General features: G+C 39.9%; 2 protein-coding genes across 2 annotated transcripts; both read right to left on the reverse strand.

Moving 5' to 3' along the window:
- Positions 1–10208: 10208 nt before the first annotated feature.
- On the reverse strand, positions 10209–16562 carry txlna (taxilin alpha). The gene is made up of 11 exons (XM_041053906.1): positions 16480–16562; positions 15501–15700; positions 15036–15299; positions 14694–14785; positions 13877–14047; positions 13525–13719; positions 13231–13350; positions 13026–13100; positions 12818–12910; positions 12639–12734; positions 10209–12240 (listed from the first exon to the last, which is right to left on the reverse strand). The coding sequence occupies exons 2-11, from the start codon at positions 15688–15690 to the stop codon at positions 11911–11913; spliced, it is 1626 nt and encodes a 541-aa protein (XP_040909840.1). The 5' UTR covers positions 15691–15700; positions 16480–16562; the 3' UTR covers positions 10209–11910.
- Positions 16563–17566: 1004 nt separating this feature from the next.
- On the reverse strand, positions 17567–30931 carry kpna6 (karyopherin alpha 6 (importin alpha 7)). The gene is made up of 14 exons (XM_041052872.1): positions 30820–30931; positions 28170–28303; positions 27938–28030; positions 27643–27742; positions 27451–27545; positions 26920–27051; positions 26734–26822; positions 26508–26607; positions 25674–25837; positions 25516–25594; positions 25251–25376; positions 24675–24802; positions 23846–24030; positions 17567–22716 (listed from the first exon to the last, which is right to left on the reverse strand). Exons 1-14 carry the CDS (start codon positions 30821–30823, stop codon positions 22529–22531), a joined length of 1617 nt encoding a protein of 538 aa, XP_040908806.1. The 5' UTR covers positions 30824–30931; the 3' UTR covers positions 17567–22528.
- Positions 30932–72089: the final 41158 nt, after the last annotated feature.

A 72089-nucleotide genomic window follows, 5' to 3' on the forward strand; every position in this document is an offset into this window, starting at 1 on the left:
AAAGTCAACATTTTTTTTGGCCTCAAAATGTCATAAAAAACGTCATAGTATAGTATGGCGTTTTTTTCGGCCAAAAAAAGTCAACATTTTTTTCGGCCTCAAAAAGTCATAAAAAACGTCATAGTATAGTATGGCGTTTTTTTCGGCCAAAAAAAGTCAAACTTTTTTTTTCGGCCTCAAAAAGTCATAAAAAACGTCATAGTATAGTATGGCGTTTTTTTCGGCCAAAAAAAGTCAAATTTTTTTTTTAGCTCAAAAAGTCATAAAAAACGTCATAGTATAGTATGGCGTTTTTTTCGGGCAAAAAAAGTCAACATTTTTTTTTAGCTCAAAAAGTCATAAAAAACGTCATAGTATAGTATGGCGTTTTTTTCGGCCAAAAAAAGTCAACATTTTTTTCGGCCTCAAAAAGTCATAAAAAACGTCATAGTATAGTATGGCGTTTTTTTCGGCCAAAAAAAGTCAACATTTTTTTAGGCCTCAAAAAGTCATAAAAAACGTCATAGTATAGTATGGCGTTTTTGTCGGCCAAAAAAAGTCAACATTTTTTTTAGCTCAAAAAGTCATAAAAAACGTCATAGTATAGTATGGCGTTTTTTTCGGCCAAAAAAAGTCAACATTTTTTTTTAGCTCAAAAAGTCATAAAAAACGTCATAGTATAGTATGGCGATTTTTTCGGGAAAAAAAAGTCAAACTTTTTTTTAGCTCAAAAAGTCATAAAAAACGTCATAGTATAGTATGGAATTTTTTTCGGCCAAAAAAAGTCAAATTTTTTTTTAGCTCAAAAAGTCATAAAAAACGTCATAGTATAGTATGGCGTTTTTTTCGGCCAAAAAAAGTCAACATTTTTTTTTAGCTCAAAAAGTCATAAAAAACGTCATAGTATAGTATGGCGTTTTTTTCGGGCAAAAAAAGTCAACATTTTTTTCGGCCTCAAAAAGTCATAAAAAATGTCATAGTATAGTATGGCGTTTTTTTCGGGCAAAAAAAGTCAACATTTTTTTCGGCCTCAAAAAGTCATAAAAAACGTCATAGTATAGTATGGCGTTTTTTTCGGCCAAAAAAAGTCAACATTTTTTTCGGCCTCAAAAAGTCATAAAAAACGTCATAGTATAGTATGGCGTTTTTTTCGGACAAAAAAAGTCAACATTTTTTTTTAGCTCAAAAAGTCATAAAAAACGCCATAGTATAGTATGGCGTTTTTTTCGGGCAACAAAAGTCAAAAATTTTTTTTAGCTCAAAAAGTCATAAAAAACGTCATAGTATAGTATGGCGTTTTTTTCGGGCAAAAAAAGTCAACATTTTTTTCGGCCTCAAAATGTCATAAAAAACGTCATAGTATAGTATGGCGCTTTTTTCGGGAAAAAAAAGTCAACTTTTTTTTAGCTCAAAAAGTCATAAAAAACGTCATAGTATAGTATGGCGTTTTTTTCGGGCAACAAAAGTCAAAAATTTTTTTTAGCTCAAAAAGTCATAAAAAACGTCATAGTATAGTATGGCGTTTTTTCCGGCCAACAAAAGTCAAAATTTTTTTGGGCCTCAAAATGTCATAAAAAACATCATAGTATAGTATGGCGTTTTTTCGGCCAAAAAAAGTCAACATTTTTTTTGGCCTCAAAATGTCATAAAAAACGTCATAGTATAGTAAGGCGTCAAAATCGTCCAAACAAAGTCAACATTTTTTTTGGCCTCAAAATGTCATAAAAAACGTCATAGTATAGTATGGCGTTTTTTTCGGCCAAAAAAATTCAACATTTTTTTGGGCCTCAAAATGTCATAAAAAACGTCATAGTATAGTATGGCGTTTTTTTCGGCCAAAAAAAGTCAACATTTTTTTCGGCCTCAAAAAGTCATAAAAAACGTCATAGTATAGTATGGCGTTTTTTTCGGCCAAAAAAATTCAACATTTTTTTGGGCCTCAAAATGTCATAAAAAACGTCATAGTATAGTATGGCGTTTTTTTCGGCCAAAAAAAGTCAACATTTTTTTCGGCCTCAAAAAGTCATAAAAAACGTCATAGTATAGTATGGCGTTTTTTTTCGGCCAAAAAAAGTCAAACTTTTTTTTTGGCCTCAAAATGTCATAAAAAACGTCATAGTATAGTATGGCGTTTTTTTCGGCCAAAAAAAGTCAACATTTTTTTCGGCCTCAAAAAGTCATAAAAAACGTCATAGTATAGTATGGCGTTTTTTTCGGCCAAAAAAAGTCAAACTTTTTTTTTCGGCCTCAAAAAGTCATAAAAAACGTCATAGTATAGTATGGCGTTTTTTTCGGCCAAAAAAAGTCAAATTTTTTTTTTAGCTCAAAAAGTCATAAAAAACGTCATAGTATAGTATGGCGTTTTTTTCGGGCAAAAAAAGTCAACATTTTTTTTTAGCTCAAAAAGTCATAAAAAACGTCATAGTATAGTATGGCGTTTTTTTCGGCCAAAAAAAGTCAACATTTTTTTCGGCCTCAAAAAGTCATAAAAAACGTCATAGTATAGTATGGCGTTTTTTTCGGCCAAAAAAAGTCAACATTTTTTTCGGCCTCAAAAAGTCAACATTTTTTTCGGCCTCAAAAAGTCATAAAAAATGTCATAGTATAGTATGGCGTTTTTTTAGGCCAAAAAAAGTCAAAATTTTTTTGGGCCTCAAAATGTCATAAAAAACATCATAGTATAGCATGGCGTTTTTTTCAGGCAAAAAAGGTCAAAAATTTTTTTTTAGCTCAAAAAGTCATAAAAAACGTCATAGTATAATATGGCGTTTTTTTCGGGCAAAAAAAGTCAAAATTTTTTTGGGCCTCAAAATGTCATAAAAAACATCATAGTATAGCATGGCATTTTTTTCAGGCAAAAAAGGTCAAAAAATTTTTTTAGCTCAAAAAGTCATAAAAAACGTCATAGTATAGTATGGCGTTTTTTTCGGCCAAAAAAAGTCAAAATTTTTTTGGGCCTCAAAATGTCATAAAAAACGTCATAGTATAGTATGGCGTTTTTTCCGGCCAACAAAAGTCAAAATTTTTTTGGGCCTCAAAATGTCATAAAAAACGTCATAGTATAGTATGGCGTTTTTTTCGGCCAAAAAAAGTCAACATTTTTTTTGGCCTCAAAATGTCATAAAAAACGTCATAGTATAGTAAGGCGTCAAAATCGTCCAAAAAAAGTCAACATTTTTTTTGGCCTCAAAATGTCATAAAAAACGTCATAGTATAGTATGGCGTTTTTTTCGGCCAAAAAAAGTCAACATTTTTTTCGGCCTCAAAAAGTCATAAAAAACGTCATAGTATAGTATGGCGTTTTTTTCGGCCAAAAAAAGTCAAACTTTTTTTTTCGGCCTCAAAAAGTCATAAAAAACGTCATAGTATAGTATGGCGTTTTTTTCGGCCAAAAAAAGTCAAATTTTTTTTTTAGCTCAAAAAGTCATAAAAAACGTCATAGTATAGTATGGCGTTTTTTTCGGGCAAAAAAAGTCAACATTTTTTTTTAGCTCAAAAAGTCATAAAAAACGTCATAGTATAGTATGGCGTTTTTTTCGGCCAAAAAAAGTCAACATTTTTTTCGGCCTCAAAAAGTCATAAAAAACGTCATAGTATAGTATGGCGTTTTTTTCGGCCAAAAAAAGTCAACATTTTTTTAGGCCTCAAAAAGTCATAAAAAACGTCATAGTATAGTATGGCGTTTTTGTCGGCCAAAAAAAGTCAACATTTTTTTTAGCTCAAAAAGTCATAAAAAACGTCATAGTATAGTATGGCGTTTTTTTCGGCCAAAAAAAGTCAACATTTTTTTTTAGCTCAAAAAGTCATAAAAAACGTCATAGTATAGTATGGCGATTTTTTCGGGAAAAAAAAGTCAAACTTTTTTTTAGCTCAAAAAGTCATAAAAAACGTCATAGTATAGTATGGAATTTTTTTCGGCCAAAAAAAGTCAAATTTTTTTTTAGCTCAAAAAGTCATAAAAAACGTCATAGTATAGTATGGCGTTTTTTTTCGGCCAAAAAAAGTCAACATTTTTTTTTAGCTCAAAAAGTCATAAAAAACGTCATAGTATAGTATGGCGTTTTTTTCGGGCAAAAAAAGTCAACATTTTTTTCGGCCTCAAAAAGTCATAAAAAATGTCATAGTATAGTATGGCGTTTTTTTTCGGGCAAAAAAAGTCAACATTTTTTTCGGCCTCAAAAAGTCATAAAAAACGTCATAGTATAGTATGGCGTTTTTTTTCGGCCAAAAAAAGTCAACATTTTTTTCGGCCTCAAAAAGTCATAAAAAACGTCATAGTATAGTATGGCGTTTTTTTCGGACAAAAAAAGTCAACATTTTTTTTTAGCTCAAAAAGTCATAAAAAACGCCATAGTATAGTATGGCGTTTTTTTCGGGCAACAAAAGTCAAAAATTTTTTTTAGCTCAAAAAGTCATAAAAAACGTCATAGTATAGTATGGCGTTTTTTTCGGGCAAAAAAAGTCAACATTTTTTTCGGCCTCAAAATGTCATAAAAAACGTCATAGTATAGTATGGCGCTTTTTTCGGGAAAAAAAAGTCAACTTTTTTTTAGCTCAAAAAGTCATAAAAAACGTCATAGTATAGTATGGCGTTTTTTTCGGGCAACAAAAGTCAAAAATTTTTTTTAGCTCAAAAAGTCATAAAAAACGTCATAGTATAGTATGGCGTTTTTTCCGGCCAACAAAAGTCAAAATTTTTTTGGGCCTCAAAATGTCATAAAAAACATCATAGTATAGTATGGCGTTTTTTCGGCCAAAAAAAGTCAACATTTTTTTTGGCCTCAAAATGTCATAAAAAACGTCATAGTATAGTAAGGCGTCAAAATCGTCCAAACAAAGTCAACATTTTTTTTGGCCTCAAAATGTCATAAAAAACGTCATAGTATAGTATGGCGTTTTTTTCGGCCAAAAAAATTCAACATTTTTTTGGGCCTCAAAATGTCATAAAAAACGTCATAGTATAGTATGGCGTTTTTTTTCGGCCAAAAAAAGTCAACATTTTTTTCGGCCTCAAAAAGTCATAAAAAACGTCATAGTATAGTATGGCGTTTTTTTTTCGGCCAAAAAAAGTCAAACTTTTTTTTTTTAGCTCAAAAAGTCATAAAAAACGTCATAGTATAGTATGGCGTTTTTTTCGGGCAAAAAAAGTCAACATTTTTTTTTAGCTCAAAAAGTCATAAAAAACGTCATAGTATAGTATGGCGTTTTTTTCGGGCAAAAAAAGTCAACATTTTTTTCGGCCTCAAAAAGTCATAAAAAACGTCATAGTATAGTATGGCGTTTTTTTCGGCCAAAAAAAGTCAAAAATTTTTTTAGCTCAAAAAGTCATAAAAAACGTCATAGTATAGTATGGCGTTTTTTTCGGCCAAAAAAAGTCAACATTTTTTTTTAGCTCAAAAAGTCATAAAAAACGTCATAGTATAGTATGGCGTTTTTTTCGGCCAAAAAAAGTCAAACTTTTTTTTTAGCTCAAAAAGTCATAAAAAACGTCATAGTATAGTATGGCGTTTTTTTCGGCCAAAAAAAGTCAAATTTTTTTTTTAGCTCAAAAAGTCATAAAAAACGTCATAGTATAGTATGGCGTTTTTTTCGGCCAAAAAAAGTCAACATTTTTTTTTAGCTCAAAAAGTCATAAAAAACGTCATAGTATAGTATGGCGTTTTTTTCGGCCAAAAAAAGTCAACATTTTTTTCGGCCTCAAAAAGTCATAAAAAACGTCATAGTATAGTAAGGCGTCAAAATCGTCCAAAAAAAGTCAACATTTTTTTGGCCTCAAAATGTCATATAAAACGTCATAGTATAGTAAGGCGTTTTTTTCGGCCAAAAAAAGTCAACATTTTTTTCGACCTCAAAAAGTCATAAAAAACGTCATAGTATAGTATGGCGTTTTTTTTCGGCCAAAAAAAGTCAAAATTTTTTTGGGCCTGAAAATGTCATAAAAAACGTCATAGTATAGAATGGCGTTTTTTCCGGCCAACAAAAGTCAAAATTTTTTGGGGCCTCAAAATGTCATAAAAAACGTCATAGTATAGTATGGCGTTTTTTTCGGCCAAAAAAAGTCAACATTTTTTTTGGCCTCAAAATGTCATAAAAAACGTCATAGTATAGTAAGGCGTCAAAATCGTCCAAAAAAAGTCAACATTTTTTTTGGCCTCAAAATGTCATAAAAAACGTCATAGTATAGTAAGGCGTTTTTTTCGGCCAAAAAAAGTCAACATTTTTTTAGGCCTCAAAAAGTCATAAAAAACGTCATAGTATAGTATGGCGTTTTTTTCGGCCATAAAAAGTCAACATTTTTTTCGGCATCAAAATATCTTAAAAAACGTCATAGTATAGTATGCCGTTTTTTTCGGGCAAAAAAAGTCAACATTTTTTTCGGCCTCAAAAAGTCATAAAAAACGTCATAGTATAGTATGGCGTTTTTTTCGGGCAAAAAAAGTCAACATTTTTTTTTAGCTCAAAAAGTCATAAAAAAACGTCATAGTATAGTATGGCGTTTTTTTCGGACAAAAAAAGTCAACATTTTTTTCGGCCTCAAAAAGTCATAAAAAACGTCATAGTATAGTATGGCGTTTTTTTCGGGCAAAAAAAGTCAAAAAATTTTTTTAGCTCAAAAAGTCATAAAAAACGTCATAGTATAGTATGGCGTTTTTTTCGGCCAAAAAAAGTCAAAATTTTTTTCGGCCTCAAAAAGTCATAAAAAATGTCATAGTATAGTATGGCGTTTTTTTCGGCCAAAAAAAGTCAACATTTTTTTTTAGCTCAAAAAGTCATAAAAAACGTCATAGTATAGTAAGGCGTCAAAATCGTCCAAAAAAAGTCAACATTTTTTTGGCCTCAAAATGTCATAAAAAACGTCATAGTATAGTAAGGCGTTTTTTTCGGACAAAAAAAGTCAACATTTTTTTCGACCTCAAAAAGTCATAAAAAACGTCATAGTATAGTATGGCGTTTTTTTTCGGCCAAAAAAAGTCAAAATTTTTTTGGGCCTGAAAATGTCATAAAAAACGTCATAGTATAGTATGGCGTTTTTTCCGGCCAACAAAAGTCAAAATTTTTTGGGGCCTCAAAATGTCATAAAAAACGTCATAGTATAGTATGGCGTTTTTTTCGGCCAAAAAAAGTCAACATTTTTTTTGGCCTCAAAATGTCATAAAAAACGTCATAGTATAGTAAGGCGTCAAAATCGTCCAAAAAAAGTCAACATTTTTTTTGGCCTCAAAATGTCATAAAAAACGTCATAGTATAGTAAGGCGTTTTTTTCGGCCAAAAAAAGTCAAAATTTTTTTTTAGCTCAAAAAGTCATAAAAAACGTCATAGTATAGTATGGCGTTTTTTTCGGCCAAAAAAAGTCAACATTTTTTTGGGCCTCAAAATGTCATAAAAAACGTCATAGTATAGTATGGCGTCAAAATCGGCCAAAAAAAGTCAACATTTATTTGGGCCTCAAAATGTCATAAAAAACGTCATAGTATAGTGTGCCGTTTTTTTCGGCCAAAAAAAGTCAACATTTTTTTCGGCCTCAAAATGTCATAAAAAACGTCATAGTATAGTATGGCGTTTTTTTTGGGCCTCAAAATGTCATAAAAAACATCATAGTATAGTAAGGCGTCAAAATCGGCCAAAAAAAGTCAAAATTGTTTTTGGCCTCAAAATGTCATAAAAAACGTCATAGTATAGTATGCCGTTTTTTTCCGCCAAAAAAAGTCAACAATTTTTTTGGCCTCAAAATGTCATAAAAAACATCAGAATCAGAATCAGCTTTATTCGCCAAGTACGCAAACACATACAAGGAATTTTTTGCCGGCAGTTGTTGTCTCTCTAGTATATAAAATATTAAAATATTTTCAAATATACAAATATACAAATATGTAATATACATGAAACATCAAATGCGCACCAGTCCAGTAGTGAGTGGATTGAAGGTGTTGGAAGATAAATAAAATAGAATAAATATAAGAATAAAATAAAATAAAATAAATAAAATGAAATGAAGTATGCAATAGTGAGTTATCTGTTAACTGTACTGTTCAGTAGAGTGACTGCTGTGGGGAAGAAGCTCTTCCGGTGTCTGCTTGTTTTGGTCTGGAGGGCCCTGAGGCGCCTCCCTGATGGGAGCAGTTCAAACAGTCTGTGTGCGGGGTGAAAGGAGTCCATCATGATGTTCCCTGCCCTCTTTCGCATCCTGGAGGAGTACAAGTCCTGGATAGAGGGCAGGGGGACACCAATGATATGCTCAGCAGTCCTCACAGTGCGCTGCAGTCTGGTCTTGTCCTGCTTAGTGGCAGGACAAGACCAGATGTTCCCTGCCCTCTTTCGCATCCTGGAGGAGTACAAGTCCTGGATAGAGGGCAGGGGGACACCAATGATATGCTCAGCAGTCCTCACAGTGCGCTGCAGTCTGGTCTTGTCCTGCTTAGTGGCAGCTCCGAACCACACAGTGATGGAGGTGCACAGGACGGACTCAATGACTGCTGTGTAGAACTGCAGCAGCAGCTCTTGGGGGAGTCTGTATTTCCTCAAGAGCCGCAGGAAGTACATCCTCTGCTGGGCCTTCTTGAGGATGGAGCTGATGTTCTGCTCCCACTTCAGATCCTGTGAGATGATTGTGCCCAAGAATCTGAAGCTCTCCACAATGGAGACAAGGCTGTTGAGTACTGTGAGGGGGGGCAGAGCAGGGGGATGTCTCCTGAAGTCCACTATCATCTCCACCGTCTTGAAGGTGTTCAGCTCAAGGTTGTTCTGACCGCACCAGAGCACCAGCTGATCCACTTGCCGTTGGTCTGCAGACTCATCATCATTCTGGATGAGACCAATGACAGTGGTGTCGTCTGCAAACTTCAGGAGCTTCACAGAGGGGTCTGTGGAGGTGCAGTCATTTGTGTAGAGGGAGAAAAGAAGTGGAGAGAGGACACATCCCTGGGGGGCGCCGGTGTTGGTGGTCAGAGTGTCTGAGGTGAACCGTCCCAGCCTCACCTGCTGGCTTCTGTCAGTCAGGAAGCTGTAGATCCACTTACAGAGGGCTGGGACTATACGTCATAGTATAGTAATGCGTCAAAGTCGGCCAAAAAAAGTCAAAATTTAGTTTGACCTCAAAATGTCATAAAAAACGTCATAGTATCGTAAGGCGTCAAAATCAGCCAAAAAAAGTCAAAATTTCTTTTGACCTCAAAATGTCAAAAAAACGTCATAGTATAGTAAGGCGTCAAAATCGGCCAAAAAAACCAAAAATTTTTTTTACCTCAAAATGTCATAAAAAACGTCATAGTATAGTAAGGCGTCAAAATTGGCCCAAAAAAGTCATATTTTTGTATGACCTCAAAATGTCATAAAAAACATCATAGTAAGGCGTCAAAATCGGCCAAAAAAAGTCATATTTTTGTATGACCTCAAAATGTCATAAAAAACGTCATAGTATCGTAAGGCGTCAAAATCGGCCAAAAAAAGTCAACATTTTTTGGACCTCAAAACGTCATAAAAAACGTCATAGTAAGGTCACGTGAGTACTGACGTTTTAAGCGCTTGAGTGACGTCGAAGCAGGTGAGTGCTTCGGACGTCATACGAATCTCGTGGCGGGATCAAATGTGTTCAGAGATAGGATAGCTCTATATAGCGGCGGTTATTTTTCTTTGCAGAGTCGGTTGGTTTGTTGCGGTTGTTCCGTGTTTTGAGAGTTAGTAGTGTTGATAGCGTATTTTTGGAGAATCAGTGTAGATAGAGCAATAGATATATACTATAAATATACACATATATATATACTATAAAATAATATTGGCATCATATATTTGTGATAAATGAGAATAGAATCGGGGTGTTCAAAGGTGTGTTTTCGCTTGAAAATCCCCATTACCTCAAAACCTTTTCTTCCACTTGAGTCTAAATATTATATATAATAATTTCAACAGATGTTAACCATCTCAGTTTGATTAACCTATCTAATGTGAATGGTATAACTGTTCTGTCTGTTGACGCAAAACATCTTGCCATTGTGTAGATGAGAAAGACCTTGAGGTCTTCTCAAAGATATAAGAACATGGATAGAAGGAGCATCAAAATATACACCTCAGTAAAAACCTCAAGTAGACTCTGATCTAATGTGAGTAAATCAGAGAAACCCCTAAGTCCATAAGCTTGACCTGAATATTGCCAACTATTGCAGTATACATTTTTCTCACACTGAAACATGGACTTACACAAGCATTCCCTTTCAAATGCAACAACTCAAATATACATCGTTACATCTTTTATTTAACAAGAAACAAAATATACACAGCCAGATAAAAGTACTGCAAAAGACAAAAAAAAGCAAACATCTTTGGTTCCTTCTCATGGTCAATGGACCTCCACATCCAGCACAGGGCTGGAAATACAATGAATCTGTCCTGTGGGACAATGGAAGAAATTATGTTTGCTATTTCTATTTAAGTTGAAAATTACTGCTTCTATCAGTTGTCCCCTTGTTATCGATGCTACATATTAGGTAATACATGAGAAGAGAAATGGGCATGTTTTGTGAAAACTACCATTCAGAATAATAAAAAGTTTTCTCATTTTTCCTCCTTATTCCCACTTGGCTCAGTCACCTTTTAAAAGTTGGACAATATCATTCTCAATGTCAAACAACGACTGAGAGTAGCTCAACAAACAAGGTTAGAATTTAAGCAAAAAACAGAGTTCTGCTGTGAGATATGTCGTCTATTTATACAGTACATCCATGCAGGACAGTGGATATAATGAATGTACATTCTCAGCTAAGTGCTTGTCAGTTCAGACTGCCACAGAATAAAACCAAGAGGCAAGCATTGCATAGAGGTCCTTGAACATTCTCTTGTTAAAACCTGATTACAAGCTACTGCAATTACCAGGACTGGAGACAACCTTAGCCACGTAATCTCCCACACCCCACCCCACCCATGAAGTTACTAACAGTGGCCTTCAGAGTACTGCAAGCCATGACTCAACCCCCTTCCTAACACACTGTCTCGTGATGCAAATGAGACAGACAGAATGGAGACACACACACCCACAACCACACACACACAAATATACAACCTCAACCTCCGACTCCGCTTGCCATTTACCTGTTAGGCTTGTGTCATCTAAAGTAGCACTGTTATTTACCTTGTCGAGCAGTTCCAGGTTTGATGCAAGCCGAAAAGGGAATGTGTAGTAAAATAGCACAACACGGAGGCAGCCAGTACATTTACATACACACAAATAATCTATCATGTAAACAGTGTTGTTTTAGTCAAGTTGAAGGTTAAGATGGAGCAAGTATAATAGAGCTGGATAACTTATCAATCTTCTAAACTTACTGTGATATGTATATACCGTAAGTATGACTCCTGGGAACGGATGCTTGGGACTTATTATGGGAGGGATGCATCAGAAAATGGCTTTCTTTTGTAAGTAATAAATAAGACTATTTATCCATTTGAAAAAGAAAAGCCCAAAAAAATCCCTGGTGTTTCTCTGCTTTGTGTGGCTGGTAAGGTGTTTCCTGTGGGCTGCCAAGCATGCTCATGGAAATTAACCTGACTAATTAATCATCATTAATTAATCATGAAAATCTCATTATAGCAGGAAATTGGCTTATTGCAAAGCATGTAAATGCTTTAATCAAACCATTACCTTAACTTATTCACAGTAATTGACTTATGATGTGCATGTAAATGTGCTGATAGATGAGGCACAATCTTCTCATTACCTTAATAAAGCCCGCACAGGATACTGGGAGGAAACAAGTGAATCCTTCCATTAAATGGTGATCAGGTATTCTGCCTAAAAGATATAAAGGTGTGACTTTCTGATCTGCTCCTGGACCAGTGTCAGCTTCTTCTAGCAGAGGAGTAGTGGCTTGCAGGCTGGTGGCTTATCTTTTGGTGGCTTGATGCTGGAGCAGAGAGAGGAGACCTGTGAGCAGCGTTGCTTCATTCCTGTGCGGTGACAGGCTGAGCGTTTGCCTCTTCTAATAGGGGGTCTGTGTCCAGTTCTGGGTCACAGTGGCAGGTGTGGGAGCAGGAGGTGGTGTCTGGGACAGGACAGGTGCTGGGCTCCAACAGAGTGTCTGTAGGTGGTGGAGAGGGGGAGTCAGTCCCTGGGTCGGAGGTGGGTGCTCCTGCGGTGCCACCTTGCTGACCGCTGAGGTTCTGGACCTTCTTGTTCAGCTCATTCCGTTCGACTTTGAGCGCCCGCCGCAGCTTCTCCAGCCTCTGGACTTTACCCTGAAGTGCCTCAAAGTCCCGGTCCCTCACTGCTTTCTGTAGACAAATACACATGTCCTTATGCTTTGTTAACTGTAATATTCAGTCACTTTCTCATATTTATAAGGCCAGGTTCAAACAACTGTGAAATCACCACATAACGTGTTTTTACTGAAAAATGAGCAGAAAACACCAAATACAGCTTTAATTAACACATGTATAGGGGTTAACTGGGGCTTTCAACTTGCCATAGTTGCAGCTGAGCTAAGCCTACATTAGTCTTCACAAAACAGTTTCTTCATCTGAGAGAAAAAAGCCCCAAAAATGTAATTTTACGTGTTTTTTGTAAAATAAATTGAATTAATTTGACCTTATACTTATATATATATATATATACCTTATATACCTTTTACCGGTCAGAGCATGACAGCAATAAAAACCAAAAGCTGCTTTACCTCCTCTGCCATCTCCAGCAGAGCCTTGTTGCTGCTCTCCCACCTGGATCGATACATGGCCGTCTCCTTCTCCAGCTTTTTGATCTTTTTAGTCATCTGTAACACAAAAGACTATCACATCCTGCAAAAAGGTAAATACAATTCCTCCTCTCTTTCTCTCTCTCTCTCTGACACCTCACCTTCTCCATCTCCTGTTTAAAAGTGGTGAAGACTTCGTTGCTCTTGGACAAAGTTGTCTGGAACTCTTCAAACTTCTCCGTGTACAGTGACAGCTGGCAAACAACATAAGTTTGATCATTTAAAGACACTTGTTGCAACACAAACACTTCCAAAGTAAAGTCAACATCAGTGCGGCAAAAAAAACAAGAATAAGGACTTGTGGGAAACCTGCTGTTTGAGGTGAACTTCCTGCTGCTTCATCAGTTCACACATCCTTTGAGACTCCACAGCTTCCTTCAGCAGCTGGAGAGGGGGAACAAGACAAGGGGCAAAGACACATAATGTTTACATTTGTGTACAACAACAGGAAAAAGACCTTGTCCTTGTGATTATATTTTGTTTATGTATGTGTGCCTGTAAGGTGGATAATTACAAAGTCTTTCTCTCTGTCGTGGCGTTCCTCCGACTCCTTCAGCAGCTCCTGAGCCTGGTGCAGCTTAGCGTCCACCAGCTGCTGCTGCAGGTCTTTGTGCTTCACCACTTTGTCTATGTGCTGGTGGGAGTTACACAAGGATCAAGGAAATTAAAAAAAAGCCTGTTAAACTCTCAGTGTGAACGGAGTAAAGTGGCATGATTTTGTGTTATAAGATGATTCAACTAGCAGTTTGAAATTAAACAGAACTCATATACAGCACTTAATGTTGAGAAAAAAAACCTCCCTCCTCACCTCTTCCCGTAGTTTGTACTGTTCATAAAGCTTCTTCAGTTTCTCAGCCAGCTCAGTGTTCTCCTGTCGGAGGCTGGCGTTTCTTTCATTGTGCTGCTCCATCTGAGTCTGGATGTCGTTCAGCGTCACCTGGAAATGAGAGGTCACCTCCTTCCTCTTCTCCTCCTCCAGACGTGTTCTTTGCATACCTTCTTCCTGCAGAGGGAAAGAAGTTGAACAAGACATAATGTTTGTGAAAGGAGGTGTTAAGTAAAATCAGAGACCACCTTTACATGACCTTAAACTGATGAATACGTAGATACTGGACTGTATATAGTCCATATTCAAAGTCTATATTCAAAATATTGTGCACCTTGAGTGTGCGGTTGTGTCTCTGCAGCTCCCTGCAGAGGCTCTCCAGCTTGCTGCGAGCCAGGATGGCCTTGCTGTGTTCATTTCTCAGGTTGTCTTTCTCCTGGACCAGCTGGCTCTGCTTCTTCTGCAGCACTCTCATCTGTTTCTGGGTGTTCCGGTGCTCCTCCAGCTGTCACACACACACACACACACACACACACACACACACACACACACACACACATTTTGAAGGTGTTCCATTGTCAAAAAAGATTAGATTTATACTGGAGTTTTTGATGGGATGATGGGATATCTTCCAAATATAGTTTCCGCTGCTGTGATGCTGTTTGTTGATTAAACTCATGTTTTTCTTTTGCTGCTTTGTTTCTTTATGAAAGTCACCCACATTCAAACAAATGGTCTGTCTTGCAAACCTTCCTGCACAAACAAGGTCAATATAAAAACTCCCTACAGAATACACTGACCTAGTAAAACATTTGTTGTCGTTATTAATGCTGCAAAATGCTACGCAGCACAACACCCTAGCATGTATTGAGGTCAAGGGAAAAGGCTACACACTGCATCGCTCTGGCTGTTTGATGTACATTCTCTGTTTGTACACACTATTGTGCGTCCTGACCGAGAGCTTAAGAGCCACTTTTTATTTACATATAAGTATGGACTGAATAAAAAAAAATGCTCCCACTATAAAAATTATGTCTAGGCACACTGGCCATGTTTTACGATCTTAATCTTTAAAAACTTTTAATATCAAGTATAGTGCCACCACCCAAATTTAAGAACAGAAATGAATCCCACTTGCAGGAACTACTCACCAGTTCAGCATACTTCTTACAGAGGCCTGCAAGCTTTTCCTCTGGTGTGCTCAGTGTGTTCAGAGTCTGCATGAGGAGGGTGATCTCCTTACCTACATAGATAAGAAAATAAAACAGATAAAACAGGATCAGGGAATCTGTCAGAAAACAGAGTAGAACTAGTGTTCGGTGTCTTAAGCAAACTACACTGGAAACTTAGCTGTTAATTAATTAACATTTACAACTGTATGGTAGTATCATCTATCCATAAAAATATACACAGACTCTCTCTCGAGAAAGAGCAGCACAGTGGACACAAAGTCTGTCCAGAGTTCCTTATGGAAAGTGTGAGCTACTCCTTACCCAGACCCTTCACTTTCTTCTTCTCCTGAGTCTTCTTCTGTTCCTTCTCCACACCACTGTCACCTCCATTGACTTTGCCCTCCTCCGGCTTGTCGTCTTCCTTCTCATTGGTCAGACCATTGAGCTCTGGGCTGTGTGACTGACCATTGGCCAGGGCGCTGGCGTCGTCTGAAATGGTTTCCCGGCAGTAGGTGCTGAGGATGTCCTCTAGCTGCCGACTCAGCTCCTCAGCCATGTCACACCGAGACAGCGCTGTTTCTGCAACTAGATGCAATGGAGGGAAAAAAAACATGATTAAAAAAAGATGGCAGTTGGAGTGTAGAGAAAGATAGGAACCCATTAAATAAACACACACACACACACACACACATATATATATATATATATATATATATATATATATATATATATATATATATATACACAAGTTTTTGCAGTTAACCTTGAAAATAATTTTAAATTTACCTTCTTTTGCTGCCTCTTCCTCTTGCAGAGGTGTGTCTGTCTCTGTCTGTGGTGTCTGTGGTTCAGACTCTTTAGGGGTGTTGCTGTCCGAGCTGTCTTTTGCAGCTGCAGGTGAATCCATCCCTCCTGCTGCAGGTGGAGAATCCTCAGTGCCCTGGGTGGCAGACTCATCCGTGTCTTGTTTTTTCATCTCTGGTATTCTGTTACAAGCAAAAACAAAACAAAAAAACAAAAAAAACAAGGGATTTTGAAATTCCTGCAAATGACTGAGTGAAACACCATAAACATGTCTTTCTTTTCTAGGACCAACACAGGCTCAGCTACAAGGCGACAATCTCACGTAAAGCAGCAGCTGAACCGTCAAACTGTAAATTCATTTAAATAAACTGGAGCCTCACGCTGCCAACTTGTCGTCCTCTGCGGTACAGTAACATTTAACGTGAATATTACAAACCAAAGACAAACTGAACCGTTGAAGACAACCGCTGTTTCGTATGCTTAGTCAAAGCTGAACTGAAGCCTGGTTGATTCTTGTAATAGCTTTGTGTATTTGACCATTTCTGCAGAAAATTTCAACTTCCACGACCGAAGCTAACTTAAATGGAAGTCTGTAACAGCCCTCTCTGAACTGGGTTACTTAGTTAATTAACCTACTAGTCACGAAGGCACAGCGTGTAAACACGGTAATAATCTTAGTTCAGCTTGGCATGGGGACGTTTAAATGTCATAGCAAATTTCGGCCAGATTTCCCACCCAGTCCTTCCCTGTCCTCACTAGCTTTCGTTTTTTACATTACGTTAGCTAGCACATGCTAACGCTAGCTCGCGGCGAGATGCACCTAAAATAGCTTGCACGACCAGCAGTTAGCCAGTGGTAGCTCATGTATACAGGGCATAAACATGTACAAACACAGACAGACTATACGTGTACTTGTTTCTGTATTATATCCCGCCTTCATACATATTAGGGAACTGTTTACCTTCGGACTCCAGGAGGAAATAGCTAACGTGACTGTGAACTGCAGGTTTCCTCAACAGCGTGAGCCAGGAAAAAACGACTTCCGGTCATAACTTTGGATACTTCTTCTTCGTCATAGATTTTAAATGCAGTTTGATGCTTCATCGCCATCTGCAGGATTCATACATTACTACCTATGTGTTTGTTTTCAAACATTTGTATATTTATATCGGGCTCTGTGAAATACATACAAACACATTTAATTTAAGCAATAATTACAGCATATATACAGCCTAGAACAAATATACTGTCTTAGATTTAATAAACTGAACAAATGCCTTCAAAATTAAAGATGAGATTTTAGATCTTTTCGAAACTGTTTTATATTCACAGTCCTGATTGAGCCTTTGTGATTTTTTTATAGCAATAAGGCAGCATTTCAGTAAGGATCTATTCTGAGTGACTTGATACCAGAATTTATTATCAAATGTTCCATTTACAACTTTCACCCCCCACCCCCGACTTGTTCAGGTTTCTTTAAAAAAAAAAAAATAAAAAAGAAGGGAAATCTATTTTAACCACTTGCTGCTGAAATGTATCAGCAGCAAGGAGGATGAAACTGAATCAGCTCAAGTAGAACATTTGGAAAACACTCTCCTAAATTAATGGGCAGTGATGTTTAGTGATGCACCAAAGGCCAAATGAGGAATATTTACAATTTCATGTGGAGTAGAAGCAGCAACAAAAATACAAATAAAAATCACTGGACTAGTCTGATTAAATGTTTTGGTTATATATTTTTGCTAAATATTGTTAAATTAAGAAATATATCCCTTACTATGCAAAAGCAAGCAATTATCCTGCTGTATTGCTATATAATCATGCAAATGATTTCACAATAGGTTGACCTTTTTTAAAGCGAAATCTACAATTATATATAGAAATGTTGCCATCTCCACTGGGTTAGAACATTTTTTACCAAGACACTGATTGGCTTGTACGTTAAATGCTGTATATACCTGTAGTGAAAAAGAAACATGTGCATTAAAGGTAAAGGGTTGCAACATAACTTTATTTGTTTTGTACAGTATTTCCACTGAACAATTTTAAATTCAATATATTTTCTTTACATTTTTAATGTTGTTGCCATTTCCTGTATGTATTTTTTTTTTTTTTTTTTTAATGTTCATGTTTGTGTGTCATGTTCAGCTGAAGTGTATTAGTTTCTCGTCACTCATTCATACCGTCGGTAAAGTCAAGTCAAGTCACAGTTTAAGATGGGTAATTTTGAGCAAATGAAAAATCATAAACAAGAAAAGAGAAAATAAATACATGTAAAAGAAATGAGAGGACCAGAGCCGAGAATACATCAGGACTGGTCAGTGATGGCATATGAAAAGTATTTTACAAACATGTAGCATTGTAAACATTTGTAGCGTAGACATTACTTGACGAAGCCAAGCATGGCTTTAGATTCTGATATAGACATGAACAGCTTTCTAGGACGGAAGACAAGTCAGATTTGAGATATTTAGTGATGTGTGTTCAATCCCCCAAAGAGAACGAGGTTCCTGATCATGCAGCCTGACTAGGACAAACTTTTACTCCAAACACAGTTATCCAAAAATATAGCCCAGAATATCCTGATCAAGAAAAAGACCAAGAAAAGCAGAAAAGGCTTGAATCCTCACCTCCTATTTTATTTATATTTTCCTGTGACATGTTCTAATGAGACTTTTTCTCCACTTCTCAGAAGTGATTAGAATTGCATCTGAATCCCTATCAATGTATCAGAAAATACATATAGTTTAACTTATAATACTTTTTAATGTAAATCACTGCACAATTTCTGAATCCCAGATTTTATCTTAGAAAAACGTCAAGTAGTTGCTTCTTTTAGCTCCACCCAGTGGAAGGAGTTGTCACCTGTGGGAGCAGTTTGTAGGTGGATCTTTTCCTCCGGGGTGCCTGATTTTTGGACAATATTTATTGCAGTCTTTTGGATTATTCTGCAGATTTTCTACCTCCCTAAACAGTACTTGAACTTGAGAGAAAAGAAAACTGAGAAATGAGGGACTGAGCTCATGCAGCTTCTAATGAAAAGAAGCAAGTTTTAAATGGCCTGAAGCAATCTCTCAGTCATACTGACTGGGTCAACACAAGCCAATTACATCAACTACTGAAAACAAAACATCAAGTAAATCATTTAAACCAGCCTTCAGGATGGACAAAACTTTGGTAAACTAACTGTGACAATAAGGTTAGTACCTGCAATTGTCTGCTATGATAGTCGCTTAAGTTTCCACAATTTGCATCATGTGCCACATTTAAGTACTACAATATTTCTGTCAACGCAGAGTTTGTTTTTGCACAAAGAGGGACTGGCTGCAGGCCACGGCCTCAAGAAAAATGCTAAATATTATACTCCACTGTATCCACCACATGAAATCAGTTCATTGATTCCAAAAACATTTGCAGCAAAGCTTTGCACAGTGAAAACCATTAGAAGACTGTAAGAGTGGGGACCATCACATCAACGGACAAGAAGTCGCTGGAAAGACCGGTTTTATGCAGTTAATTGAGACCTTCCCCCCCAAAACAATTACACTTCCTTAATTCCTTATTTAGGTGCCCACAGTAGAGAATGCCACTTTTCTAAAGAAACAATGGCTAACAATGTAATTTTAAAGATAAGGAAAATAGAGCAGCAATGTTTTGCACAAAATGTGTGCACATTCAAGTAAATAAAAGATATAAAGGAAAAAAAAAATCTAGAAGTCAAAGACAGATACATAAGAACCTCCAGTCTTTGTTGGTCGGGTTGGCACTTTTGTGAATAGGAGTGCATTTTCATTTTTCAGAAATACAATATATAATATTCTTCCTGGTTGATGCACTGATTTTTTTTTTTTTTTTTTTTAAACAATGCAATTCTGGCATTATTTGTAGGCCAAGCACAGAATTGGCCATGAAATCGAAGACTTCAGTTATAAATGCTGCTCTACACATCTGTCATGTAGAGGTATGTTCTTGATGCTCAATTATACATGATTTGACCTCTTATGTCTGCTGGGAGCACATGTTCTGTGGACAACATTTGAACTCATGAAGCCAAAAAAACCAAAAAAAAAAAACCAAAACTAGACAGCCTCTCTAACGTATGTTCCTCTGTCAATGAACACGTAAACCCCTGTGTGTAATAGCAGTATCTCACACTATGATACTCTGCACTGACATAGGAATTTGAAGGCTAATGAAAAAAAACAAAACAAAACAAAAAAACCCCAAAAAACTCAATACTGAAACAAATGAAATGGAAAAGATTAAGTCTGTGCATCCAAGAAAAATGCTCTATCAAACAAGAGGAACATTTTTTTGGTCGAAAAAGTATGTTCTCGATTGTACACAATGTTCAAGAGACTGCAGCATTTATATTTTGGTTGAGAGAACCATAATTCTGTACACAGCTCCACGATTAAACATCAGGGCTGCTTCTGTGATCCACAGAACAGGGGCTCCCAGACTCTAATGGGGACATAGTCATAGAGTCAATCAGCCTCTTCCTCACACAGTGCCTGTCAGTCAAACATCACACGACCACAGTTCTGCTCCATCCACAAAGCCTGAACACTGATCCGAGATCAGCTCCTGTCAGAGGCAAACACTGATCCAAGGTCAGGGTTTACAGGACTAATTTAAACCATCGTATGTTACGTGGCTAGAAACAACAGAAAAAAGTTTCCATAAGGCCTACGTGTGAACCGAATCACTTCTGAATTCAATAAACCGCTCTTTTCATTGTCTCAATTAAAACAAAACAATCTAAACCAAAATGAAACCAAGGGAAACATTTTTATAAATAAAGAAAATATACTAAGTGCTCTGAAACAAAAAAACAGCCAAAAATGGCTTTTTTTCCACACTTTGGAGAAAAGCTGAACTTCAAAATAAAATAAAATGAAAGAATAACTACTTTTTTTCCAGTCCAAAGACTATGGAAACTATTTTACTTGCTACTAGCCACTCATCTGTGTGAGGTGTGTGTACAGTGTCTGCTGGTGTTGTATGCAAGTGTACATGAAGTGTGCGCAAATATCTATATATAATGCAAATACATCAAAATTCAAATATATATACTTATACTTGAATTTTTTGTTGCAGTTAGGCTCGTCACTTATCTCAGATATATCCCCAGCCAAACTCTGGCTCTTATTGCGCCCATGAGGGGACAAAGAAGCCACATAGACTTTCCTTGCCAGGCAGAGGATAGGCTATTTACATCAATACCTATACATGTCACAATGGACCCATGCAAATATCATTATCTGTTGTCATTCCCATTCCTCAAAAATATAGTGATATAGAATGCCATAGGTTATATATCGACTCTACCGCTATACAAAACACCACCACCATCACTACACTATCACTGTTAACACCACCAAACCAATTAGTTATGGCCCAGTTCCCGCTATTTTTTAAACTCCAAATGCTGTTAACAAGGAAACGCTAAGCGGCGTAGAGCAATGTCTCACAGTGTTTGTTCACACTGTTTTCTATCTCTCTGTGCCAACTGTCTGTGTTTGGCCAGGGATACTCAGTGACTGTAAGCAGGGTAATATAACACCATGCAAAAACCCTACCACATACGACTGGGGAGGGGGGGGGCGATCACAGGGCCTAGCTAACGAGCAGCAATCTGTTTCTACTGAGCTTCAGTGGAATCAGAAAATCAAAACTGAAAATATATCGTCTTCTGAAATTTCCATGTCATGTCTGTCACTCTACTTTAAACATCTGCAATCCCTTGAATTCATTTAAATATAAAATAAGTTTGCTGCTGCTGCTGCCGCCGGCTCTTCCTCCCCCTAACACCCCAGCTATGCCTTGTTTAATAGTTAAATCACTTCATAATTCAAATGTATTATTATTATCACAGCACACGACGAACACTGGATCTCTAACTATACCACCCTCGAAACCTGGATTTTTTTTTTTACTTCTTTAAACATTTCTTTAAAAAAAAAAAACACCCAGAATCCTTTTCCAATAACCCACTCAGAGCCCTTCCTAAGGTTAGATAAATCTTTTTTCTTCCCACCTCAACCCTCCCCCCACCCCCGAAATTTGTCCCACTTAAAAAAACGTGTTAACTGACTCAGGGGGAAAAAAAGAAAACAAAAAAAAAAAACACTTCTTAGCTTGGGCATCAGACTCAGGGCAGTAGGCAACCCTTAATTTTGGGTGGACATCTGTGTCTCTGAAACCCCAATATAGATCAGATTCTTTTTTCCTATCAGCAGATGCGCAGAGACCAGCCCTAAGCCTCATTATAACAGAGCATCTTCTTGGTAGCAAACCATGTGCTTCCCATTATAGAAATGAAAAGGAAAAAAAAATCACAAGCATTAATAAGGAGCAGATAAATAAGGGCTGGGGAAAAATAACTCATCAACTAAAAAGGGATATTGTTGCTAGTACTTTTTGAATTGTACTAAGTCAGACTGACATCAATAGCTGGGCATATTTCACCTCATGCTCCCCAGTTTGTTGGCTTTGCATGAGGATGCCTGGGTAGTCCTGGAAATAGGAATGTTCCATTGGTAAAAAAAAACAAAACATGAAAGTGTATTTAAAGATATTAACCAACAAGCCATCGTTACTGCCAATGAGAGGATCTAAGAGCTATCAAATGGCAGGAGGATGTCTGTGTGTGCGTTTTAAGCTAGGGCAGACTCACACTTTGGGCTATGAGGCGATCACTTCCTCTTCTAGGTGTAATGGAGTTTGTGTGGAGTGCTCCCCCATTGGTCAGGAAACACGAATCTACCCTGCAAGAAGTCAGTCCACTGCTAGAGAAGTATTAAGAGAAGGGGGTATTTTTAGGCTGGAGAGCACAAAAGTTTTAGTTTTCCTCCGAAGGGCATGGGTGTGTGGTGATAGCAGAGGTGGGGAGGGTTGTTGCAGATGAAGTGGGCTTGGAGGTACGACTCAGGTATCTATGAGCCCTCCAAGAGATAGAGAGGTATGGAGGGGGTAAATGGTGTATTTTAGAGGAGAGGGGTATTGATTTATAGCTGGAAGCCCTCCATGGGGGCCTCCTGCTGAGGGAAAAGGAACTGCTGGTTGGCCTGGTCCACCTGAGGGGCTAGACTGCTGTCCTCGTCCTCCACCCCGAAGTAGTGCTCAATTAGGTCAAAGGCCTTCTGGTAGATCTCCTGGTTGTCGTGGCTCTGAAGAAACTCGATCTTGTCCAGACCTGGGAAACAAAATTATGTCAAATCAACATATGTTTGCAAAGTAATCAGCTCAAGACCAGTCAGTGCTGTTTGAAGTCTGGGTAAGCAGTGAAAAAATGAATAAAAAGATGATGAAATGTGCATTACCATTTCCATCAACAAGGAAAAACCAAACAATAATGTGAAAGATGAAAAAATGGACTAGTAATTGCTTTAGTGTCTTATTTAACAACCTGAATGTATCTGTGCAATCACACTCTAACCTCTAGCTCCTGAACAACATCCTCCAACACCCAAAAATATCTCAGAAGCTGATTTAGCTGCTTGACCCACTGACAGTATGTCTCTGTCAGCAATGGAACCTGATGTTATCAGTTCTTGGTAGAAGCAGATTTATGCAGTGAATTCATCTACATTACACTGAGAATTAGACAAGAAGTGGCTACAGAACAGCTGGACACACTACAAACACAGGCACATGTAGATGCAGATATGTATTGTTAACACTGCTTTTGTGGGTTATCTTTTGTGTTGCTATCAGAAAGTACAGAATTGATGACAGAAGTCAACCACCTGAATCTTTAGCTTTCACCCTCAAGCTAAACCCAGACAATGAACAGCACTGTAGTGAAGCTTCTGAATGAGTCGCAGCTCTGCAGGCTGCTGCAGTGATGCTAATTTTAATGTTAATGCTAATTCAAGATTTATTAATTTATTGCCAAACGACTTAGTCGTTAGGGATTTGTTCACTGAGGTCAGTGCAGTTACAAAACATTCTTGCAGTCATAAATAATAAACACTCACACACCCACTGACATTAGTAGCAGCGTAGGTAACAATAACAAAAGAACATATCTCTAAAACCTAATAAAAGAAGTGCAAATTTCAAGTATTATAAGATATCTTGGTAGGACCTGCCAAATTTATCTAATTCTCAATGGGATTCCACTTAAATTACTATGTTGTCATTTTATCCATTCTTGGTATCACATAATGGCCTTAAAGCTCTGAAAAAACATATAAACATATAGTGTGTATACACTGGTTATTCACCATCAGCAGCTTCACGTCCAACATCAGATCATATACAGTAAATCAAAGCCATAGTTTTCAGTATCAGTGTGTTTGCATGTGTTTCCTGTCCAGTACCATAGGCCTCTTCGATGAGGCTGCAGTAAGGGTTGACTCCAGTGCCGTTGTTCTCCTGCTTGGCCTCCTGCTCCCCGAGCCTCAGGATGTTCTCCAGCCCATTGAGAGCCACCTGAACAATCTTAGAGTCCATCACCGTCAACAGATCACACAGTGGCTTGATGCAGCCCAGGTTCACCAAATATCTATACGCACCAACAGACACACAAAAAAACACAGGTGTTTGTCGACCTTAAGGGTGTAACAATGCACCAGATTTTTCAGATATTTAATTTAAAGGTCACAACGTGATTTGCAACACAGTGTTCATGTAGAGTTAATGCTAATACTTCACTTCTGGTTCACTTCTGCTATTATCTATATTTTCAGCACCATGCCACCTTCTTGTGCATAAAATTGTCTTTTTCATGGAGACCTTCGTTTCTAGTAAGTCTTCATTTGATCTTGAGTTCTTCTCAATTAAAGCATCACTTCATATTCTTAGTCATCATTTCCAAACAGCCAACACTTTTTCTGTCACTGAGGGTGAAAGATTTGTGCTAATTTAGGAACAGACATCGTAAAGTTGCAGATCAAATGTGAGGAGATCGTTTTGTTTTGTTTGCATGTAGTCTTCAGAGTGTCTTCCAACAAGCGGGTGATTTATTATTGAAGCTTGACTTTCTTCAGCTTACTGGGACATTTAGTCGATCCACCAGATCTAGTACTGACATGATTAACTTACTAAAGGAAAGACATAATAAACTACAGACAATCTCATCCAAATAAATCTTGTTGTTTGCTGAGGGGACGCTGTGGTATAGAGCGGTTGATTTACTGTAAAGCTGACCTGATCTGCTCTGGTGTTCCTCCGGAGGTGGCGTTAGTGATGGCCCAGGCGGCCTCTTTCCTTGTCCTGAACTCGGCTTTCTGTAGAATGTCTATCAGCACTGGGAAGATGTTGGCATCAATTACCGTCTGTGGGGCAGAACAAGACTTGAAGTGAGGGGCATGTATCATTTCTACCTGATTGAGCTTCGCAGGAGCGAACCCGCTGGGGCAATGACAGATGAACAGATGGACCGATCTGTCTCTGCGTACTGTCTCAAAAATCTCAAACCAGACATGATCCATGTTGTCTTTATAGATAAATGTTTGCAATGTAACAGACTAAGAAAATTGACTCAGCTGGAACCATGTTGTTTAGTCCAGTCTATTTTTCAAGTATTACCACATACATAAGTTGACTTACAGACAAAAAAATACAGTCTGCCCAGAACAACAAGGTTTAACCAGAAGAAACAGTTGTTTCATGTACAACAAAGCATTGTCAATCAAACCAAGGCACTTTACTCACTCTTAATGGGTAAATCTGAATTTTCAGGTTGTCCCCATTTCAGTTCTAAGCTTTGTATGTATATATCACCTGTATCTGTGCTCTGTTTCCTGCTGTGATGTTCGAGATGGTCCAGCATGCCTCTTTGCGAATAGACTCTTTAGCACTGCTGAGAAGGTGCAGCAGACAGGGAAGGGCTGAGCAGTTCAACACCACCTAAGCACAGCAACACAGAGGATAAAAAGCGTAAAAGCAGTTTATTAAAAATGTGTTTTTATCTTAATAAGTTGTGGACCTGTTCTCTGCAACAGGCACTAGGAGACAGGCTTAAAAGAAACTTTTAATATAGTCTCACCTGTGTTTGGATATCATCTCCAGTGACAATGTTTCCTACTGCTCTCAAGGCAGGGGAGGCCACCTTATAGTCAGTGTGCCTGCAGAGAGGGAGCATTTTAAGTATTTACAGGCCATATTTACTGTGACAAAGATAACAGAGAGCATAGCTGGACTTACATGAGTAGTTCTACAAGGCGCCTGCAGACACCAGAGTCGATGACAGCCTGGATCTTGTCATTGGGGCCGTCTGAGAGGTAGGACAGGGCCCAGCAGGCGTCTGCCAGCAAGTCTGGGTCGCTGCTAAATAAAAGCCTCGACAGTACTGGCAGACAGGGTGACACCTAGACAACACAGATATTACGTTCATTTAAGATGAATTCAACAGCACCTACGAATCATGCAGGAAAAAAAATCAAGCCTTTTCAGCAATTATTATTCATTATGTTAACTGAAAAGGTTCAACTAAAGTTTCAAGCACTTCTGTACACTGAAGACTGGCATTCAGAGACGAAAACCTTAGTGAAAAGTCAGTATGGACATACTGTTTCAGAAATGAATAGCGCTGGGTATGAGAGTGTAGGTGTATTCAAAAACACAGAAACTGGTGCAGTTACTGTTACCAGGGATAAACCAGCATCTACTGTTGATCTCAATGGATAAACTCAGTTACAATAACCTGACTGGCTGTGTGGAGTAAGAAGTGCATTCAGACTCTGTCAAACCTCAGAGACTATTTTAACAGTGTGTGTGTTTGAGTTACTTTTTCATTAAGGAAACCAAGTTAAGAAAAGACATCCTCTCAAGTTACAATACTTTTCCTGTGCTGTGTGCAACATTCAATCTCTCAATCTCAGCTGAACTGAGATTTGATAACCATGTCTTGCAAATAGATTTAGATCTTACATGGTTTAGCAAACTTCATTTGTATACCCAGGTTTTGCATGAATGGCAATGACTACGAGTTAACTCATGACAAACTGCGTAATATACATCCTGAGGCCAAAGTGGTACCTTTTCAAAAGCAGGTGGAGGATTTTTTCCTCTGCAGAGATTAGACAGAGCCCAGACTGCATTCCTAGTCATGGTCAATCTCGTGGATTTGGTCAGAAGCCTGAAGTGACAGAGAAAAGCAAACCCCGGTAAATGAGATCATATCAGAAACATATTAAAGGTAGAAAAGCTGAAGGCTTGAATACGTAATGTCTCTAAAAACATGCAAAGAAAAGAATGAACTCACATTAATAATGGTGGAAGGATGTTGCAGTTCAGCACATAGTCCCTGCAAACTGCACTATCACCTGCAATATTACCCAGGGCCCACACAGCCTGCAGAGGAAAAAAAAAACATAGCACACAAAAACACGTGGAAGACGAAACATACAGACACTATATAACATACTATGCCAATCACACTGTGTGTTACCTGTTCTTGAACATCCTCAAAGTCCGAGTTAAGTAGTTCTATGAAGATTGGCACTGCTCCCGCCTCAATCACTGTCTTTGTCTGTATGGATGTGCCTGATGCTATGTTGGTCAGTGCCCAAGCAGCTTCAAACTGCAAAGGCACAAAATGTCACTGAGAAACGTGGCATTTAAAGTAAACTTCAGAATCCTTATTGGGACATTGGGTCATCTCAACAAATTATCATTCACATTTCAATCATTTTACATTAGTGAACCATGCAGGCATCAGAGATAAGAGTTTACACCTGTTTCGTGCAGTGGCAAAAATGACAACATCCTTCTGGAGCCTAATGCAGAGCGACTGCATTGCTTTGACTTGCTTACCATCAGATAAAGTATATGGTGGCATCAGCAAAATCTAACATAGTACTGCTGTGTTTAACCTAATGGAATGTGGTGAGACACAAACTTTACCAACATGTTTCACATCTATTCACTTTTATTAAGAACACATCCCATACACAGGAGGTGAATGTTTTTACAAACTGACCTGTAGTGTGCAGTTCACACTCTTCTTTAGGAACTCCACAAACCTCTCCACTACTCCAGGTGTGTTTATAACTTCATCAATTGGTGGGTTGGGCTCTGACGTGAACAAAAGTAAAACAGGATGTGAATATTTGGGTTTGGTCTGTGGTGTTCTCATGGCTATTAACACTGTGATGTGCAGCACAGCACGCACCTTTGGAAAGTAGTTTTCTGAACTTCTGTGTTGTGGTGAGCTGAAGCTCCGGGTCTTCTGAAAAAAGCATCTCAACCATGTCTCTGGTAATGACTCCTTCCTGCAACAACACATACACAGACACACTAAACACTTGACCCACTCGGCACAGACTCCAATACTTTAAAGATGTTCGAAAACAAGAAGTAACAAAGCTGAGATGCAATGTAAAATAAACTTCCAGTGAATCCTGCGCAGGCCTCTCTTTGTCAAGGCTGTGAAAGCCTATGAAAGCAGGATTACGACAGACACTCACTGTTACTGGAGAGCTGAGGTAGGAATCCACCAGTGGACTCTCAAGCATGGCTTCCTCTTCATTGAGAATGTCCACGTTCCTCCTCTTGAAAAGCTGTGGTTACAAAATTGTCAGAGCCCACAAAGACACAGTCAAGCCAGACCATTTTCATTTACAAAGAATCATACTGATGTAATCTCATACAGAGACATAGAGGATCTGATGAGTGGGATGAACAGGTTTGGTGTAGTACCTGTTGTTCTCGTTTCTGTTTCCTGAGTTGGATGCCTTCCTCCTCTCTCCTGCGCCTCATCTCTTCTGGGTTCAGTGCTTTGTTCTTATAACGGTTCATCCTGTAGTTATCCTTGGCCGGACTGGCTGACGGTTCTGAAGAGCCACACACAGAGGTAAACATGACTCAGACAAAAGTAGGAAACAAAGTTGTGCAGAATTGAAGTCTAAATTGAATTACAGTTAAATTGAATTGAAATTGAAGTTAACAAGAACACCACGTGTAAGGAAGAGTAAGTGAGCATGCCAGAGACGGGGTTTGTTTCCTCTCACATCTCTAATAATAGGTCATGATGATGAAACAGCATGTACACAGGTCTATATATAAAATGGCCTTCTATAAACAAGCTCACATGAACTAGACAAGGCATCCTAAAAATACACACACGCATGCACGCACACGCACGCACACGCACGCACATGCACGCACATGCACACACACACAGCTAAGCTATTCATCAACCAGTCAGCTGGTGGGCAGAACAAACGTATTTATTCAGTAGAGTTAAATCGCAGAGTTTGCATAAACTGGTGCCCACACAGGACAAACTGCCCATTCTCAGCATTTGTGCAGTCATGCCACCAGAACAGGGCACTGGGCAGATCCCGAGTCGCCCGGGGGCTACAGGGGAAAGAAAAAGAGGGGTGGGAACAACATTTAAAAACCTGCCACCAGCACTGAATGGTGCTAACCTTCTGTGCCAAGAGCCCCCAGTCTTAGCAGCGGGGGTTTCTGAGGTTAAATATTGGAACAAGTGGCGCAAATTGAGGTCATGTTATGGCTTGAAGACATTAGCAACACCAGTCTCATTAAAAGCTTATGCATGTGTGTAAAGTGTCCAGATGGTAAAGCCACAGGGTGTGGATGGTACATGAGCACAGGTTGCCGCTGGATGCTCCTATTTCTGTATTGTGTTAGCTAGCTTAGCTGCTGTATGTGAACTGTACTGACTGTTTGGTGTTTGGGCTGGTTGGCACATTAATAGCTGCGCTGAGAACACGTTTACGTTTCAGAGCTGAACCTACCTATAGGAAGGAGTCTCCAGAGAAAAGAAGGTAGAATGGTGGGAGATGTTTTACGAATGTGTTGACTTTAATCAAGGAAAAAAAATAATAAAGTTGACAGTGGATGTGGATTAGAAACCCTCTGTTGTAAAGTGGTGGCACAAAGCTAAAAAGCAATGCCTGGGCAAATTAAATGAGAAACTTTATGCAGTGCTACTTAGTGTAAATTCTTCTTTTTGTGAACTAACCTGAAGCTCCAATTTAGCGTGATTAAGCACAGCAGCCTGCTCTGGTGACAAGTCAAGCACCATGAGTGGTTCAATTCAGGGACACTTTTCCAATTTTAAAAGCTAATATAGCCTGATGGAGGGAGGAGCAGCACTCCTGTTAAAATAATAAAACAGAGTGACCAGTGGCCTGTGGTCCAGTCCAACTCTGTGTGTAATATTTCCATTTGACAAATATAATGAAGCAGAACGGTTTCTGACAGTTTGTATATTGGAGACTGTCCCTTCCCATCTCACTGATCCTTTTAGACATATAACTTACCAGTAATATTACTGTTACAAATGTTGAGGAAAAACAAGCACAATCCTGTGCGGGAATAGTCTGGAAAACACGGGCACCTCTGGTGTCACATGTACACGTTGGCTTATGAGTGTGCTGTCAGATTTATCAGCATTATTACTCACTGATGTTAGCTGATGCAAGCTGTCATAACCGTTTCATGTTTTCCTTTTCGTATTTAATTTACAAGCTTTGTGATTTCCACTTTAATGTCAAACTAATCAAAATGAGAACGAATATATTGTAATTCTATTAAAGCTACACAGTAAATTACGGGTTTAGAGAACAATGCTACATGACAGAGCTAACACAGCTAAGCTAAAGTTAGCATTAGCTGTTGAGCAAAAACATATCATTATTAAACGGTGTCATCTAATATCTGATGACTTAACATATTTTCTAAGTCGCTGAAAGTCTCTTGCCAACTTACAATAGAACAAACGGCATCACGTATGAAATCTCCACTAAACGGCAGTAGCGTAGCGTTTGCACTCCAACAGCTTGCTAACGTCACGCTACCAACACCTGGGTTGTAAAACAAAAAAAAACGACGTGATTCAAAGTGAGTGGCCAATGTAACGTTGTAGTTGCCCACAAAAGAACCAGTGTCTTGACATAACTAATAATAACTTTAAACGAAAGCCATGCGTACGTTTCTCCACCAATTTAACTGAGGTATAGCGCCGTGCTAACATAAGTAGCTATTAACCAAGTTTCCTTAAGTTGGCTAACAAATGGCACCCGTTGTTTTCTCGGGCTGGAATTATGGTAGTATACCTTGTATAACATCTGATAACTGATGTAACATTGTCCTAAGACTATATTGTTTGGTGACAGTTTAATATACAGCAAGTGAACTAGCGTGAAATAGCAACTCATGTTATGCTATTTGGTAGCAACTAGCTACTTAGCTAACGAGTTAGCTAACTAGCTAAATAACAGTGAGAATGAGGATTTCATAATCATTACTTCCGACGACACAGCTCAATCTTTTAACACCTCGAGGTATGTCTGTATACTCGAGTTGCCGAACAGCTTACCCATTGTATCCTACGTGGTTTGGGTGTATCAAGTTGTGAAGATATAAATCAGTTTTAAATCCTTTCCCTCTTCTAGCTTTCCAGAATTTGCTCCAGTAAGCAATATGTCTGCCGGAGACGAAAACGTCAAAATATAACGGCGACTTCCTGCCACCAGAGGACGCACCAGCCTCACAAAACACTTTCCTCAAATTGCCCACATTCACTCAAGAATATATCCCCCATACAGTACCGACTATATACATAAACAATCAGATTAGTACCTCATTTATTTAAGTTGCATACACTGGTCAAAATGGCAAAGCTCATTCATTTCATTTATTCATCATTAAAGTACCATATCAGAGGACGCTTGATTTTATATTACAGTGTTCTTTTAAAGTCATTGTTTCACACCCCTGTCTCCATTCTGTGTAGCCTGTGGCATGGTTCAGGTACCTCTCTGTTTTCGATCTGCATATCTCCCTCTGGTTTTGAAATGCTGCGTGTGTGCACAGCCAATGGTCCCCAGTGTTTTTCTCAAATTGAATGTGACAGAGTAATACAGGTGAGGTGCATCTGTGGTCAATTTGCTGGGAGCAGGTTGTGGAAAATTACTGCACTATATTGCAATGCAGCACTGTCCTCTGACACGGACCCCCGAGGGGGCCCGGGGAGATACACCAGAAAAAAACTTTAGGGGGCAATGTTGTACAAATAAAATAGAAGTAATGAGGCATTCGCTGCTGTCAGGCTGGCTCTTTCCCCTATTAGAAGGAGTGTGGGAGGTCAAGTCAACTGTAGCACGACTGAGATACTTTCCCATGATTACAATTTCTTAGCAGACAAGAATAAATATTGTTCATAGATCCGTGCCCTCATAGAGTAGCCACAGCTGAGCCTCACTCAGCCGAACCATAAGGGCTGAGAATTCACAGCCTTCAGAGGGTGTGCTGGTGCAGAGATGAATCAGAAAACACTGCTTGCTGGATAGTAGCTCTCCACTGGTATCAAATAACACAAACACACAGCTCCAATTTGTGCTACAGAGGCAGCATTCAAATTCTCTCAGATCCAGTCCACAGGGCTGTAGCTGGGACTCATCGTGTCTGATTTCACAGGACCTCCTTGGTGAGTTCTTTACCTTTCTCATTTCTAGGCCCACGGAAGCAAATCACCCGGCAGCCTACACTTTGCAGAGCAGCAAAGGCTATCCATTAGTCAATGCCATGGAGTAAAGACTGCCTCTGTAATGGAATCATAAGAGCAAAGCAAGGCGTATAACCAAGGGGGGTTTAAACTGAAGTGCATGGGGAATGTATCCCTGTACCTACTACTGTAGTCTCACACTCACCAGCTCATCCGCTATCAAAGTAAATATAATAAACCCTGGAATCAATGCCCCCCTTTCACACCCAAATTCAAACTGTTGTAAATTAAAAAGAGAAAGGACCCACATTAACAAACAGGAAGACTTCTCCTGTCGACCTCATTAGTGGCCATTGGCCGTCCAGGCTGAGTCAGCAATATTGAGAAAGCACACTGCATTTTCAACAAGCAAATTAACAATGCTGCCACAGCACAATGAGAGCAACAACTAGGTGTTAAATGCAATTTCATCAAAATGAGTTTTTAGTTGTGTCTGAGGAGATACAGCATTTGCTGACTGTATTTCGTCTACAGGGGCTGTTTTGGTGACCAGATTTTGAAGCGGTTGAAAGAACTCAATCTGTACATGTTTGTGTGTGCTGAATGCTTTTTTATTTTGACTGCTGATCATTTTCATTTGTAAGGAGATTGTACTTCATCCAGCAAAGAGGCTTCATAGGCAAATGTCTGCCTTGTTTTGAATCATGTCCCTGGCAGTCTATCCATGATAAAACCTCAAGCAGGCTTCAGGTCTCTGCAGGTAGACACCACAACAAAAAAAAGTCCTTTACACATTTAGACAAAAATAATACGTACCACATAAAGTGGCTAATAACATCAAGGAGCATGTTTGCAGAGTAAAACTGCAATTATGAAGTGTCAAAAGCAGTTTAGTTTTGAGTGTGCTTATTTGATTGCACAAATATACCCAGTTTAAACTGCTCCTTAATTCAATTACACCCAATATGATAATAAGGCTAGTTTGCTGAAATGTGAGAATGTGGTTGGGCTGCCTGTGGGAGAGAGAACATCTGCACGGCTCTGTGCTGAACGCTTTGTGAGAGCGTAATAAAGAGTGAGGGAGATAACGCCATGGGGAGGAAAGTGTGTGGAGAGACCAGTGTGTCAGTGCATGTGGGGCGTGAATGGAAAAGAGGAGATATGTCTTCATAATATAGTGTTAAAAATCCATTCAGCACTGTCCATTCCTTACTTTTTTATCTGACAACTGGAGCCCGCTCTCTCTCTCCGCCTCTCTGTCTCATTCTCGCTTTCTGACATCTACCAGGTGGCGGGGCCGATATGTAAGATGCTGAGTAGGTGATTTTAGAATATTCTTGTGGATCATTCGATCATTTCTTGTGTGTGAGCTGGAGATTTGTGGAAGCCCTTTGAATACTAATGTATGATTTTACCTCTCAGGATAAAAAACCTGGAGAGACAAATCTGTAGCTGTGGTTTGGAAGCAGGGATTAAAAATGACATAGTCATTGAACCAATATGGCAAACATTTTTCATAGAGATAGATAGACAGATAGACAGATAGATAGACAGATGTGTATGAGGGGGGGACTAGAGAGAGGAGTTCAGAGCCCTGATAGCTATGGGGAAAAAAGCTGTTTGTAAAGTGTTTGGTCTTAGTGGGCAGTGACCTGTGGTGCTTCCCTGAGGGAATGCGCTGGAAGAGGCGACGAGCAGGATGTGAGGGGTCGGAGATGATCTTCTTTGGTTGCTTTTCAGTCTGGTAAGTATGTAGAGATTCAGCTGAGGGGACTGGGTTGCCTATGATTTTGGATGACTGTGCTGTTGCAGATGAAGATGTGAAGATGGACTCGATGGCTGAATAGAACAAAATGAGAAGCTGATGTTTCACCCAGTATTTTTAAAGTTGCCTGCGAAAGTAAAGTTGTTGAGCTTTTGCAATGATGTAAAAGTTTCATCATTGTCAGAGATGAGGCCTACAGTGGTTGTGTTGTTTGCATATTTTATTATTTTCACAGGATTGTCCATGGATGTAAAGTGGGTGGTGTAAAGTGAGAAGAGCCAGGGGGAGAGAACACAGCCCTGAGGAGCGCCTGTACTGAGGGAAGGAGGGTGTGAAGTTAGGTTTTTAACCTTCACCCTCTGTGACCTGTTCATATAGAGCTCATAGGATACAGCTGGGTCAATGTTCATGTCCAAGAATATCATAAAGCGTCACTGTGTGGGCATGGTGGAGTGTTACACTGGCCGCATCCTCAACAGACCTGTTGGTTTGGTAGGCAAATTGATATGTGTCCATCAGTGGGGATGTGCAGATTTTCTGGTATGAAAAAATAATGCCACACGATGGCCACAGATGTCAGGGCATCTGGTCTGAAGTCACTGAGGCAGGTAATCTTTGGACTTTGGCACATTAGTGATGGTAGAGAGTTTGAAGCACTTTGGGACTGGGACTTAGAGACATGGTAAATATGGTGGAAAATACTGGGGTGAATTGAGCTGCACAGTGGCTCAGCAAAGCAGGACTCTTTTCATTTGAGAGGAGTGGAGCTGTGTGGGACTTCACTATACATCTAACTCTGTAACTGGAGTGTCCTGGTGTGATAATCCCTCTTAAGATACAGCCCAATCAGACCTCTCGGGATATCATATGGCGGTTTTCTAAAGTGGTCAATATCCTTCAATCAAAGTGCTTGTCAGGTCCTGAAACATACCTTTCTGACATTGTAATCTGGAGAGACGGCTGCATTTCCAAGACTGGCAATTCAACAAGCAAGGCCACTTCATGCAGCAATTGACCAGGTGTGTGGAGTAGACAAAAAAGCTGTATTTTTTCATTTTGCATACCACTACTTCCATCACTTTTCATTCCCATTGCTACAGTATGAATGCTTTTAAGGACAGACTGTCCAAAAGCATATGTATATCCCCATGTCTACAATTCACTATGTCTCAGTGGCAGACTTTTTTGCCCCACTTTTGAGCATGGTTACTTGGAAACACTTTTACCTTGTCTACTTGATCAACACTTAGTACAAACTAGTTTGTTCAAACATACCAAACCCTTTACTGCTCTTGAGTCAAGGGTTGGAATGAGACAAAATTTCAGGATGCTTTTACTTATTCCGGTCCGTTTCTATCTTCATGTTCTAAAGTAAAGTGAAATAAATTGCTTTCTATGAATTTTTTAGTGCATTTTTCTGTGCGTTACTTCTTACCTTCAAGCACACAGGGTCACTGATGCAGTGAAATGTGTTGAACAGGATTATAAAGCATGTTGCAGTTTTTGCTCCCCAATATTTACAGTTACAGTAACTAGTTACTTTACAGAGCAATTAATTTTCATACTAAATCATCTCCTAATAAATTTGTTATAAACTGCCCAACATTAGTTAAAATTAGCACCACTTACTACAACAGTAAAATGCTACTTACACATAAAAGCATCAGTAAAAATAATCCAAAATTATGATACAATTCAGCACATTTTTTTTTTACTTAAGTAAAATTAGGTATGCAGTTCTTTTACTTGGAACTTGGGTGTTTTTATTGACTCAACTGAACACCTTATGTCAATGAGGTATGGAGGATGACAAGTGTCACTTATTTTAAAGCACTTCATTCATTGATATCTAATTGGACAATGAAAACAGGAATTCACAACTTAAGGAGAGAAAATTGGAGACTTTAAATTGCCCGTATGTGTGAATGTGAACGTGAATGATTGTCTGTCTCGATGTGTCACCACTGTGTTTGACTGGCAACCTGTCCAGTGTGTAACCTGCGTCTCGCCTAGTGTCAGCTGGGCTTCCACGGCTTGTGGTTTTCACAGTAAAAGCTCTGTTGTGTCTTGTAATTACACTTAGTCACATTATGCTTGTGGTTTGATAGTTTGACACTTGTGCTCCTCCATGCGGTTCAGGGTTCCTACGCATACCAAGTACCAATCCAGCGCTCTCTTTTTCCCTACTCTTAAAATCTGTAAACCAGTCTTTGTGCCATGTTCGGTCGCTGGATGGCTCAACAACCGAGACAAATGATCCTGTGAAATAGCACAGCAATGTCACAGCGTGGGCTGAGGTGGCAGCATGTAATGCACCCGTCTGATGCCAAAGTGTGTGAGAGAGAGAGGTAGACACAGGGGGAGAGACAGTCTTGCATCAGAAAACACTTAGGGATGCCAGCAGAGCAGATGAAGCAAAGAGATCAATATGTCACAATTATTGTACACACACTGTAATTGATGAACATGTGGCTTGAGGACTTCCTCTCAACTCTCTAAACCTTACAAGCCAATTCCAGCCAAATCGAACCGGCTCAATAAGGCCTGTTAACTCAAAGTGTTTTTATTTACCTACGATACGGCCCGCCATTGTTACTGGAGGGCATGTGTATCTTTATTTTTAGGCCCTCTATAAGTAACACATACAGCCGCAAAGTACTTTAAAGTCCCAGATTATCAAGGGAGGTTCCACTGTGTCTATTCCTTTTCTATTTACAATACAGCACATTCAGCTCTTTCAGATTAACATTAGACTCTGCTGCCGTGTATAATCCCTGAAATATCAGCTCTCTCAGCTCAACTTCTCGTCATGCTTCCTCTGCAGAAAATGTAACACAGAAATAAAAAATAGTCCTCAAATTATTCGGCTTCAACTCCGGCTGGGATACTTTAATTAAAGCTGTTTGATGTTTGCTCTCGAGCATTTTGAGTCCCACCGTGGCGGGCTCTGATGTAAGAATAGGACAGGAGGGACCATAAAGGTGACGTGCATGGCTGTGGATGTGCTGGAGCACCTAACTACCTCACTACAGGGCATTCACAGCCTCTGTACCGCGGCCATAAATCCACCCTGTGATTGGAGAGAGGAGGTAATGAAGGGCCTGGTGCACTATGCCGCCACAGACACACACACACACACACACACACACACACACACACACACACACACACACACACACACACACACACACACACACACACACACACACACACACACACACACTCACAGACATCCGAACCCACACACATTCCTCCGTAAATAACACAGCCACTGACCCTGACAGCAGTCTGATCATCTTGGTCTGCCACAATCACCTTCCTCCAGTAAATCTATCTAATTAACTCTGCAGCTGAAACCAAAGAGTCTCTCCTCCAGTCAATCAGAGGTTTCAGCAGCGTAATAGTTTCTGACAGGACACAAAATTAACTGAATAAAATTAAAAGTCTTTTCACTCGGTGTTCTTGCTTTTCTCTACAGTATTAATTGTTGTTTTCAACAATGTTGGACGTGTGGAATTGATGGCCACGGAAAACAATTTAGTTCAAGGCAGACAAATGGCTTTTAAGTTAACTTCAAAATACAAGGGCTGAATTTTCTTTGACAGCGTGTCACTTAACTGGATGTATTCCTGTACTGTGCATGACGCCGCGCTGCCTCTGCTTGTTTTTCAAGGGCTCTATTATTGATGTAACAGGCAGATTGAGTGGAAAATGGGAAAAGCAGCACGGAGTGTTAAGTGGATTAGCAAATTGCCTCTGTGCCCTTTCACAGGCCTGAAAAGTGCCTTTCTTTTTTCTATACTTTTGACTCCGACCAAACCAAGTCCGACCTCTGCTGACCTTTCGCATGTAGTATCTGAGTAATTGAATGAGAACCTGGATAAAGTTAATTGGCTGTTTCCATCTACTCTGAAAGCTTCTGATAATTAATCAGAGAGAACAAAAGCCACTACATCACCGCCTAATTATGGGTGAGCACTTGGCAGGCTCGACGTACAGGATCCTCATCTGTGTGTTTTTTCTTTTATCTGCAGCATGCTTGTGTGTGCGTCTGTTTGTGTGTCTCTCGTACGAGCATTTGTTACCTGCAGTTCTGCCTCATTACATTCTTGACAATAGGTTTTGATTACAGCGAGTACAACTTGCTGGTAACATATTTCAGATATTTGCAATCGTTTATCAAAAACTAATTACCTAATAATTATAGAGCGTCAGCAAAATGTGTGAGCGGGCTTTTTCCAGATTTTAGGTGATGCAGATTAGTTGAAGGGCAAGATTTATCTCCTCACACATGCCGGTCTGTTTGCCAGGGTTTTTAAACACTGCAAGTATGTCAAGTATCTTAAGTATTTAGGACTAAGTTTTGTTAAAACCCATGAAAAGTCAATAAATGTATTACAAGCTCAGCCTTTCACTTTGAGAGCAAACAGACTCTGCTTTAGGCCTGCGTTAAAATTAAAAAAAAAAAAAAAAAGCAGCCTTCCCACTCTTTTAAATTTTCAAAAGTGATCATCGCCCAAGTTTTGCAGCAGCGCAACATCATCTGGCAAGGCCAATCACACACATGCAATCAAAGGTTCCTGGTAGATTAATTTGTAACTTGAATACTGTGTGTCTACTGTTTGTGTCACATTTATTGTGACTAAAAATAAAGTATCTGCCGACATGGTAACTTTTCAGAGTTGTAAATGCTAATGTCAGCATGCTAACATATTCACAGTGACAATGCTAACATGCAGATGTTTACCAGGTGTGTTTTTACCATGTTAACCATCTTAGTTTAGTGTGTTATTATGTTAATATTTGCTAATTAGCACTAAACACAAAGCACATCTGAGGCTGAAGTGAGTTTCATTAGTTTTGCAGGAATTGGACAAATGAAATTTTTGATCTGATGATAGTGTCTTACATTTTTCTGTCAAATTACAAGAGCAGGCTTTAACTCAACATGATAAATCAAACTAAAAGGGTGAACGTGATCGTTACCACAATAAATGAGTCTCCACGAATATTTGTGTTTTGTTTGATGACTGATGCTTTTGTGTTTATACTTCTTGTAGAGACAACTATAAACATATATTCCAATATAAGACATTCAAACATGCATTGATCATTTCACTCTGGAGTTTGCAGGAATACAACCTCCCTAATGTTCATACCTACAATATAACTTCCTTTCAACATTTCCTCTAATTTTTCATCTGACCTTGTTCTGTAAAAGACCTACAAAGGCTTTTTCCCCTTGGAACAGAAACACAGATGCAAACCATTTGATTTGAATCGGATCGAAACTCCCCTAACACCATCTATCTGTGCACTCAAGTGGCTTTGTGTTCCTTCAAAATAAGAGAACTCATCCCCAGATGAAAATGTTTTGCCTCAGATGTTCTCATTCCCTGGTTTGGAATAATGTTTATGTCAATGTGGAAGAAGACAACACCACTTTCAGTCCAAAGTCTGCAATGAGTAAGGACTAGCACTACTTCATTTGCAAGATTATTGAATTCTTTATCTCAACTTGTCAGTCCCTGTTACAATTCTGAAGATGAAAACCCTCTTTTTCGTTGCCCCTTGGTGGGATAAATAACAGCATTCCTTTTTATTAGAAACTCTGTCTTATCTTCTTTGCACCGGTTTGTTCCATAATCAATTAATTAATCATTTTACCATCAAAGACTTCAGTTTGATGATGTCTGATGTTGTCGCCATCTTTTACTAGCCAGGTCTATCTTCCAGATGATAGCACACAAAGTCATCTTAAAATGAAGAATATTTTCCCCTCTTTCTGTTTTTCTGCCCAGTCCCTGTGTGCCTGTGGCATCAGCCTTTTATTAAGGGATGTAATATCCACCATACCATTGGGCCAATATGGGTCTAAGTCTCCCCCCCCCTTTTTTTTTTCCTTTTTGCACACACACACACATACCCGCACACACACACACACACACACACACACACACACACACACACAGCATGGCAGGAGCTCCATCTTAAAGAAATGAGGGGAGCTGGGGAGCAATTAGATTCAGCTGGAGACTTTTTTAATGTGAATTCCTGCCCAATGCAGAGCCGCTTTCCTCTGGAGAAATCTCAAAGTCAAATATAGGATCTTTGATCATTTACAGAGCCATATGGTATGGTGAAGCATGGACCAAAATGGTGTGTGTGTGTATACGTGTGTGCTCCGACAGTTTCTGCAAGGTCAAATAATGCTAAACTAATTCAAACGGCAGACTTCCCTTGATACAGATTCAACCAAAACAGTCAGAAATGAGGTGTTCCTCCAAGGTTGTTTCTTAAAACGTTAGCAAACTGAACTTAGTTGGAAGGTAGTGGAATTATTACGCTGAGAAAGTCAATGCTGATGTGACCTTTGAGATGAAGAAGTCAGTGAGTAGTGAAGTTGGGTTTGACCACACAGATTGTATCTCACTGTTAGGGAGCGGGTCTGTTATTGAGGCCTGAAGAAGTGGCAAAGGATAGAAACGGTTGGATTCCTCTGACACTGGGATTAACCACAGCTCGCCGGGTAACTGATGGACCTTTTAGGTTATTTGCAGAGACAGATCTGGATTTGGATATGACAGACTGGGCTGGTAAGACTTCAGACTTTCTGTATTTTAATGAATTCCTGTCTCTGTTTTGATAAATAATTGATACACTGTGAAAAAAAATGAGAACAATGATAGAAAAAAAAGACCAGGACTTTGTTTTCTTACTGACAATGTTTGAAAATGTTTCTCATTTTCATATTTTGCCATCATCTAGTGTTGCAAAATATGAAACAATGGCTGTTGGTTCTGCAAACGTTTCTTTGTCATAACATGTCAAAACATGGCACCATATTTGCTGAATTCATCAAAAAATGGATCCAGACACCATAAGTAAACTGATTTAAGCTGCAAATGTGTTTTCCGTTTCATTTTAGCTTTCTCTCGCTGTTAGTGGTGCTCCTAACAGAATTATAAGCTCAGTGATTGGATGTTTCTAAAATGCACCGTGAGGGTTTTAGTTAACTTCCATCTCAATGTTTTTATTTAAATAGCTTTTCATTTAAACAACTTTTGTATTGATAATTCAGTTGGGAGAGTTTCACGTCCATCCAAACCACGTGACATTTTCTGTGGGAGAAAAATTAATTGGACTTTTATTTCCTAAAACCACAGGATCCTCAAACACCTCCTCACATTTCGCAGCAGTATTTAAACTCTTGAATAAACTATGGTTAATGTATGGTTAGAGTTAAGCTTTAAAAAAAAATACTGAGATGAAATTAGGAAAAAGATCAGTCACAGGTTATAAAAACATGAACATTATTTGAAGGTTGATGACAGGAGGCAAACTCTGACCTCCATCCCCTTATTTTCCACCTCGATACATAAAGGCCACACACTCATTCACACTGACATTTCAGCTTTGGCACTGAATGAGATGCAGTGTCACCATTTCCCCACTTACACTCTCCTCTTCTGGCACCTGCTCATTGCAACACTTCACTTCATTGCTTTAAAAACCTTCCTCTTTCTACAATTTCCTTCATAGCAACTGACAGCTGCTGTCTAAAAAAAAAAAAAAAAAAAAAGTAGAGAAAAAACACACCTAACCAGTTCAGATGACAGTTTGCTAAAAGGAAAAAAGATGTGTCAACACTATATCAGTTTCATTATAAAAAGCTGCCTTTGTTGGTGAAAACCAGGATACGTTCATTACACTGACCACTGAAGATGCACTGGTCAAATCAAATAGAATACTATTTGATTTCCTTCATTTCATTTGGAAAGAAAAAAAAAACTCTCAATCATGGTATTTCGAACTTTAATATATATTATTGCAACTAACCGGTATGATAGGAAGCCCATTGTCTGATTGTCCGAGCATGTTCTCAAAACTCTCAGTGAAACAGCAAAGAAACAATTGTCCTCCTCCTGAGCCTGATTGGAAAGAAATGAAAAAAGCTTAGTCTCTGTTTCAGAAAAAGCAGCACAGTTATCTGTTTACATGATCAGTAAAGTTGGCTTTGCCTCATTTATTTCTAGAAGAGCTGAAAACTTCAAGAAATAATGCAAAAAAAAAAAAAAATTCAAAGAAAATGAGAAATGAGTTCACAAAAAAAGCAATGGAAATGCACTGGAAATAAGGGGGATGAGTGATTTCTGTCATGTTTTATGTCAGATTCATCCCCAGTTTAAAAAGATTCAATGGAAACCTGTCAAGGTGAAACTGCAATGTAAACAACAGACACATGAAAGTAATTTTTCACAGTCAAAATAAAGACACAATGTTTATCACAAGAACATAAGAACAGCTTGAAAATAATGACAAATATCTATTTAAAATACACATCCTTTAGAAATCACTTTCAAACATTTCTTTGAAAAGGACTCCCGCATCTTTACCTGTCACTGTCTAAACACTTTGAAAACAACTCTGTCAACAGAAGTTGACTTCACATTGTATATTTTTCATGAGGTCTTGCTGGGATGAGATTAAAATAAATATATATTTCTTTTTATCTTTTTCGGGGAAACCACAAGACATGTTTACCTGTTTCACTGTCAGCAAAGACGGAAGTAACAAACAGACATTACTGCACTGTTCTGTGCTTTTCCTTTGCTTAGAGGAGTACTCCCTAAGTTCAGTACAGCACTTCCATAAGGTTGAGGAATGGACAAAAGCTGAAATTTCCTACATTTCCCATGATGCAACCAAAACAACACCATGCCTCCCGCTTTATATTTAACCGAGAGATACGAGAGTGGTATCAATCCTCTCATCTAACTCAGCCACACATTGGCAAGAAATCAGTTAAGTGTGTGTCCCACCATGTTGAATTATTATAATTATTAACTGTGTTTTTAACTCAAATACTTTTGCTACATTTCAAAATGCATCCATTAAAATCAAACTATCTATGAGCACTCAGAGAAATGGACAATAGAGGATCAAATCTAAAATCAAATAACTTCAATGTGGAGACATGATTGAGGAAAAAGAATGAAATGACAAAGTGACAATCCGTCCCAGTCACTGATTTGCATAGGAAAGATCATACGGTGTTCTCTTTAAATCAGCAGAACTCAAATGTTCCCAGTGTTCCCCTTCAAGTGATTCAAAACTGGATCAAAAATGTTTTTTTTTTCCACTTTGCATCAGGTATTTTCTGTGGCTGCTTGTTCCTGAGCTTCTCTGAAGTCATTTTGCTTTCGAATGGCTGCCACGTTTCTTTTGCCTCCCCATTAAAATCAGGTAGGACACTCCTCGTGCACTGTGCTCAGCATTTTCATTTATTTCAGCATTTACATTTTTGGAAACATTCTGAACATGATTATAATTTTAAATACATTTCTATGGGTTTGAACAAAGCTTGGCTGCGTAATGTACATGTGTAATGGTATCTGGTGCTTGAAGTGAGTTTTAAGTCAGCTACTTGCTTGGAAAAAAAAATGCCTTTATGTTGTAAAACACAAAGGTAATACTTGAGCAGGGTATTTTATTACTTTTTCTTACATTTACTTTTACTCATGTGGCAGACGCTTTTATCCAAAGCCACTTACAAGTGAAGGACAACACTAAAGCCTCAGTACATTGGGAACCTGTTCTTTCTTCTCTGTTGCCTTTAAATACTCAAGGTCTGTGTTTATTTCCCAACACTGAAGTGTTCTTATTCCAGGGGAGCGCCATCAACGCCTGCCGCAGCGCATTTCTAAAATTGCTGACCTGGCATGTTTTCGGGCACAGAGAGAGGTAGCAAGGTATTAGAAAAATACTCTGTCTCTTCGCTCCACAAAGACTACTTAAATTTACTATCTGTGGTGCCTGCCTCAGAGCTACGCTGCTCCCCCCTCTGAGGGTGGAGGAGAAGAAAGAGAAAAGAAGGATGAGACACAGAACCATCATAATCCTTAACAAGGAAAGTTGAAATAAACTTTTTACAGTGAGTGCTTTTGTTTGTGTGTGTGTGTGTGTGTGTGTATGTGCGTGTTCGTCTGCCCTCTCCCGTTCCCCACCAGTGCTGTGGTAGTATTAGTGAGACTGTCAGGCCCAGACTGCATCGCTGTGGCCTGGATAAACCAGTGCAGGTAGAGGTCTCACCTCTAGTTAGTCTCAGCAGGACAGAGTCTAGCAGTTAGGTGACAGAGAACAACTGCTACTGCTGCCTCCCAGTCACCGCAAGGATACAATCGCTCAGCGTGTCGGTGTTCTCGGTCTGTGAATGCGTCGAGCGGGGTGCTGACTCTTGCACTCACTCACACACACACACACACACATACACATACAGACACACACACAGGTGTAAGTGTGATTTCTAAGAAAAGAAAGTGAAGACATATAAAAGAGAAAGAAAGAACATACACATACATGTATACGCGTGAAGGGTGATTGATAAGTTTGTAGTAGAAGGAGTCAGTTTCAGAAAACCTTTATTTTTTTCACTGTAGTTCCCGCCTACATTTACTCACTGAGTCCAGTTGTTGTGGAGCAGGTGGATCCTTTCTTTGTAGAAGTCGGCATCCATCGCGTTCTCCAGAACATGGTGGAAACCACTGAGCTGCATCTTGATCTTGGGGAAGAAGTAGTAGTCTCCGGGTGCCAAATCAGATCAGATCAGGCCAAGGACCTCCTTAGGTGGTGAGCCCTTGATACCTGACAGAGCTGAAAACAGAAATATCACAGTTTATTAACTTCAAACTTTCTGCATAATCATTCAGATAGTTGAACTGCATGTGAGATGTATAACTTCTCCCCTTCCACCTCAATCACCCCTCATACATACACTCCTGCAGAAATTACTAGAGAGTAATTACAGTAATGATTAGTAACCAGCTACAGTTATGTGATTAAAATACAAAAATCTGAAAAGGAATCAATTAAAAAAAAGAGAAACCAAAATCAATTTATACTCAACCACAATGTTTTCTATTCTGTGTGTTAAATACAGAATATGTGACATGAGAATGAAGCATTTGGAGTTGTTGTATAAGTGATGTTGTGAGTAACTTGCTGTTAGGTAATTAGCTAAATTATTACAATTCGTAATTACAAGTAATTACGAATTTTCAACATGTAATGAGTAATTGATCACATTTTTTTGTGTTTCTTGTTCAACAATGTCTGTGTTCACACGCCCACTCATATATGTACTGTCGCAGAGTATCTCTGAACAGCAGGGCAAAGTAGACCACTGGGAGACACACAGAGAAGTCAAACCAGGGGGGCAGCTAGCCTCCAGAAACCGTGCCTGCTGTACTGCAGAGAGACAAAAGCAAAAAAATAACCCAAAGCCATTTCCCCCGGAACCTCCACTGTTATTAACTCAGTGTCTTTACAGCGATAGACGGTCATTTCTGCGTGGGAGGACCACGCAGGAGGGATGGAGGAGCCCACCTCTAAAGCTTAAAAGGCCTGCTACAGGAAATCAGATGACTGCAGAGGCCACACTCTCTGCTTTCTGCAGCACACACACACACACACACACACACACACACACACACACACACACACACACACACACACACACACACACACACACACACACAGAAATAGACTGCCAGGGAATGCCTCCAAGCATGAAGACAGGCAAGCACACACATTTCCTTTCTCACCTCTTACAGTAAAAGAACGCTGGCTATTTCCCACAGGGAGGTAATCAGCTTTCTGGCTTTTATCACCCCAACAGGGCTCATCCTTTTTACAGAGAGACTAGATGGCTTAGATACACTCAGTGTTTCTCACACTAAGATAAAGACACGTGCTGAGATTAGTCTGTGGCAGGATATGAATTTATTGACTTATTGGCCAATTACTGCACGTACGAATTAAAGAGCGTTACCTTTGCTCCCTGTCTTTCACCCTTTGCCATTTCTCCATCCCTCTACCTTGCATCATTATATCAACCCTTCACTCCTATCAACCTGCCCCCCCCCTGGTCTTCTCTGCCTGGAAACTACCTCACCCTTTCACGTCTCCTTCCCTCATTTCGTAATCCCACTGTCTGACCCTGCACCTCTCTCTCCCCATCTCCTTCCATCTCCTTCCTCCGTTCCGTACGACCCTTGACGGTCCCCTTCTGCATATTTCCCCCCCTCTGCTGCTCTCCTCATCTCATTTCCCTAAATCTCTTCCCATCCCTCCATGTCTGTGTGCAGCCCCGCTGTGATCCATGTGACATTTCAGCCGTCACGCCTGTCACGTTACACAGAGGGGGGCATTGCCCTCCATGCACAACTCAGGGAACAGAGGTCCCATTAATGTGTGAGTGTAATGCTCATGCAAATGGAGGTGTGTGTGTGTGTGTGTGTGTGTGTGGAGGGGGGTGGGTCTTATTAACGTACAGCCTTTTATTTGAGAATACAGATTTGTATGGTGGTGTGTGTTTCATTGAGCATGCAAGAGCAGAAAAAAAGAGATGAGACAGAGGGAAGCGAGAATGAAAGAGCATCTAATTACATGACAGACTTAGCCTCTTGATCTCTGTGATTGAATAGGGCACCCTTTCCTGATATTACTCCACAAAGCTTTCATAATATCCTCCCTCTGTCTCTCATGCCCATCATATTCTCCTCCGCAGCTTGTGAAAGCCTTTACAGCACTGTGTGTGTGTGTGTGTGTGTGTGTGTGTGTGTGTGTGTGTGTGTGTGTGTGTGAGCGTGTGAGTGTGTTCAGCCACGTTGGCCCCACCAGGACTGCCAATTCTGGGACATGCTTCTCGCTCTGGTCCCCAGCCTTCCCTGGGCTGTCTGCCTGGGTTATATTAGCCCCCCAATATATTGACCCAGTGAATGAAATGAGGCTTGGGTTGTGTGTCTCATTTTTGTGCAAGTTCTCAGGGGGATAACTAGATGTTACTCGCCTGCCGATGCTGCTGTGCAGTGGATCTTACTTTTTCGGCCACTGGATAACAAGGTTGACTCTCTGCTGGAGGAACTCTCAGCTTTCTGCTCCGTCTGGATAAACAGAAAGCGCCTCGGCTACAGCAGACTCTGTGGGCGTTCAGCTGCACTCTGCTGCATCTCTCCAGAGAGATTCTTCAGCGTGTCGGCGGATGGTCTGGTGGGTGTGAGTACTGAAAGGCCTCCACATACATATGCATGTGTGAGTTCTCAGCCCCTGAGGATGTCTCGATTGCAATTATTACAGAATTATAGCCTGAGGGAAACAGGTACTTTGAAATGTTAAATATTTTCTTACATAAGTGCATTATGTATTCCTGAAGCAAACTTTTATTCCTTGACAGATGGATTATTTCCTCAGAAAATGGACTTAATGTGCAAATAATTGACAGCTTCCCGGTTTGATCTTGTCCCTTCCTGTCCCCCGGTACGTCACATCCAAACATCTGCTGAATTCGGAAAGTGGGACACAAAGTGTTGAATCTATACTCTGGCTCCTAACTGGGTCAATTCAGAGCACCCGCAGAATTCTGATTTATATATGGAAAGCATTAACTTCAGCAGGCAATCTTGGCCGTACAGCAACAAGTCAGCTGCTGCCGCTACAAGCGGTACAAGTAAATCCAAAGCCTTTGCACACACACACATTCGACAGATGAGATTTTAACACTTTTTCATCCTCCAGTCCCCGTATCCGCTATCAGATCACATATCTCTCTGACAGACTTTTGCTGTTTTTCTATGGAACTGGGGCACTTTCTTTTACAAACAGACTGGCAGATTGGATCTAAACCCAACAAGACCTAGCTGGCAAATGCAGCGGGGCGCACTCATTGTGAAAAATATCAAGGTGACAGATCTGTCTCATGGACGCAGGTCATTTCTGTGGGAACCTGTTGTTTAGAATTAATTTCAGCGCTGGAACTTCTCGTCACTCATGACTTGTCAGCCTCCGGTGTTATTTTTCATCTATCTTTAGTTCCTCTTTTTGCAGCAAGACATGACATTTTCCTAACAGACAGGTTTTAATAAAACATTTTGTATCTGCCACAGAAAGGGGGCCACTAAGCCTTGAAAACAGCTAACCTTGTTTTTGTGACAGGCGAGCAAAGCTTTGCAGAATGTGACAGGGACGATTGCATGAAGAGCCTCGGAGGAAAGCTCTTTATATTTACTCCTCCGTACAGTTTTTGCTATTCACAGGTTTTCCTGTCTGCATTTCTTGGCCTCTGCCACCTCTCTAGGCTTTTCTCTCTTCTGCCTCCATCACATTTTCTCATTTCTTCTCTTCTTCTGAGAGCCCTCTAGTGTGCTGGTCTGAAATGAGCACTGTATCCCTGATGTCTAGACAACAGCAACAAGAAAACAAACTCTGCTTTTGCCCTGCATCAGTTTGCCCCTGATCTTGATTTGGCAGTAATCATTCAGGCTGATGGACGATCAAAAGCACATCACACACTCGGAGTGAAAAATAAATTAAAGTCCGCTCGTCCGTGCATTTCTTTTCGAAACCAACACCTATCTGGTGAGCGTGTCATGCCTTGTGTTCTCAAAAATCGTGCCCAGAAAAGTGTTTGTGTCGCAATAGATTTTCTTCTAAGAGCAGAAAAGACAAAATGTTTCAAAAATAGATTTTTATCACGGAAAGGACAACACAATGTAATGGCTTTCTGGGACTTTCTCCCCCCTTTCCCCCACATCACAAAAGAAAATTTAGAGAATTTTTGCTACATTTTCTGAACCTGATTTGGTGTATGTGTGTCATGGGGGGAATAGGGTTTTTTTTTTTTTAAATGAAATTTGGCATCTGCAGTAGCATTTAGTAGATCACTGCCTATGATATCACGTGAAAAATAATTTTGTCATTTGTTTGTTATTTCACTGTGAGGTTTTAATTCCATTTTTAATACAGTTTTTACATTTGTCAGGATTGTTCAGCACGTTTCCATGTGTAATACAGGTATGATTACACATGATATTCAGCTTTTATTCTTCTAATAAATAATATTATTAATACCTTGGATAATCATCGGTGCTGTGCTGTACATTTTATGGACCTCTCTAAAGCATTTGGTGCTGTTGATCAAAGCTAAAACTATCCTTCAGATGAACTAAATGAATTAGCCGTTTTATAAAATCTTAAAAAATAAATTGATTAAATTCTGACTGTGAACATTTCAAATCCGGGCCAGGGAGCTTTGTGGTGTTCCTCCTGCTATTGCTACTAGAGAGTCCACCAAAAACAACAAATAAAAAAGTTTCTCTTTTGCTGAGTGAAAGACTAAACCAACTCATGGTTTCTGTGTCCACGTTGTCTCATAGGTCCAGAATATAGTATAGAATGTGTCCACTGTCTACATACAAGTTTGCAGCGTCTGTCCTGGAGTATGATCAAGCCTTTTTCACTTACTGATTATGATACATTTTTTAATTACTTTATTGATTGTATACACACATGCCCCCCCCTTAACAAAATCAGTGATGAGGAAGACTGCTGGGAAGTAATCATGGATGTGAGCGAGTTTTCAAACTTTTAAGACAAATCAGCTTTGTAAATGTTTTATGAGGAAGGAAACATACTCAACACACTTTTAGATCTCAAGGATACACATACACACTGTATTGCGGTGGATAGCTCTAAATGTAAACGAACGTGCGAACGTCCTCACTAACCAACTGAAAGAAGTTTCTCTGTACATTAAGGCTAAAACTGTGTCTGATCCTCCTGAGTGACACATCTAAATGCTGTGTCCTTTAAATGCCACTTGCTTGTTTTGATTTTGTCTTGTTATGTGTGTTGATGTGAATTTGTGTATTTGTCCATGTTAATAGTGTACATTTCATCCTTGTGCACAGGTCTCACTCGATGAAGAGAAAATACAAGTAATGATTTACCTAATCAAAGGAAACTAAGTATGAAAGGGCTCAGAGTAAATCGACAGATGAGGATAAATTGTTCTCAGTACAGGAAGAAAGCCAACATCCAGCGCTTTGATGTACACGCCTGGTCTATGACATAGTGTTTTGATGATCTGAATGCCAACGGATATGCAACAATCTGGACGATCTCATGTCAGTTGTCATTTCAACCAGACGGAAAGGTCAGGATGCAAACCGGTATCAAGCTTCCTCTGATCCTAACCACAGATCAGAGGAGAAGCAACTTGCACTTTAAAACCACTGCTCAAACATTTCTCTACATTTCCATGTGCATTGATTCAGACAGGCACGGTGGAGCAGACAGTCAAATATAGACTGAAGGTTATCAAGTGATTCACAAGGCCTTTTTGTATTAAAAAAAAAAAAAGGTGTATATATCTGTGTGCAAAATTGTTCGCTCACGTGCCCAAGATGAAAAAGGGAGATTTTATTTCAGCAAACGACCAATTTGACAGGGACATTACGGCCGTGCCTCCGATAGACCGGCTGGATCAGATACGGTCACATTTGGAACGAATGAGAGAAATGTCAAGTCTGGATCCAGAATAGCAATGAGAGTCTGAGTGTAGGCTAGCTTATCCCAGATGAACCCGAAAGGACACAGGCAAAGATCATGTAGGATAAGTTAGTGTCAGAAAATCTTTTTCTAACTTAACCCCTTGACTACTTTACATCCCTGTGGCTCGAGGCAGAGTTCTGGAAACAGAGTATTTCTTGTTTAACAGATAACACAAAATTCAAGTTGGGGGATTTGATTTCCCCAAGAGTGCTCATTTACTGGCTGAGTTATACAGCTGAGTGTTTCCTCACCTCCTGTGCTACCCACATGCACTTTTATTTAAAAAAACATGTTAGCATTTCACTGAAGTTCAAAAGCCTGTTTAGGGAAATGGCAATTTGTGTGTACAGTGTACATTAGTTGGCTAAACTACTCACTCATAAGTGTACTTGAGTGATTTGAGTAACGTGGTCTTTAAGCCCGTGAGTGGTGAATAGGTAGAAGAGGAAAGGTGAGACTCCTCAGGTACTTCTCCTCTTCAGATGAGCTCATAGGAAAGGTTGAAGAGTGGTGAAGTTGAAGAGTGGTGAGCAATCACCGAGGAAATATATCGCTCCTGCAGACGACCTGGCACAGATCAAAGCCGAACGGCTGCTGGGAGGTTTCAAAGAGCAGCCGTCACGTCCTTACATCCACAGCTTTCATGTGAGACGTTGATGAAACAGACTGTCTCACCCCTGTCTTTCCACCATTCACTGGATACACGACAATTACATTAATGTAGCCTGTGAACTACATTTCAGGTATGCAAGAAATATTCTCACTGTCACAACTGGCAATATTTGGACCAGTCACTGGCTACAACAGAGGCTCTCAACCTTTTTTGGGCCAGCCCTGCCCTATCCATGACCTAGGTCCCTTATCAACCTCCATCTAATAAAATGTAGGCTAACTGTCTTTCCTGAATATTAATGTTTTATTTTTATGTTTATAAGTATGATTATTATTTTTATGATCATCCTTATTATTATGTGCTATATCTTGTCATGTCATTGGATGCCAAATAACAGGTCTGATTGAACTGGACAGATTCAGTTTTACTATCATGAGGAAACTCAGGACCAAGAAAGGCCATGAAATCATATTTACGAGTGTTAAACAAACGCAACAGCTAGAAATTCAACATTCAAACTTCAGGTATCGTTACTGATCACAAACAGCAGCCAATTAAAAATGCAAAACAAGAAACATTCATATTAATTGTTGCAGTGGAAAACAAGAACAGCCCAACATGGAAAAAGTCTGAGGGCACTGGCAAAAGAGCAGAAGGATTTATCTTAACATTCAAAGGTCATGTCATCATCTGCTGCTTATCTGGGTCCAGGCCCAGGTCGCGGGGGCAACTCCCGCCCAGTCCACAACGCACCAAAGTCCTACGGCACCTCCAACAGGTGGTGAGCCCATGGAAGGTGGTGCCGTCCGGAGTGGGGCCTAAACCCACGACCCCGAGAGATTGAGTCTAGTGCTCTACCAACTGAGCTAACCAGGCGGCACCTTCAAAGGTAATAAGTGAAATTGGAAAAGTTGAGAGGTGAGTCTTGTGCTTGGTAGCTCTCTGCCAGTTTCTCGATGGCAGGTTGCAGAGAAGTTAGTTTCAGCTGTAATGGACCTGAAGCCATCTATCAACAGCAATTGCGGTACATGGGCTGCATGTGGAAGACATGGCTGCATCCCTGCTCAACTAGGTATGTTGTTGGGGGAGTAAGAAGAAGCAAGCTGTTCTTCTCCCAGACAGCAGGGTAATACCAGGCATATTTAACCCACCAGCTGGGGGTCACAGTCACATTGGTGTAAACTGGGTGGTTTTAATGTTGCTGACCACATTCTTTGGCAAGTAGTTGCAAGTTTCAGGTGATGTAAACTTGACTTACACAAATGCCAACCAAGAAAACCTCAACACCCCACTTTGGAGGGCACTAGAGGCCCTCCAACATTGGAGGTAGTCCCGCCCCTCTAGTGCCCTGAGGGGCGGGACTACCATGGCTCATTGAGAAACACTAAGCTGCAAAAGCACTCAGGTTTAGCTACTGACTCAATAATTTGACAACCTCTCAATAATCTTATTTATTTAATAAGATTATTTAATAATAGGTTCTTTTAAATAAAAGAATAAAATTAATTTAAATATTCTTTTAAATTAAAAGAGCATATTAATATTAAAATAGCAATAAAAGTCATGCAGTTGTAAAAGCAGAGCATTTAGTGTAGAGGAATCCTGACACTCACTTTCCTTGGATCATGAGTGGAATATCAAAATAACCATATACAAATCAATACAGATGCAAGCACAGATCTGAGTCTGTTCAGCTCTCTCACTAAAAGCTCCGTACAGTCAAATAGCAAAACATCAATGACGCTAAATAATACATAACAAACCAACGGTCCAACATCAGATTTTACACTGAACACTGACATTTGTAATGCTGCTCTGTGTGACTCCACTTTCAAATACCAGTGCTCAATCATTATCACAAATCCTAACTTTATAGCAAAACTGTAAAGATGCTTAACAGACCGTACATTCATTCAATTCAGCAAATATACCAGCAAACATTCATTCATTCATCTTCTATAACGCTTGATCCGTCAGGGCCGAGGAGGGGCCGGGGCCTATCCCAGCTCCAACAAACATTAACATAGCAAAACCTATAATACAAGTTTCACCAACACTGTTTCACTCTGAAGTTAACTTGAAGGTAAAGGCGCAGGTAGCAAGTTGTTGTAATATCGGAAGTGAACTGAAATTTTGACCTGTTGATGAAAGGAAAGATAAAGGGGTTGAAGTGTCAACCTGCAAGTGGCACTAGAGGTGAAGTCACCAGAGTCATGAGAGCACATCATCTGAGAACCACGAATGACATATTTCACTGAATGGGTGAAAAGTCATCTGAATTTCTTTATGGATCTTGATGGATGTTTAGCTAATTTTACGATCCATCCAGTCATCAAGATATTTTAGTGGTGGGCAGACTGACTGCTAGCATTGCTAAAAACTACCTGCAATACAAACAGTGTCCTTAGTTCTATCTTTAGTTTTTGCTGACTCAGATATTAACGTCACCACTGCATTGCCTGCGCTGCCATTTCAGACAGCATTACAGGGCATCGGCAATAAACAAGCCTTCAACTTTCACATGCTGTAACACAATGGGATGGAAACATGCCTCAGTTTACTGTTGTAGAAGAAATGTCAGCTAAGTGTAAAAGTGCTTACGTAAGTGTTTTAACAACACAACAACATATTCAACATGCACACGCTCACACACAGCTCTCAAAAACAAGGGAAAAAAAACAATAAAATGGGAAAAATATTACTTAAAATGAGCAAAATTATCTGCCAACACAGCAGGAAAATTTCACTTTCCAAGATTTTTAAAACGTAAAAATATGCTTGAAACATAAATACTGCCTGGCAGGGAGAAATATCGTCAGACAAAAAAAAAAAAAAAAAAAAAAGCCTTTATTGCTTGGATGTAAGATATTTAATCTTACTTAGATACTTTTTGCAGTGTGAACATTACTGCTGCTTTTGAAGCCCGTTGTTCTATGATTATTAGAAAAAATGGCTTGACATTTAAAGCAAATTATCCAACGTTGACAGGGGTTTTTCAGCAGGTGTTTCCAAGGTGTTTGCTGAGTAACACAATAGCAGCACAGACAAAAAGAAATGGAAAAAGAATAAAACAAATGGGTGCACTAGAGGTTTGGCCTCTCATGGTTTTGATTTACAAGTGTAGAAAATCCATTCTTGTATGGATAGATGGAAAGGTGAGAAAAAGCCTTTGCAGGTTAGTATTGATGGAGAGAAATAGTGTGAAGAAAGAACAGAAAGGCAAAGACAAAGGTAGACTGCAAAAAGTATTCAGCTAAAAGCTTCTACATGTAGACAATTTATCTCAATATGCCATTCTGAGAGAAATTTTTCCTACTGCAGAGAGACTGCGGAGAAGATGAGCTGGGTAGGCTTGAGGCGCAGAGACAAAGTTATGAACCAAAACAGGAGCTGAAATAATAAGATCATTATTTGCTAAACTGTCAAGCAGACATCCAGTCTAACATACTCAGGTAGAGAGTGTACTCTTATATATAATATTCATGTAATATTCGCCAGTTAGCCAAAATGTTTGCTTAGCCCAAACAGTGAAAACTATCATAATGATATCATTAAGGAATAACCAAAGTCATCAAGTTTCAGATTATAGCTACTATTGGCAAAATAATATTGCTAAAATAGAAAAATAAAGCCATAGATATACATAATGAATCCATTCCATTGCTTCACTGAAACTCTGCAGTATATCATACTTGTATTGAGTGAAATATCCACATCCAACTGCACTTCTATGGCTTCATCCCTGTATAAAAAAAAATAAAAACAGCACTCGTGTCTCTGTTCTTGCTGTTCTTTCACCTGGAGCAGTTAACTAACAACCCTCTCCCCGAGGCTGAATTGCTAACACAGGCAATTTCTGGCAAGGTGTCAGCCCAAGAGGGGGTGGGATCAATTGGTGCCAGATTGACCCGGGCCACCTCTGTGGGGCCCCTGGCTAATTTAGCCCCACTACTAAAGACATCCAACAGCCCCTGCTCCTCACCCTTGACCTCTCCCTGACCCTGTTACTGTGGTGACAGTTAGCAGCAATTTTGTTCACCTCACCTACTCACACTGCATTTTCCTCTGTTCTGTTTTTCATGGTTTAATCCGTTGCCAGTTGGATCGTGACCTCAGGACGCCATTGTGAATATAGATGAAGAAGAAAACTGAGACGGCAGAGTGGAAAAGTTTTTTGTTGTGGAAGTGGCAGTATTCTCGTGAAGCACAAGGACTATTCTGGGACGTGAAAGAACAAACGTGTGAGGGGGACATATTGTATTTAGTGTGGAGGTATTTTTCTTGTAATATTTGTGATGTCAGGGTTCACATTGTGTATACTATATTTCTAAGTATGCACCATGAGGTTACTGGACATACTCATTGCATCTCTTTACACTCTCTAAAGCTCAGAAAACGTTGCAGCAGATTTGCAGACAGGCATTAGTTAGATAAACTGACCACAAACTGGAAATTGACATGGTTACGCTGTCGCTTGAAAAAATATTCAGATTTAATAAATTGACATTTAACAGTTTAAAGAGCAAAAATTACAACAGCCTCCTGCATGAGTTAAAATCCCCGCCAGCCGGTTGGTATGAAATGCATTCTGGGATATACTGGCTACATACCTCAGCATGAACAGTCAGCTTGGTAATGGCATACTTATCCATTCATTTAGATCACGGTTAAGTGCCTTTGGTGTTCTTGTCAGATTTTGACACTAAAGTCCAATGTAACATTTTTCAGCTCTCACAGACGAATTGTTTGCCTCAGTTTGTGCCTCTAAAACTTTGCTTCATTTTCAGTCTGGAGTCATTTAGCCCATCACATAGTCTTTGTTGTCTTGTATATGAATCCAAGGCCATTTTCTTGCAGTTTCACATCAAGCAGCCATATTTCCTCCTCTTTCTCAGACCCAGCCATCTCTGCATGACCTCCATCCAGGCCTGACCTTGTGAAAGAAATTACAGAAAAGTACCGTGGTGTTGATGAAAAGAGAGCATATATTTGAAGGCGCCGTATTAATGATGTGACAGGCACTAATTCAAACTGAAATTCTCACAAATATGCACACGCTCGTACACACACAGACACTGTCACCGACACACAGTGAGGCTCCTGGGAACGATGGATCTTGATTAAGTGTGGGGAAGGAGGGAGTGCGGGGGGGATCGGAAGACGACACGTCAGAGTCGTTTAACGTAAAGTTATGACACTTTTATGAGGCCTGCTTTGAAAATTGGCGAAGACAGTACACAAACACACTCACATACACACACACACAAACAGAGGCAGGTATGTCTGGCTCAACAACAAATTTCTGCTACAAACCGAGCATACTGATTGGTGCTAAGCCACCTTTTCCTGTACAGTTGTGTCTGCTGGAAAGTATCTCCCTCCTGTCTCACAGCCAATTTCTGATCCTCTCTTGATGGAATGACCTTGGACCGAGGACCCAGGCTATTTTTTAAGCTTCATTTTGGCAACTGTCAGCATGTGTGTAGGTGTCCGTGTGAGTGTAGGAATGCCTACGTGCGCTAGCCTGTTGTGATTCCTCCAAAAAAAAAAAAAAAAAATCCTTTGTGCTTTGCTTTTTGTGCACATAGTTGGAAGCTCCCACGCTTTTGTCCTGCGACGCATTCGGAGTCTGTCAGTCAATAGCCTCCAATTACGAATATAATACACTCAATTGACTCGACGGGCGGGCGGCTAGATTGCAGCGTGGAAAGCTATTAAAGGGGTGCGGCGTGGCGTGCAGAGAGGCGAGCCCCGAGAGTTGTGTGCGTGTGCGCACAGGGAGGGGTGAGGGGGGCAGACAGGGCTGAATGGAGGATGCTGTCAGGAACTAATAGCTTTGGGATGTAGTGCTGGGCTGTGTGTGTACAGCAATCTCACTCTGTCTTAAGGAGGAAGAGGGGTGGAGGGGTAGGGTGGGGCAGTACTGATGAGACAGTGAGGGTTTCTGCACATGGGATGGCTTGGGGATTGGCTTGACTATGAGGTGCCATCTGCATGTATGTCTTATCATTTGTGTGCGTGTGTGTGTGTGTATTTGACAATTTAACAGCAATCCTGCTCCACACCAGCCACCCAAACCAGCTCCGCCACCCACAGCAGACCGCTACATGATAAAGTGACTTCGCCGAGATTGAGAGCCACCTCTGCTGTGATACACTTCTGTCAAGAGAAGACAGGAATAAAAAAAGAGGGGCCGGGGGAAAGATAGCGATAGACCGAGAGTGGCGGCGGTGGAGGGCGGGTGGGAGGAATAAGGGGATCCGGAGATAACTAAAGCATTTGACAGACAGGTGCAATATAGAGGAAGAAGAAGAGAGTACAGGGTGGGAGGACGCAACACAGGTAAGGGTGGGGGGGAGTGTTGAAATGAAGGAGGAAGATCTGAGGAAATGACAGAGAACGAAAGGCAGAGATAGGGTATTGGACAGCTATTTATTCTCACAAATATCACAGCAATCTTCTGGCGAGGCCCTGGAATTTTCTAAAAAGGAGAATCAAGGAGACAAGCAGCAATAAAGGAGGGAAACGGGGACAGAGGCAGAAAGAAAGAGAAATAATGTTCACATAATGAGCAATGAACAGAGAGAGCTATTCGCCTTTATGAAATCACTGCATTATGCTCCTACTTATTTTCCACTGATATCACAGGGCCCCACAGAGTCAAAGGAATCAAATGAGCTATAAGCTGAGATGGAGCCCCGTGGTCTGACTCCAAGACATATTCGTTATTGACAGATTCCTTCAGACTGACGCACATATTGTGGCCCCACTGCTGCAGTCAGTGCATGTTTAGTCAAATACAAGTTAAGTTATAGATCTGCTGTCAAGGTGATTCACACAGACTGAAAATCCTTTAGTCCAATTCAAGAAAGCCTAAAACTTTTTTTTTCCCCAAATACAACTAATATTGAGGTAAAAATATTTGTCCAGGAGATTTTTTCCATATCATATAAATTACATTACCTTCTTTTGGTCACAGAGGAGAGAGGAAAGATTTATATCGTATCTCCTACGCCATTTTTCAGTTCCCATGAATAAGCAGTCCTGCCTCTTAAAAATGACAGTCATACACATCTAGTGTGAAGTAGCGAATTTGTTTGGGGAAAATGCAGTGCCAAGCAGATTAAGTTTTTTTTCATTCAAAACGGACCTATTTAGGTTGTTAGTCAGTCAGTCACAGACATTCATGTTTCTCAGGCTGTTGCGGTCCAACCAAAAAAAAAAAAAAATTAAAAAAACCTTTAGTCAATATTGATTTAAAAACACATTTAATCAATATTACAATCTTTTTTCCAAAACCTAACACACTGCAAAACAAAAAATGTAGTCCGAACTATCACAAGCTGCCCAAAACTATTTAAACCTGCCAATCACTACACTACAAGAATATAATACCCTCTGATTTAGGGAAAAAAAAACTTTGCCAGTGTCAGCTGTTCCTTTACTCCAAAACAAATAACTGATATGTAAATTTATTTAATAGAAAACAGGGTTAGAATAAGAGCAGCCTGTAATGTCTTTTTATAGTGTCACCAGGTTTTATGGAGAAAGGAATAAAGTGGCTGGACTGCAGGGTGCAGACTGTGACTGCTGAAAACAGCCCTTCTCCCTGTTTCACAAGCCAGCACAGGGCATCTGATCTGCTGGGACTTTTTTATTTATATGAAAATAAATATCATGAGCTCTTCACAGAATCAGAGTTGTGAAACTCTGCCTTAAACCTTAGTCAATTTTTGACCAAAACAATGTACTGTAATACTTTTCTGTCTGGGCTCTTCACATTTTGGACATAACACATTTGTGGGCGCTCCCCCAGAGGCCTTAATTCTCCAAGAACTTCTTGATTTTAGCCATACCCCAGAATATGTCAGCGTTGCACAGAGAGAGGAGGAAAAAAAAAAACTGGCCTGGAAAATATCCAACCCTGTTACAGTTTCCAGGTCAGCTGCATTAACCTTAAGTACATTCTCGATTTCTGAGTTGTCTCCTCTGCAAGAACAAGATGAGCAACTTTCTAACTTTCTTTTTCCCTTTTTTTTTGTAATGTAATTGGCAAGCTAACAAGAAATAGATAGCAACGGAGTGAACAAGATTTCCAGAAAAGACGACTGGCAGACTGCATTCAGGGTTACGTGTTGATGTTCGAGGTCAATTACATTTTGTAGTGCCAGAACAGCAGTGTGGAGACCAGACTGGAAACCCAGACTGCATTTCCATGAGTGCTCCTATCTCTCCCTCATAATACTTGTCATTTTTATGGTTTGCCACTTCATCATGAGCACAGTCTAACAGGTTTAACAGAACTCTTCCTGCCAGACAAAGCTTACTTGTTTGATGCTTCAGGGCAAATACCAACCACAAACACAAATCATAAATGCGTAATTCACTGCAGATCTCAGACAGTTCAGTCAAGGTTTGTCTCTCAAAAAGCAGGAAACCAGAAACCCAAGGCCGCAACCTGTGATGTACAACACGCAGAAATTACCTAGAATGAAGCATGACTTTGTGCAGCATCTAATATTTATTCAAGCTTTCATATCTAATTTAGCTTTATGGAACAGTGTCAGCAGTTATGAAGCAGAAAATTTGCTTGTATCTTTAATCAGCCGAGATACTGTCACTGCGTACGTGCTCACAGTTATCGCTCTCTTATTCACAGAGAGTGGAAGTGCTCTTAGATTTGTTTCTCAAAGATGAGTCTTTCAGTGTCTTGCCTTTCTTGTTCCTGCCTTTGATGGAGACTTGTTTACGCCCCAAAACTGTAGAACGAACTGTCCAAAATCATAAGAGTAACATGCAGGAGTTCTGCTTCGGGGGAGATTTTTCTTTTAATGTGTCACATTAGGAGCATCATCTCCTATGTCGGGCCGACTGCTGCTGAGCGCAAAAACATTCAAAACTCCACCAGAAATAAATAATATTTCCAGCTAATACTCGCCCCTCAAAAATACTCGTGAAAACATGGTTTATGATCAATAAAACATCAGGCAGCCATCAGAACGTCTTTGATCTGATCATTTCATCTGTGTTCTGAATATGCTGCATGATTCAATATTCGTCCAGGAGAATTGTGGATTTATGTGTGTGTCTGTTTGTGCTCTCATGGACTTATGGGGTCATGCTGGGTTGTGTGTATTTGCCACGTGTGGATGAATGTGTATGTGTGCATGTTGGGCTCTGTGGGAAGAGTGAACCCGCCGTGGTCAGTGGGAGTATTGACAGAAGACTGTGTGCAACCCATGTAAAATTCATGTACTATGCTGCTTTCACAAAAGAGCCCGGGAATGGTTTCTGGGGGAAGATTATGCTCGAGCAATGGGAGGACAGAACCGAGGAAAACGAGGCAAAAAGTGGAGGAAAGAGGGAGAGAATGGGGAGAGAAAAATGCAGAGGAGAAAAGGTGAATCTGACTTTGAGGAGAGGAGACGAAAAGTGAAAATGATCTCTCTGGACAGTCAGTGAGCTGAGTGAAGCCAAAGCTCGACAGACAGACCATATGCTACCGAGCTTGAGCCCCCCTTTACAAGCTGAAATGTTGAACTTTTCAAACAGAGCCAAAGCATGAACCACTAAACGTCTCCTCTTGCTCTCTCTTCCCTGTCCTGAAAACTGAAAACATGCACAAACTCACTGAAAGGAGCATGTCTGCCTCATTGAAACATGGTGATCAGGCACTGGGGCGTGAAGAAACCAGAGAGAGTGGCGCAACAGGGAGAAAGAGTGTCTAAATTAGAGTGGATATGTGTGCGACACCGCTCTTGTAATTAAGCCCCCCGCTGTCTGATTGTGTTCTCAGAGTCTGCTGCCCAGCGTGGTCCCGTGGCTGTCCACACAAGACACACTCGTCCTCTCTCAAAGTGCTTGGCATGATGAAGAGCATTACACTCTTGTTGCATAAGTAACACTCAGTATGGGGTTTGAATGTATACAGCTGAAGTGTAGAGGTCTTCTTTATGGGTGGCCTGCTTTAAATATCTGTCTCCTTACTCACTGCTGTTCTCTTCATTTGCTCTTGCATGCTGCTTTAAGCTCATTCAACATCTCCAAGCTTGTTATAGTGAACACATTTACAGGTCACTCCCTCTTCATCCTGCCCTTGCAGACACACATCAGTATGAGGTGTCACCATGGGAAACTCCCTGACTCCTCATTGTCTTCTCCTGCATCTCCTCTCTGTGGAAGCAGCCCCCCCATCTTCTTCCTTCTTCTCAGCATGACTTCCTAATTGCGTAGTGGGAGATCTCTTGTTAGCCAATGGGGGGAGTTGTTCTGCTGTGTAAGCCTGTTTTCTCCCCCAGCTGATTTAATTTGCCTGCTTTATCCAGAGGCGGTAGATTGAGGCCAAGGCACAGTGTGCGGTCTGCTGATGCTTCTGATTTCCCTAGATGTGCTGAGGCACAATGATACTGTAAAACATGCCGTTACCATTTCATAGATTTCCATTCCCAATCAGAAAAGCGGAGTATGGCTGCACTTGTGGCACAAAAATCATTTCAGTTCTTTTCTCTGTTTAAATTCATTGGAAATCATTCGGCCTGTGGGGCTCTGGGAATAATCAAGAATTTATGCCAGTCTGAAAGACACTCACAGAACTCAAGAAAATATGCGTACATCTATTTTTAATATCTACATACAAAGGGGGGGATTCAAAAAGTATAATTAATTGGGTCTATGAATAAGGCTGTGCCTCAACTTTCCAGCAGATCATTGTTCACTAAGCAGCTCTGTGGGAAAAAGGGCATCAGAACTAAGTGACAGAGTCAGATTGATTTTCTAAGCAAAGAGGGATGTTCTCAGAGTCAAATCATGGCTGGACTAAAGGTTGCTAAGGGGGCAGAGCATAGAACTGTAAAACACTTTGTAAAAACTGGATCAGCTGTATCCAAAGCACGATCAGGCAGAACAAAAGTGACCACACCCTGAGAGATACAACAGCAACTTCATCACAGATACAGAATTAACTATATAAAGAACTCAAGACTCCATTTTGCAAACTGTCAAAGTTAGGGTGTCTTGTAGTGGTCTCAGAGGAAGAGTACCAGTTTCTAAACCACTTCTCAGGGAAACAAGGCCAAACACTTGGAGCGGGCTGAGCAATATCAGCATTTCACAGTGGATGACTGGAAATAAAGTCCTACTGATGAATCCAAGTTTGAGATCTATGGCAGTAACAGAAGGGTGTGTGTCAGGAGATGAACATGAGAGAGAATGATATCGGAAACTAATCATGAAACATGAAAGTGGTAAGATTCAAGTCTGGGGTTGTTCTGTCGTCTCTGGACGTCTTGGGTACCTGTACTGAATTTGACTGCACCCTGACCAAAGAGGAGCACCACTCCATACTTCAGAGACATGCTGTAACCTCTGATTTGCATCTTTGTGGAGAAGGATTCATACTGCGGCAGCATAATGAGCCTAAACACACCTCAAAGTGCTGTAAGAACTACTTGAAGACCAAAGAAGACCAAGGAGTCCTGACTGTCACGGACTTTCCTCCACAGTCACCTGAACTCAACCTGATCATTAATGGGGCATTTTTAAGACTGAGAAAGCCAAGTATCCTGTGACCTCACAAGAAGCTCTTTGAACATTGTCAGATTGTACTGGGAGAACATAACACTCGTGGACTTTGAAATACAGAAATGAAACACATATTTTCTGGTGTGTTTTACACTACTCCTTACTGCTCAGAATAAAAAGGTAACAGTAGTTACTTCACTGAAAAAGACAGACTCACCATTTACAACAAGCTAACCATTAACTGATTTAATGTTAAGTGTTAAGCTGGATCCTACTCTGTTTTGCCACACCTTGCTAATGTTAAATGTTAAATGCTAATGTTACTTAAAAATGTCTTTCTAAAAGACTGTGGATAAAGTTAGATGTTCCCTGTAACTTGGACATTTCACTCTTTCTTGGATTTTTATTTCACTCGAATATTTTTTACAGTTTCATTCTCATTCTGGGCAAAAGAAGTGAAATTAACTATAAAAGTAAGCATATTTGCTTTTACACTGGTGGAAAGTGAAAGTGATGCACCCTGTGCCTGGGGACCTCACTGTCTTCACATATGCTCAAAGACCTGGGGTCCCCAGATGTGAGTTCTGGCTCTTTTCTGACTCTTTTCACACCTTCCCCCTATCGAGAAACATAACATAACATAACATAAATCTCTCGTCTGTGTGGAGTTTAAAGTTGTTATTTGCAAAGAGATTGCGGGCATTCAGCCGAGCGTGGTGATCAGTAGGATTTGTATAGCGTACAGTGATGGACTGATGAAAGTGTTTGAGGCAAACCTGTCACTCTCAGCTGCCTCTGCTGATAATGTCAGGTCGTGGTTCAAAGAGGTCCAGCTGTGGACAAATGTCTGTCTCAGTGAAACTTCTACACATTCATCCACACGTGGCAAACTTCATGTGAATGGACGACTGAAAAATTAAAGTAAACATGATGGAATCAGATAAATAAAAATAGACATCGGGGTCCAGACGTCTGAGATATATGCAGTGGGGTCAGTCCCATACTCACACAAAAACATCCACAGCATGTACAGTAAATACTTTCCAGTTTTTCATTGAAGGATCTGGTATACATCAAGTGTATTTATATCCACTGTAACAACTTTCAGGTCTCAGTTCTGTAGGCTGTGTGATCGGGTCTATACAACAAACAGGTGGTGAACAAAGCAAATGCCATCATCTTTGAGTCTGCCCTTCCTCACATTCTGTGATTAAACATGCTCCCACCTGCTCCTCAGTCTTACAACAGCAGAGAAAAAACAGGTCAAAGGAGCCCTTTACCTCTGTTGCTTAGGATCTTTGAAATGTCGATGAATGAAGAAGAAAGGCTGTGATTGGCTGTCAGTCCCAAAGTCAACACCTGGCATTTTGTGATAATTGTATTTTCAGTTGATTTACATTATGTGTCCTTTGTGAAATGACGCACTAACACCTAACACTGGCAGCCAACTATCTGTTGTTTCCTGTGCTTGTGAGTAATGATGCTTTTAATACTAGCTGTGAAACTAATTGCTCATTGGAGCAACAAAGGATAATAACTGAACTTGAGGGTGGATGACAGCAAGGTGGTGTTTTATTGCATCACTTTTTCCATAAAAAAGAAACCTTAAAAAGAAAAATGAGAATGAGATCAAACAATGCTTTTTAACTGACTTTAACCAAACTTCAACTCACTGCTGCTGATTTAGCCAAGAATAGTTCATGTTTTCGAGAAAGCATTGTGACAGAGGGGAGCTGGAGCATCTATAGCAGCAGTAACGTGAGATATTTCAGAGTGAAACAACATTTAGTCATGAGAGAGATTTAAATCCAGTTCTTAAAAAAAAAAAAGACTGGATCTCTGAAACATGGGCGTGGCTTAGTGAATGGAGAGCTGGAGTGTGGCACAGCAGAGACACATTGAGCTGTAGTGTTGCTAAGTTATACAGTTGAAAGGACTCCTGGCGTCCATCCACCTCCCTCACCCGTATTGCTGGAACAGGAGGTGGAGGATGAAGAGAAATAAACTAACCTCTTTAGGACATGTAAACAATCCTATGATATTATTACCTACAAGCTAATGCTCAAGTCTGTCTTTTCTATAATGTGCAGGATTAGCTAGTGTATACATCCCTGAGTCTGATGACTCAATAGTTCTGGGGTCACAAGTATTATTTTTTTTCTTTAACATATATTTGGTGTTTAACAATTGATATCTGAACAATTAATAAAAGGACACAGGAGTAGAAAGTGTTGAAAATGTATTTAGTCTTTCATTGTGTCTCTTGCTTCTTACGTGTTCATGCATTGGTAATAATAATCCAGTAATGTAATAGATAATAACTCTGACAGTAATTCTGCTGCATAATGAATACTGACATTTTTGATACTATACATTTTGCTGATACTCCTGTAGTTTTACCTAAGTAAGATTTTAAATGCAGGACTTTTACTTGTAATAGAGCTAATTTGTAATTGTTTAAATTGATGTATGGCCACTTTAACTTAAATATAGTCACCACTACTTATAATACGCCCAGTGCTAACAGCAGAATCTTCCTTTTTTTATTTTCTGTATTTCTGTTCTTATTCGTTGCTATTTTTTCGATTGCAAACTTTTCGTTGAATCAGTTTCTACATTAGAACCACTGAAAGCTGAAATATCTTTTCTGTTCTGTTCCACAGAACGCTGGTCGCTGGTTTTCCATCTAACCATGTCGGGAAAATTAACAGTTAAGTACATTCACCTTCTACGACCTTGAGTAGACGAATAAAACCCAGAGTGAGCTGCGGGTCCTAAAAATCAAAATTAAGAACCATTTTTTATCAAGTCCACTTATCCCTTTGAGATCATTAGGGCCCTAAATGCATAAGTGCTCTCAAGTACTCATAAGGTAAAAGCCAGTGACACTGAGTTCTAAAAAATAGGCTTTCCTCATGGAGCATCATCCAAATCGCTGTGAGAAGGTAAACAGGAGACGGGGCCAGACAGAGCGATGTGCTTCTTAATGCCTAACAGGTGCCATGTTCTCATTATCACACCCATAACAGCTGGGAGATGCTGGAAAACAGCCTCATCATCAGGATTACTCTGTAGATCGTGATTTTGTAAATGTGTGGGAGCAGGTACTGTATGTGTGCATGTGCATGTGCACGCATGGACTCATCTTTTATGCATAGCAGTGTCTGTGTGTGTGTCTGAGGGAGTGTGTGCATCTGGCATGGGAGAAATTTCAATACTACTTTTTTATTGCAATTCATCCCACACACACACACACACACACACAATAACATGATAATCCATGATATTTTGGGATCCTGGAGATGAAAGACCATCTATTTTCCTCAACTTTTTCCGCTTCAGCCCTGCTGCTGCCTCTCTCCACCTTCCCTTTTACCTCCATTTCCTAGTGCGGCTCGCCCATCCCACAAGAGCAGAAACGTGTGAAGTGTGTGGCGAATGTAGATGGAGTGAGGGAGCAGCGTGTTGCCCTGTCACTCAGTGTGGCCTTGTCACACTCTGGCTGTGTGGAGTGACTCCGACATGTCCTCTGGCCCCGACCTATCAATTATAGATGGAACCAGGTGCCAGAAAGTGGATACTTCACAACACAACACAATATTTCTCACACACAGACACACACACACAGGTAAGGCTAGGTCGGGTAACCATCACTGCACAAACAAACAGGCAGTGAATAAACAAAACAAAATAAAAACTATCTAGGAAAACTGTCATCTCGTTTGGGGAGAAATTTAAGAAGAGGTCAAAGAAAGTGACCATTCACTGAACCATGGCCTCCTTAGTTACTGTTGTTATGCCTGGCAGACTTTCTTTTCATGTATGGCACATGAATAGTTCACAATAATGGTGGCAGCCTTCTCATCAAAATTCTTAGTACTTTTTTGAAAGAGCAGGGTCGATGATTTCAGACAGACAGATAAATGCAGGCTTCTCATTTTTAACCACTTTTTTTGATTGATTTGATTTTGATTTTTTTGTTTCCACCTGACTTGTATTAAAACAAGAGGTCTGTAAACAGGAACTTAAATATGCACCTGATGGCTACATACAGGAAACTAAAAGACTGAGGATAAAGTTGCATGTCCCAGGCAAAGACAGGCTCCACCAGTCCATGATCCATGTGAAAAACATAAATAAGCAGTATTGTCTTTGTATTGTAGTGTAGAGTTTGTTAGATGTAGCACAAGTATGAGTTACTATGAGTATGATATGGAAACATTTAAGCTCAGACTGTTGTTTTGTTCTAACTTAACTACACAGTGTTCTTAGAGTCCTTTAGGCGAGGAGTTTAGCAAACGGTCAGTTGTACCCAGTGGGCAAATCTCATTGGAATGAACTGGGCAGCGTCTTTTAAGGCTTGATCCAGTTCTCTTGAATGCATCCATGGTTTGAAAACACCATGAGGCTGTCACTTAGGCAGCTTTTTGTCTTCATCAGAACAGCATCGTTTCTCCTCAAGTAATTTTTGCTCACTCGCTGCTCTCTTCCCCAGTTTGACCTGTCTGAAAAGGAGAATGAAAAGCGGGAATGATGTATGCAGGGACGCTTGGCAATCGTCAAAGCATCAATCAAATGTTTTAACGCTGTGTGTTCTATTCATAGAGAGTCATTAGTCACAGACGAGGGTGTCTAGCTGCAGACTCAACAGAGCCTTTAGCGACGATGGAGGCGTAAAACTTTTTTTCTCTCTGAAGCTTGAAACTGAGCTCTTATCTGTGGAGAATGGAGTATCTGAACAAAATGTGTGGGTGTTAACCTTAAACACAGCAGAGTGTGTCTACAAATAGATGTGTGTTTCTTGGAATAAGTTTCTGAATGTCATATGTACACTTCCTCACTAAAATACTCTCTACATTGCACAACAGTAGTGTCTTTGTGGAGATGGGGAGCAAGTAGACACACACACACACACACACTGCAGCTGTGCATGTTTTTCCAGCTAACAGTGTATCGATCAGCCTCTCATTACATTATGATAGCATTCCTCACAGTGTTATTCACACCATTAGACAGACAGAAAATAGCACCATTGTGAATTCTGCATCATTCTGGTGCCTGTGGGGCTTTAATGCCTGTCCAGATGGATTTCCTGAAATTAACATTTTCAAAGTCGCTGAGCAATTTCCTCAATATCATTTCATAACAGTTAATAAGAACAACACTAGACAGCATTGAACAACAGGAACTTCAAACAAGCATTTTCACTTTTGCTTCTAACTCAAGAGCAAAAGCAGTGTAAAGCTGAATGACGACATTTGTACATTAATACAATGAACCATAATGATGCACTGTAAATGCAATGATATGTGGAAGATGACCCGAGTCTCACCTTTCTGGCTACATGCAGGTGGTAGTATGTATTTACAATTTTCTCTTAACAAGACATGAGAATTGAACATCAATCAAAGATAACGCTCTATAAGAGAGAGCTCTTTTTAAAGAGGGAAACAGAACATTATTGCTCCTTAAAGATCAGGTTTCTCTCAATCAAACTAAGTGTGATTGTTAGGTACAGTGAGGTTCGAGCATGCAAATATTGCTGTTATTGCTGAGCTATGACGTGTTGGTGTCTTGTTTTACTTTTGTGATTAAACAACTGAAATGATCATCCAAGACATATTTAACAATAGAAGTGGTGAAAACATACGTACAGTAGGGTCCACTACTCAAGATGTTTCTGTTTTGCATTTGTTTTGAATGTTAATATTCATTTTTCATTACAAATGATAACTGATATCTGATCTGAATGACCTGATGACCCATGTTCTCCCAGCCTGATCTGACACTGATACAAAGAGCTTCTTGTGGGGTCACAGTATATTTGCCTTTCTCAGTCTTTAAATGTCTATCATTAATGTTCAGGTTGAGTTCAGGTGACTGTGGAGGAAAGCTTTGAGGTGTGTTTGGGGTCATTATCCTGCTCCACTATGAATCCTTCTCCACAAAGATGCAAAGCAGAGGGTGCAGCATGTCTCTGAAGAATGGAGTGGTGCTAATCTAGTCCAATTCCAGAGACGGCAAAAACACCCCCAGACTTGAATATGGCGATAATTCAAGTCTCCAAGTGTTTGGCCTTGTTTCCCTGAGAAGTGGTTTAGAAACTGGTACTCTTCCTCTGAGACCACTACAAGACACCCTAACTTTGACAGTACTTTTGCAAAATGGAGTCTTGAGTTCTTTATATAGTTAATTCTGTATCTGTGATGAAGTTGCTGTTGTATCTCTCAGGGTGTGGTCACTTTTGTTCTGCCTGATCATGCTTTGGATACAGCTGATCCAGTTTTTACAAAGTGTTTTACAGTTCCATGCTCTGCCCCCTTAGCAACCTTTAGTCCAGCCATGATTTGACTCTGAGAACATCCCTCTTTGCTTAGAAAATCAATCTGACTCTGTCACTTAGTTCTGATGCCCTTTTTCCCACAGAGCTGCTTAGTGAACAATGATCTGCTGGAAAGTTGAGGCACAGCCTTATTCATAGCAGCTGAACACTTGAACAAGCCTCTGATGAACAGATCAAATCCACCTGAGTGTCGTCTGAACACATGCTTCAATGGAAGGGAAACAACTCACAGAAATCTGACCTTTAGCACAAAGGAGTGAAGTTGGTCAAAGTCCCAGATTTGCTTAAATTAGCTAGATAAAATATTTACCTTTTTAAATGTTTTTGAATCCTCAAACTTTCTAATTATTTCCAGCTATTTCCATTAATATTATAGATTTTCAGTGTGGTCTCAGACTTTTGGACCTCACTGTTCATTCAGTTGAGTTGAGTTAATAATGTCAGTAGTATCTAAAGTTTGTTAACATTAGCCACCATACGCTGCTGGTCATACCAGACCAGGGTGTGTTTTATTGCTTATGAATCCAGAATTTCAGAGAAAAAATATGTTATTTCTTCTTTCATAAGTTACATAGTCTCACTTTAACGATATAGCAAATCGCATACCATTGTCATCCTAATGTATGATTAGTTAGGGTCATATAAATGTAAATATATACTAAAAATGTACTTTTTTTTGTAGAGCAAGCAATTGTTTTCGGAAATCCTAATGCTCTTGTGACACACTGGCTTATAACTCTTTGGCTGAACTGCTCACAGACACAAACAACCCGTGACAAACGGTTGTTAATAGACTTTTCTTTCCTTTTAAAGGTCAAGAGCCCAAAATGTTGGGAACCACTTAGAATGACTACAATCCGAAATCAATTATAGCAATTATGTGAACCTTGTTTGTGCCAGAAGGAGGCATTAAGTCCACTGGGCCGAAATAATTTTTAAGCAACAATACAAGGAATGTGTGGTATAAAAATGTGACTAATCAGGACCACACAATCATATCTAGCTGAACTGAAAAAGGGTTTTCAAATGATTACCTCATACTGCATTTGGTTTCTTCTTATTTGAAACTGCATGTGTAGTTTAGGATGTGAATTTGTATGATAATTATTATCATTATTGTTATTATTATTATTATTTCTATGTGCTACAAGCCTACAGTGAGTTGAGAAGGGCTTTCTTCAGGTGGGGATCAGGTACACCACTCAGTGTTTACACTGACTAGATAAGCAATCATTGAAATCATTATCATCATCATCACCGTATCATTAAAATAATTGAATTAATCATGAATACTCACAGCAGTACCCCCTTTAGGTGGTGATGAGCCTGATGGTAAACTGGATGCATGTAATCCTTGAGGAAGATCTTTTCCTCCCTGCATAGAAGGAGAGAAACTCTCAGTTACGACACATTCATAAAAACGCAGGGCGTCTTGCTTTGGCGTGGGAGAGAGCTGGTCCCCTGAGTGAGCTCCTCCATAGAAAATAATGAAAAGAAACAAGTTTAAAAGGCCTCATCTGAGCTGTAATAGCTATGTTTCCATTCCATCCAACTGACGAGCTCATACTGAGCAAACCTAAATGCAAATGAGGTAGTTCGAGGCAAATAAATAGGCTGTTTTGACAAGAATCCATGTCAGAAAAAAAAAACCCACATTGATGAGAAATCACCATATACCTACCAGGAATGGACAAATTTAGAAAAAAAAGATGTGATAGTGATGGCTGTGCTAAAGTAACACATATATAATGGTGTTTGTGGACAAAAATAATGATATTCAGTGAGTCACTATGCTAATTCACTAACTGAAAATGAAGCCCTGTTTTCAGTGTGGGGGTGACAGCACTATGACATGTCTTAGGTTGTCATGCACTGATATTTCTGAACCTCCAGCTGACATCAAACACTGTCACTCTGACATTCTCACTCACAACATCGAGATTTATGGGGAAAAATTGGGATAAAACTCAGCTCAGATTGCTGTCATGACACACTGTGATGTTTCTATTAATTGAGTCTCTAAGCCAGTGGTGTTTATTCCCCTTGTGCCACTGCTCTTGTTTATTCTTCTAGGCTGTACGCAGTCTACGATCTTGCAGCGGTTAGTGAGGGCTGGATGATAATTGTTGTGGACACAATGAATCGGGCAGCGGAGCACTGAGTGGTTCTAAGCTCCTATAGACTTAAGTGGCTGTGGTGGATCAGTAAAGTGCTTGTGCACAGGGGAACCTAACCCATCTCCTGTTTCTTTCTCCTCGCTCCACAAATGCAGCACAATCACTGAACACCCTGCTCTCCTTCATTAGACATTCACCCCCGCCAACCCTCCTCTCTCTCTCTAATTTCCTCTTTCCATAAATCTCTTTTTGCCACGATCTCTCCCCCCTCTCTTCACTTTTCTCCCCTCCATTTTGTAACTGAGGCATGCTCGCTGCTCATCATTTCTGTCGAGCCCTGATTCACTTTCCTGTAGCCCCTCTTTCCATCTATCTAGTCCGCTTTTCAGCAGGTGCGGCGTCTCACGAATGCAACCTCTCCTCCACCTTCTCCGCTCTTATCTCCTCATCCTCCCATCAGTCTCCATCAGGGCTGACTGCTGCCACTTCAGACCTGTCTGTCCATGCATCTCTTTCTTAGTCTCTCCCTCCCTTTCCAGCACACAGTTCCCTCTGTCTTTCTCAATCCATCTCTCTCCTGGCAAACAGACAAGTGCCACTACACTGACACCAGCAGGGGCTGGAGCAGTGGCGTTGAGTTGGGGGTTCACACCATTAAAACATTTTGTTCGCCAGCTATTAATAAAAGAGGCTGTGGACAGAATTGTTGAATTTCAAGAAGATTAAAAATACCCCATTTTTGATTTATTGTACACAGGGGACAAGAGCTACCCCTCCCTGTGACTTCATTTATTCATCTATGAGACACACTGTATTGTGCCAATGTGTGGGAGAAAAAAAGAACATTATTGTGTGTCTTAAAAAGCATTATTTTTGTGTTTTTTGTGCATATTCTATTGCATCAAAAATGAAATTAATGTGTTTAGTTACACCACGAGAGTGGTGAGAGTGAAACAAAAGTTAACACATTCTAAAAATATTGATTAAAGACATTTTACGTTCCAACAGCCTCACAAACAGTTTGAGAGCTTCTTTCAGCACCGTGTGTTGTGGGCAACATATAGAGTGCTGAGTGAGAGTTTTGATGGTCCATGAAAACCAGACAGCTAAGGCTAAACAGATCCACAAACAGGCTTAGCAGCACCACAGGGCTTTCTCAATGATGAATGTTGACGAATGAAAGGGTCAGATGTCTTAAATCACTGTACATAACCAACACTATGTGGCCAGGTTGACATTCACAGAGTATACAGGGCTTTGATGTGCTTTAGGTACTAGTGCATTTAGAAAGTTGCCAGTGTGTCTCAGAGCAATGCCAGGCCCTCAGTGTCAATCACTGTCATGTTAAACACCTACCCAGGCTTCAAATTTACTCTGAAAACACAAATGCATCTA

The sequence above is a fragment of the Toxotes jaculatrix genome, chromosome 13, assembly GCF_017976425.1.
Source record: "Toxotes jaculatrix isolate fToxJac2 chromosome 13, fToxJac2.pri, whole genome shotgun sequence".
NCBI classification, from domain to species: Eukaryota; Metazoa; Chordata; class Actinopteri; family Toxotidae; genus Toxotes; species Toxotes jaculatrix.

Excerpts from the sequence above, each read along its gene's own strand:
- txlna (XM_041053906.1), bottom strand. The coding sequence starts at position 15,690 with ATGAAAAAACAAGACACGGATGAGTCTGCCACCCAGGGCACTGAGGAT. Across the intron at positions 12,911-13,025 it reads AAGTTCACCTCAAACAGCAG|CTGTCACTGTACACGGAGAA; the intron begins GTTTCCCACAAG and ends GTTGTTTGCCAG. Across the intron at positions 12,735-12,817 it reads TTAAACAGGAGATGGAGAAG|ATGACTAAAAAGATCAAAAA; the intron begins GTGAGGTGTCAG and ends TTTGTGTTACAG.
- kpna6 (XM_041052872.1), bottom strand. Across the intron at positions 27,546-27,642 it reads CAGAAAACTACTTTCCAAAG|AGCCCAACCCACCAATTGAT; the intron begins GTGCGTGCTGTG and ends TGTTCACGTCAG. Across the intron at positions 26,823-26,919 it reads TTGAGGATGTTCAAGAACAG|GCTGTGTGGGCCCTGGGTAA; the intron begins GTAACACACAGT and ends TTTCCTCTGCAG.